The sequence below is a fragment of the Camelus bactrianus genome, chromosome 7, assembly GCF_048773025.1.
Source record: "Camelus bactrianus isolate YW-2024 breed Bactrian camel chromosome 7, ASM4877302v1, whole genome shotgun sequence".
Lineage (NCBI taxonomy): Eukaryota > Metazoa > Chordata > Mammalia > Artiodactyla > Camelidae > Camelus > Camelus bactrianus.
In genome coordinates, this window is record NC_133545.1 from 77449514 (window position 1) to 77521602 (window position 72089).

General features: G+C 40.9%; 1 protein-coding gene across 5 annotated transcripts; it reads left to right on the forward strand.

Moving 5' to 3' along the window:
• Positions 1-18005: 18005 nt before the first annotated feature.
• On the forward strand, positions 18006-53816 carry PIK3CG (phosphatidylinositol-4,5-bisphosphate 3-kinase catalytic subunit gamma). 5 transcript variants are annotated; one of them, XM_074367656.1, is made up of 12 exons: positions 18092-18200; positions 18535-18691; positions 20434-22440; positions 25518-25583; positions 25697-25922; positions 27367-27470; positions 29710-29856; positions 31680-31770; positions 32563-32693; positions 33676-33787; positions 35184-35341; positions 50416-53816. In XM_074367656.1, exons 2-12 carry the CDS (start codon positions 18659-18661, stop codon positions 50692-50694), a joined length of 3354 nt encoding a protein of 1117 aa, XP_074223757.1. In that variant the 5' UTR covers positions 18092-18200; positions 18535-18658; the 3' UTR covers positions 50695-53816. The 5 variants fall into 5 exon arrangements, with proteins under 5 accessions (XP_074223758.1, XP_010945006.2, XP_074223757.1 ...); XM_074367657.1 differs by lacking the exon at positions 18535-18691 and having other exon boundaries at positions 18006-18124; XM_010946704.3 differs by lacking the exon at positions 18535-18691 and having other exon boundaries at positions 18063-18200.
• The last annotated feature ends 18273 nt before the right edge of the window (positions 53817-72089 follow it).

The following is a 72089-nucleotide window of genomic DNA, read 5'->3' on the forward strand; positions in this document are numbered from 1 at the left end:
TGGTCCTTTAGAGAAAAATAAAGTGCTAACCCTTGCAGTAGATTCTAGTGCAAAATGCTTTGGCAGTATTGAGCACAGGAAAGTTAAACTTTTGTGTGAATTTCAAAGGCAATGTCATGAAAAAAGATAAAATTTAAACTGATTTTTATTCAGTGATTTCTTCCTATTTGTCTTGCTTGAGGACAGATTTAAGGCCTTTTACAAGCATATGGAAAGGAGAGTAGAGGTGTTGGGAAGGGGGAATCCAGGCAAAAGGAAGAACACCAAAACAAGTCTAAGGAAGTGAAAAGAGTGGTATGTGCAGAGAACTAGAAAGAGCTCCACGTACAGGACCAGGTGGTGGACATTCCAGGGCAGGGAAGGAATGAGAGGTCACATGAGACCAAGAAAATACTGTTGCCAAAACACAGCCTCTGTATCCTGCTTACTAAATTGAGACTCAAGGGCAGAGTTTTGGATGAAGTAGAAAAGGCAGCTTTATTTCTTTGCCAGGCAAACAAGGTCACAGTGGGCTAATGCCTCTAAGACTGTGAGTCTGCTGGGGAGAGAAGGCAAGGGGTTTTAAAGTAACAGTTCAAGAGTTCAAGAGGCAGAGCTAGTTTCCGCAGAGATCACATACAGGGTTACAAACTGCTGCCAAACTGTTCTTGTTTTTTGCAGATACAGTGTTCCCTTTCCCTCTGCTGGGTATGAAGTTCACCTCTGGCCAGGTTGATAAATGTTTTCAGCCTTTTAAGCAGGCTGAGGCCTGCAGCTCAAACAACAAGATACAAAGAAACCACAAGGGTCAAGAGGAGGGCACTGGGGTCAAGGGCAGGGCACTGAGCATGATCCCTGCACTCAGCACCAGTACCATAAGGGGGTTGGGCAGACCACCCAAGCCTCCCTCCTCTCCAGCCCAACCCTGGTCAGCTAGAGCATGAGAACAACCCTTTAAACTGTTATACAGTTAAGCAGTTGCAAACACCATTACAGATATCAGATGGTCACCGATGATGACAACAGGGTCCTACTCAGCTACAACATGAAATTTGAAGCATGGAGCCCAAAAACTCTCAGGGGAGCAGTGATGAAGACTGGACCCAGGCAGGGCTGATAAGAAGGCAAAAGCGGGGTTATGTCCAGACACTCACAGGGATCAACTCCTCACTTACTCAGACGTCTTTTCATCTGTGACTGCATCAGAGATGTCTTCTGTAATCAATATATCTAAAATGGCAACTCCGTTCTATGACTCTTTGCCCCTTACCCTGCTTCATTTTTCTTCCTAGCAGTTAATGCCAGCTACCACTATATATTTATTTCTCCACTGCCTATGTCTCCCAATTAGATTTAAGTTCCAGAGTTTGGACTTCACCTGTTTCATTTGTTGTCATGACCCCAGTACCTGGCACACAATAAACAGACTCATTTGATGAATGAACAAATAGTGTCAAAGAGCAGACCGGCCACAGTTCAGACACAAACTGGATATGGGAGGTGAGCAGGGGAGAGCACCAAGGATCACTCTCAGGTTTCCAGCTCAGGTGGCTGGGTAGATGCTGCAGCCGTCACCCGAGGGAGAAGAACAGGTTTGGTGGGGAACGAGGCCCTGGGTGAAGAAACTGCAAGTTTGGTTGTAGACAAATAGAGCTCAAGGTTCCTACAAACCCTCTCAGAGGGTCTGTTCCATAGGCAGCTGGGAACATAAAAATGAAGTTCAGGAGAAAGGAAGAGGGATGTAGATTTGAGATCACCTGACCATAGGAGATAGGTGATGCTGTTGGAGGATAGGAGATCTTCCAAGAAAAGGCATCAAGAAAGAAGAGAGCTGGTGACTGTATCTGGGAGGAGAAAGCACCCTTTAAAGGGCTGGCAGAGGAAAGGAATTAAGGAAACCTAGGGGACAGTCACAGAAGAAGGGAACCAAAGAGCTGATGTCAGGTGAAACAAGGGAGGATATTTTCGAGACAGAGAATGGCTGACCAGTTTTGATACAGCAGAAGGCTGTGAGAGTAGGGCTAGTGAGGGGATCCCCCAACACATCTCAAAGATGTTCTCATGGTGACTTGTACTGTTTAGCACTGTTTACAATTCAGAGAATTTGCTGCAATTTCTACAACTTGTTTCCTTATTTTCTGCCAGCCTTAGAGTAATTAGATCTAGAGACTAAAATTCTATTTCTATAGTTGTCAGCCTCTGTTGTCTCTACAAACAGATAAATCCATGATAAAGGGGATATTAATCCAAGCCATTAAGCTATTTTAATAATACCACAATTACCTAGGCTGATCATTAGGGTGTGCACTCACTGGCTAATGAACTCCTGTCCTGGGTAATTAACAACAACAACAACAACAACAAATAGGGAGTCTTTATTTTGAGCATGAATTACTGACACTAATAGATTTACTTGTCATTAATTGAAGTAAATGAGGCATTTCAAGGGAACCAGAAGTGAACTCTTGGCTAAAGGTGCTTAAAATTTTCTATGAATTTCAGCCAATTTTAAAAATCTGTTTTTATATATAGTGGCTAACATTTGTAAATCTCAAATTCCCAAATTTATCCCTTCCTACCCCCTTTCCTCGGTAACCATAAGATTGTTTACTATGTCTGCAAGTCTGTTTTTGTTTTGTAGATGAATTCATAGTGTCCTTTTTTTTCTTTTTATTTTTTATTTTTTTGGATTCCACATATGAGTGATATCATATGGTATTTTTCTTTCTCTTTCTGGTTTACTTCACTTAGAATGACAATCTCTAGGTCCATGTTGTCATGTTGCTGCAAGCAGCATTATTTTATTCTTTTTTTATGGCTGAGTCGTATTCCATTGTATAAATATACCACAACTTCTTTATCCAGTCATCTGTCAATGGACATTTAGGTTGTTTCTGTATCTTGTCAGCCAATGTTTTTATTTCCTCTCCTCCATCCTCTCAAATACACAGTCATCTTGATAGAACATCTATCACCCCTTGAAACTGTTTTCTCTACATCAGGACCAAACACTTCCTGATCGAATTCAATGATCTGTTCAACATTTTCATCTGCTGCTTCTTACCTGGTTGGCCACCAACCACCTTCCCTCTCTCTTAGAAAGCTCTTCTCCTTTGGTTTCTGTGATAACAGGTTCTCCTGGTTCTTCTCTCTATATATTTCTTCTTTATTTCTTTGAATGGCTGGATTTCTCTTCTTCCGTCCCTAACTGTAGTTGTCTCCTACAATCCAGTCTTCATTCTTCAGTCCTCCTGCACTCATCCTAGTCTCCTGTTTCTCTCTTCTCTTACAGTTTTCTAACTGGTCTTGTCGTGCATATATTCTTTGAATGATGTTGCTATACAGAACTTTAGCATATGCAGCTATATACAATATATTATAGACAACATTGGTGAGGATGCTGCCCATTTAAGTCACTGATCAGTTTAGAGAATCCCTTTATATTGGAATTAAAGAGTATATTCTGACCTAGGATATATATAAACAAAGTATTTTGAGACAGACTATCTGAGGATTATCTAATGATGAGATTGGGCACAGTTTAATTCAGACTGAGGACTAGTTCAATTAAGAAAACACTTATATTCTATTATAATTATATTAAAAGTAATTATGTTAACATTAAAATTAAATTGCTAATTTGGGGGCACTGTGCTAGGTGCTAGCTGACATGTATTTAACAGGCAGTCACACTGAAGCTAATTAAGCTATTTCCACAATGGAATTCATCACAGGTTAAAAGTTCATTATTTATTTCACAAGTTTTCCTTAATATGAAGTTAATTTAACATGACATATGCTTATTTTGCTACATATTTAAAGTTTATCATTTGTCTGCAGGCTTTAAGGGTCTAAAGTCTTTAAATAAATCTTTTAGAATCTCAAGTATAAATATACAATATACATTGATAATATTACCAAATTTTCCATCATTCCTATCAAATACTAGGTTTATCCTGGCACCTGCTGTTAACAAATCCTTAGAGGCAGAATAACACATTCATTTGTTAAAGGAAGGTGTGAAGTCGGTCAAGCCCACTGAAAAATAAACTTGAAGTCCAAACACAGTAAGTTATGTTAAAGAAGTTGGCCCTTTAAATGGATTCATTTTCCAGTTTTCTAATTTCTGCCAAAAGTATCATTATTTTCTTGGTCAACAGACTTGACATCTCAGAGACTCCTTTGCCTCTGCCCACCCCTTGGTGGCTTATCTCTGGCCTGTCTCCAATGATCACTCCTGCTCCTTCTTTATTTTCAGAGCCACTACCTGGTCTAGGCTGTGAGTACTTCAACATGGAGCATGAAATGGCTTCTCTGTGGTCCTCCTGCTCCCAACTCTTGACTGCTTCAGTTATTTCTTGTCTGATGATTCTTTCATATGATCGCATGACTCCTCAAGTTTAAGAGTAGTCAAAGGCTTTCTTACCATATAATCCAGCAATCCCACTCCTGGACATATATTTAGAAAAGATGAAAACTAATTGGGAAAGATACATGCACCCCAGTGTTCATAGCAGCACTGTTTACAATAGCCCGGACATGGAAGCAACCTGAATGTCCATCAATAGATGAATGGATAAAGAAGATGTGGTCTGTATGTATACAATGGGATATTACTCAGCCATTATAAAAAAGGAATGAAATAATGTCATCTGCAGCAACACAGATGGACCTAAAGATTATCATACTAAAGCGAAGGCAGTCAGAGAAAGACAAATACGTGATATCACCTAAATGTGGAATATTTTTAAATAGTACAAATGAACTTATTTATAAAACATAAATAGACTCACAGACATAGAAAACAAACTTACAGTTACCAAAGGGGAAGGGAAGAGGAGGATAAATTAGGCATTTGGGATTAGATACAAACTACTATATACATAATAGATAAACAACAAGAAAACTACTGTACAGCCCAGGGAACTATATTCAATATCTTATAATAACTTATAATGGAAAAGAAGCTGAAAAAGAATATATATATGTATGTATACACACACACACACACACACACACACACACACGTGTGTGTGTGTGTGTGTGTAACTGAATCATTTTGCTGTACACCTGAAACTAACACAACATTTTAAATCAACCATCTGGCAATTTAAAAAAGAAAGGAAAAAAATAATCAAAGGCTTTCTATTGCTTGTCATATGAAAACCAAACTGAGAATCCAGGCTTCAGTTTCTTCAACTGTAATATGGCCACGCTGGTCTTGAGGAGTGGTTTTCAAACTTTTGAGCAGTCCCAAACCTGATTAAAGTAGACTGCTCAGATTAAAACACACAAAGGAACCGGATCCTACCACCCCCACTGCCCCTTCCAGCAGCCTCCACAGATAACTCACTGATCTGGAAGATCTCTAAGTTCCTTCCCTGCTGTTGTAGTGATCTAAGATTTTCTTCTGACGTAGGTCCATTGTCCTCCATCACATGGTCCTGTCTTCCTTTACCAAACTCAGGTCTCTCCATCCACCTCTGGCTTTAGGACACCAGCTCAGACGCTCATGGAGAGGGTAGAGATTGAAGCAATCCAGAAGTCCATCCCTCATCCAATGAATTTACAGGTCCAAAGTCACCAGATATTTCCGTTTTTCCATAGAAGCGAGAAGCCTGGCTCTTCCTTTTAAAATCTAGAGATTTTCTAGTGTTGGTAGCTATTGTGTTTAATTTATGTTTCAACTTGGCTAGGCTACAGTGCCCCATTGTTTAGTCAAATACTAGTGTAGGCATTGATGCAAAGGTATTTTGTAGATGTGGTTAGCATTTACAATCAGTTGACTTTAAGCAAAGGTGATTACTTTCAATAATGTGGGAAGGCCTCATCCAATAAGTTAAAGGCCTTAAGAGCAAAAAACTACAGTTCCCTGGAGAAGAAAGAATGAATAATTCTGCCTCAAAAATGGAACACAGAAATCCCATCTGAATTCGCAGTCAGCCGGCCGGCCTACAGGTCTCAGATACCAGCCCCCACAATCGCAGTTCCCTAACACCAGTCAATCAGTCTCTCTTTAGACACACACACACAGGTACACACACATGCATACAAATACATGTATACACTTTCTTGGTTCTGTTTCTCTGAAGAATCCTGACAGATAAAAGCAGCCAACTCAAACTTTTGTGAAACTTCATAGGCCAAACAAAACACATGCCTAACCCCTACTTGCAAACCACCAGTATACAACTCAGTTCCCTGTGATCCAGCCTGTCTTCTCCAGAACCACTGCTTCACACACACCTGGTTGTTGCGACCACTGTGCCCTTTTCCCCACCAGGAAAGCCTTTCTTCCCAGCCAAATCCAATGCTTCATGAAGGCAGTAGGCTCAAGGGTCTTCTCTTTCCAGAAGCTTCTATAACAATTTGATGCCATGATGATCTCCATGCATTACTTTTAATTCCTTCTACATGTAATGTTCACTGATAGGATGTACTATGTTATGCTATATTTATAATTTTTAAAATTGCTCTCAAAATGTTCTCCACCTTATTTTTCAAATAATGATGAAAAAGACCTCACCTTGAGAGAGTGTCTGCCATCATTCTGCAACTCGTACTGAAAACAAATCACTGAGAAGACGTGGGTTCCAGGCTCAACTCTGCCACGAGTTAAGGGCATTAGCTTGGGAAGGTTGTTGAGCATCTCTGGGCTGAACTTTCTTTGTCTGTAAAATAGGATGGAGCTACTTAATGGCTAAATGTACTTATTGCTTACCATGTGCCAGGTACTGTTCTATAAGCTTTACATATATAATTCACATAATCCTTAACATTTTATGACGTAGGTACAATTATATAGAATAAACTAAGACAAAGAAGTAAGAAAGAGGTGATCTGTCCAAGGCAGGCCTGCAAATCATGGAACAGGGATTTAGACCCAAGGAGTCTGGTTCCTAAATCCATGTCAATCCCATTCACAAAACAGACTCAAAATACATATTGCATAATTCCCAGCAGTTCTAAAACTCTATGATTCTAAAATCATCTTCAGTGTGTTCTTTATCATAAGCCACAATAAGGACTCATTAAATGTTTATTAAAATGAATCGACTTTTCATCTCGTTTCAGTTTCATTATCACGATGGCCTATCATGTTGTCTAAGCGGATGAACTAGATTTGACTGAGACCATCACACTTGTCACTAGTGACGAATTCTCTTCAAAAGGACTGGCTTGGTCATTAAATGTCCTGTCTACGCTTCATCCTATAGTCTTTAAATCACTTATAGGTCAGATTTTTTTGAGCATCATTTGTTTCCTGCAAAGCAAGATAAACAGATGTGTCTAGAATGAGTGTTTGTGAGACAAGCCTTTAAAAGCATGTCACATGCTACTACTGATCACGTCGGGGTCAAAACAGGCAGTTCCAGCTGGTAACATAACCCCAGAACAAGAGGTAACTTTTTGCCAATAGGAGCAGATTCCCAGGTCCTTCCTTTGGATGTCTTGATGCAGGGAGACTGGAGTGAAACTAAGAACACACGTTTTGAACAAGTCTCCCAGAGGGTTCTGATGCCAGGCCAAAGCCTGACATTTTGTAACCAAGCAAGACCCTATGGAACCTTCCCAGGACACACCCCTCGCCCATATCCTCTGCTGTAGCTCCCCTCTGAAGGACCCAGATGATAGTACCTCATACAGATTTCCTGAGTTATTCAGATGCTAAAAGCCACCACCAAATGGAGGAAATTAACTACTTGGTCACAAGCACACAGCCCCCAGATCTTCTGGCGCCTAAGGATTGAGAGTGTTGACCGCCCTGTTATATCAACATCAACCAATCAGCGAACTGTGCATGAGCTGTTCACATACCCTGTGACTCCCCTCCCTCACCTGGCCTTTGAAAATGCTTTCCCAAAACCCTTCAGAGGGTTTGGAGTTGGGGAGGCACAAGCCACCCATTCTCCTTGCTCAGATTTGCGACAAACCTTTCTCTGCTCCAAACTCTGATGTTTAGGTATTGTCTGGCTTCACTGTGCCTCAGGCACACAAAAGAACTTGTGCTCAGTAACAATGGGGGAAACACTAGCATGGCCCCTCCTGTTTCCGACCAAGCTTTAAGGTTTCTGTTGTTCTGTGAAATGGGAAAGACTCAAAACCTACTGTCTCCCATGGAGGTGTGTGTATGTGGTTTAGAACTGCCATCATCCTTATTCATCATGAGGCATTCCGGGGCAGAGGACGTAAGGGATTCATGTGATTCTTGGCACTGGTGGCAAATAGACTGATACTGCAATTAGAACATGGGAATCATAGAATTTTTAAAGCAGAACTGAGGAAACAAAAGAAGAAAAAGATCCCCTGGCACTGATTCCAGTTATTTCAATATCATTAAGGAGGAGGAGATTCTAAGAAAAGCCACACAAAATCCTTGAGGGGAAAGAGGAACAGTATCATGAAGCAAGACAAAAAGAACTACATATAATTTACTTTTACTAAAATCTACATCTAAAACTCTGAAAATTGTATCTTCTTTAGGAACAGATGGAAAAAGACATTATCTATTGTCTATAACTGTGTACCTTCAACATTAGATCAAATCTTAGCTCCTTCTCTGATATTTTATATAGTAGTTTGTAGCATGACTTTTGAAGCATTTTTAAATTAAATATTATATTTTAATGAATGAATGGGATTGATTTATGCCACTTAAAGTTGATAGCAACAGAGTTCCACCCAAAGCAACTTTAGATTTCAAATCCCATAGAGTAAAAGTTAACCCTTTAAAATCTGATGCAAAATATTATGTCAGCTTGTCTTTTTCAAGGAGAACCTTTACCTGATGCAGTAGTCAGAACTTACTAGGTTAGACTGCAGTTACAAGCAGCTCCAAGATTTCAGCAGCTTGCCCACCAAAAGTGAATTTCTTGCCCACAAACACACTCATCTCATGGTGAGTGAACTGGGGAGTTCTGCTGATTCCAGTCTTTCAGGGGCCGGGTTGACAAGGTACCATCTCAATGTGTGCTTCCAGGTTCTCCACAGCAGAGGGAAGGAAATATGGCACCCTGTGACACATTTCTGCCCACACTTCATTGGTCAAAGCAAATCAGTGATCATCCTAACTTCAAAGCAGGTAAGGAATGTCATCTTAGCACCCACCTTCTGGGAGGAGAACTGGCGAGTTTGTCACTAGCCCTCTTGACCATCGCATCTGCTTTTTTTTTTTTTTTTTTCTCCTTTGGACCTTTGCACCATACAACCATTCACACTATCCTCCTTTTTGGGATTCATGTTATCAATCCAACAAATTTACCAATTCAACAGATCTACATTATCAATTCAACAATGACCAAGCATTTCATTCTTTCAGAACCATCGTATTCAAGCAAGATCTCCTTTTTTTCTTAAAACCAGCCTCCCTAGTACCTCTACTTTTGGCAGAGCCGGAGTGCTGTACGTAAGTTTAAAGAAAAGAGAAGTTGGCAGCCTCGCTGTGGCAGAGATGACCAGCTGTTCCCCAAAGGCTGATGACCTCTTCTCCACCACATCGAGTAGAGCTGTTGCTGAGTTGCACCAGGGGTTGTATTTCTCAGACCCTTGCAGTCCCTGTGGTTACATGACTGGCTTCTGGCCAATGAAATGTGGATGGAAATATTTACCACTTTCAGGTCCAGCCCATAAAAATCTCCATAAAAACCGCCTGCCACTCTCATCTTCTGGAGGTTACCTGGAAAGCCCCATGTTGGGGCCCCATAGCAGGGTCCCCATCAGCCTGGTCTCCAAATGATGACATGAGCCAGACCTTCCACCAATCCCTACCCTGCTGATGATACAAATAAACTTTCCATTAAAAAATTGGTTTTTTTAAGTTTATAAAAGTAAACTCTTATTAAAATAAGTAAACTTTAATAATGATGGAGTAGTAAAATAAATGCACAAAACACTCCCAAGAGGTGAATTTTTAAAAATATTTGGGTTGGCCTTGAAACGACAAAGTCAGCTAACGTAATTCCTTAGCTATCTAGTAGTCCCTCTCCGTTCTCTTATGGGTATCCTCTGAAGTACTGCATTGCCTAATTAGAAGAGAATTTCCCAGCAAGTGAAGAAAGAACGGTGTTATTGTAGAGGAGTTTGGAGAAGGCAAGAGGGAAGACTGCCAGTTTCTAGTTTGGTAAAAGCCTTTAGTTATCACTGAACATTCAACGTAGAAACAAGATAAAATCACATCTATGACTGTCTAAGGCTGATGGGCCATCTTCTAAGTGTCTCAGGATAGAAATAATTCATAATGCATGAAATTAGATATCTAACAGCACTTAAATTTTGTCATGCTCATCAAAGCCCTATCATCTCTAACATGTGGTGGCAAACACAACACTATGGTTTTGCCAAACCTATTTTCTTTCCCCCTGGGCAGACAGATAGGTTGTATTTCCCAGCCACCCTTGGCACTAGGTGGGTCACATGACACAGCTCTGGCCAATGGGGTGTGGGCACAAGAGCCACGACCCATTTCAGACCCAATGAAGGACTCAAGGCCGAAAGGGAAAGCAGAGCCTCTAGTTGGAAGGAGCTGGGTCCTGAATGAACAGCACCTTCCCCAACCAACCAATTTGGGACTATGATGTGAGAAAGAAATGCACCACTGAGATTCTTGGTACAGCCGTTAGCACAGTTAGCATACCCTAATGAACACATCAGCACTGTGGCATTTGCCTCAGAGAACCATGGGAAGGATTAAAACCGAAAGGGATAGTGTGTAAAGTACATGTCAATAAAGCTGTTAATCAAAGGAAGAAAGTCCAGGGGGCCCTAGAGATGTCCTCTAACCTTGCCCTTACTCCCAACACACCCTGTTCAGTTTGGCACTTCTCACTTGTTTGACAGCTCCTACAGAATGCCTCTTGCCATGGCCCCAGCAGAAATGCCATGACTTGGCCATGCAGCCCAACCGCCCTCTGAAACTTCTTCCATTCTGGGCTATTTGAGGAAATTTCACTCTTCTCTGCTTTGCCTGCTGTATACTATTCCTTCTGCTGGAATGCTCTTCCCCTCCACCTCTGCCCGTCCAGTCCCACCTGTTCTGCCTGCTTTCTGGGTGGGCTCACCTGGAAAGGACAGCATCCCACTCTGAACTCCTCCTCCCCCTTGTGCAGCTCTGAGGGTCCATCTCTCATTCCCCACTCCGCGATGATGGCAGGTACCCATCCTCTCTGCCTGCTAAGTTGCAAGCTCCCTGCAGACAGGGGATCCATGTGCCAGGTCGCAGATAATATTCAATAATAAATGTTTAATGAACTTATGAACAAATGGTAATGAATGCATCAGTCAATAAACAATTAATCGGAATTCCACAACAGCAGCTGGGCTCAGAGACCCCTTTTCCTTCAAATGAGTCCAAATGGGATCATATTTCCTTTACGACATTCTGCCCAGCCTGATGGCCTCTGCTACATAAGACAGAGGGTCTGGACAGAGGTCACTGCTTGTGAGAGGCAGACATGCTGGTCCAGCCCCAGCCTCCTCCTGAAACACCAAGATTCAGATGGAGAGAACAGTCCGCCAAGGATGTGGAAAGAAGGGGGGGAAAACCCCACTTAATTAAGAAAACTGGGGAAGTAGGTTAAATTTCAGACATTTTTAAGTAAAAATTATTTTAGATAAACACTGTGTTTTTGAACTTTTATTGATGGATAACACACGGAAAAGCGACCCTCGAGTGTACAGCTTGATTAAAGTCCACAAATCGGTCACACTGCAGCTAGCACCTCTTCAAGAAACAGACCATTAAAAGCAACGCAGAAGCCCCTCCCCCTCCTCGAGTCAGTAAATTCTATTTTAAAAGAAAAGGAAGGAAGGAGAGAAGGGAGGGGTGCCCAGGCATCCACTTTAAAAAAAAAAAAAGGAGAAACGCTGAGGGCAGGAGGGCACGGGGAGGAGGGGGGCGAGGGCGGCTCACAACTTCACTGAGACACACCCATCAGGGCTTCTGATCTGCTGAAAATGTTCGTGGGATTAAACAGACCCACGACATGGGTGACTGCAGCAAAGGCTGGCCGAGCTTTGGAGGAGAGAGTCCTCCCAGGTACAGAACAAGGAATGCGTGCGCTAGGCGGGCAGGTGGGTCCCTGCGAGGCTCTGGCCTCGCTGTGTCCCCAGCGGGGAAAGGCGGGTCAGGCCCCGCACCCCTGCACCCCGCCCCACCCCCAGCCCTGGCTCCTGCGCCCTACTGCTGAACCCGGAGAGGAAGGGCAGCCTCTGAGCTTGCTTCCAGGGGGATGTGACTCCTGCCAGGCTCTCAGGCAGAATCCAGGGCTTTGGAAGGAACAGCGTCTCATATAATGGCCAGAGAAGCAGCTTCTATTAAATTGTCATCCCCTGGGGCTTCAGGACCAGGGCTTTGAGAGCAGGCTCCACCCAAGACGGTCTACTAAGTCTTCCTCTCTCCTGTGATCCTCTGCTGTGCCCCTGAACAGGAACAACCCCATGAATGAAGGAGCCATCTTTGGCTTGGAAACCTCACTCCCTATTGATTGCAGCAGTTTTGTCTCTGTCAGGATCAGGGTATGTGTGTAAGAGGCAGATAGAGAAAGGCCAGTGATTGGACAGGTGTGTAGCTAGACAGATAAAAATACTTGACAGTCTGAAGGTCCCAGGGATGGGTCTGGTATCCACTATATGGGAGGATTTCTTGCTCACAAGGATGTGGTACCGGCAGTTTTCAGTCTTATATTTCTGTCAAAATTGATATGGGAAAAACAAAGACAACTAATATAATAGATCAGGATAATTAATAAATTAATAAAGGGGCTATTTCTCAGGCATTGTAGTTCTGATAATGTTAGTTAAACTAGGGTCCTTCCGAAGTTCCACATACTACACGCCATTTTCCTCCCAAGGTTTCTCTTCTGAGGTTTTAAGAGGAGGTAGATGGCTGGGCTTTGGGTTCCATGGGACGGAGGGGATGCCTGGGTTTTGTCTGATCTGGGAGGCTGCAGGAGTCTCATTCAATATCCCGGTTGCTTCCTGTAAATGCGAGGGAATTCACTGACTTTCAGAAAAGAGATACTCTATACAAATCATGCATTCCACAAATATTTACTGAGGCCCTCACTTTGTAGATGCCAACCACTGTGTCAGGCTCTGGGGAATTCACTGATGAACACAGCGCTCACTGTCCCCAAGAACTCACAGTCTCATGCAGGAGGAAGCCTAGCAAATAGCTCTCAGCCCCCAGGAGAGGTGCTATGGCAATGACCTCTCACAGCTGTGGGACCTGGGGGAGCTACTGAACTTCTCTGTGCCCAACTTTCATCATCTGTAAGTGGGGGTAATGGCAATGCCCCTCTCCTTGGGATGTTGTGAGGATTCAACAAATTAATATATGAAAGTGCTCAAAACAATGTAAGACGCATGGGAAGTGCTATGGGAAGAGTTTGTTTTTGGCGGTGGTAATACTGCTGTTGCTGTTGTGGTGATTACTAACGGAGGAAAGCTTTCCTAAACTAGAAAGCTCTCCCAGAGGAGGTTATGCAAACTGCATAGCATCGTCTGTCAGTAACCACAGGGGAGGGACTGGTTCCAGGACCCCAGCAGATATCAAAATCCACAGATGCTCAAGTTCCTTATAGACAATGGTGTGGTGAAGTCTACAGACCATAAGAGATAGATCATAAAGGGTCTGATGTAGCATGCTAAGGAGTCTGGACTTTTAAAAATCAATTTACAGACAAATAGCACATAGTATCACTTATATGTGGAATCTTAAAAAATGAGACAAATGAACTTATTTACAAAACAGAAACAAATTCACAGACATAGAAAACAAACCTAAGGATACCAAAGGGGAAAGGTAAGGAGGGATAAATTAGGAGTCTGGGATTCGCAGATACACGCTACTATATATAAAATAGATAAACAACAAGGTCCTACGGTACAGCACAGGGAACTCTACTCAATACCTTGTAATAACTATAATGAAAAACTATATATATATATATGACTGAATCACTATGCTGTACACCAGAAATTAACACAACATTGTAATTTCTTCAATTTTTTAAAAAATCAGTTTACAGAAAAATCTTTCCTAGAAATGTGTGAAGTGCTTACTGAGCCATATTGGCAAAGTTGAGCTGAATAAAGAAACTGACAAAAGTGCCCTATTTCTATTCATAAAAATAGAATGTCCCACAGGCACTGGGTCTGGCTGTAACTCCTTGGGGCTGTGTTGACTGTGACTTATTTCCCACAGCTTCTTTTCTCTGAACCTGGCGTGGCTCCCCCCTACCCTGGCGTGATAATAGCCTATCCCCCAAATGGCATTCAGGCTGTGACAGACTCTCCTGCTGTCCTCCCCAGCCCCACTCTGTCCTGTCAGAGCCCTCGTTTTGTTCTGGGGGCCACCCTTCTCTGCCAGCCAGGCACTCAGCAGAGAGATAACCCTGATTAGCTCAAACCACTCATGTAATTCTAGCCCCTTTCCTAGGGATTGGCTGAGGGAGAGATAGACACTTGCCCCAAGTCTGGCCAGAGACAGGAGGGAACCCAGGAGGCTTCCGGGAGAGTTTTCCTCTCTCTGGAAAGGAAACACACAAGCTGGCATGCCTCTTCTTCCTCTGTCTGTAGTGTTAGTGTGTGACACCTAGACTTGTCTGTCCTCTATGGCATCCAACAGTATAGTATAGTTACATAGCTTTATGTGCTATTGAAAATTGAACATTTATAACAACCTCCTATGGGGTAAGTACGGTGGCTGTTATCTCTTCCATAGATTAGGAAACTGAGAGAGATGCATTAGCATAGATTAGGCCTAGGGGAAAAGCAGGAATAAACCCAGGTCTTGTGATTGCTGGTGCTTCTCCATTACCAGGATGCTCCTTTTTCATCTTACCAGACACAGACCAAAAAGCATCATAGAGATTGGCGTGTGTGCCTAGACAACCAAGAGAGGTATGAAGGCGAAGCAAATTGTGAGATTAGATTAAAATGCCTTTAAGTCTATTTTATCATTGTATAAGCCATCGGAGGCTGAACTAGAAGCTATGAAAAGATGGATTCTAGTGCTTTGTCAAGCTGAGAGATACTCAGATGTCTGAGTCACTTAGCTACCCTACCCAGGAACAGTAACCAATGACAGCTCCCCAACCAGTGCGCTCCAAAGGCATCCCGGGCCCTTGGGGACACAGGCACTGTCTCATGCTCTGGGGAACCTCTTCACTTTATTCCCGTGTCACAGTCAGATCCGACTGCTATAACACAGTACTACACACAACACATTCATTTCTCATGGTTCTGAGAGCTAAAATCTGAGATGAGGGTACCAGCATGGTCAGGTTCTAGTGGGGGTCCTCTTCTGGGCTGCCGACTGCTGCGTTCTCATTGTGTCTTCACAGGGCAGAAACAGGGCGAGGGCACGAATGAGGGCATGAATCCCATTCATGAGTGCTCCACCCTCATGACCTAATTCTCTCCCAAAGGCCCCACTTCCTAATTCTACTGGGCATTAGGATTTAAATATACAAAATGGGAGCAAACATTTAGTCCACTGCAGCCAGCGCATCACACAAGTATTGTTACTCTTTACGTGTGCCAAGACACGAAATAAGTTTAGGAACCACAGGCCAGTCTTCTCATGTCTTCCCAGATCTCCCACCATCTCCCACCATTATTGTCTTTCACAAACTCTCCAGTTCAGGGAACTGATCAGCACATTGTCCCTCAAATACGTTTTGGCTTGAAGACTTTCCCTTCTGATTCCTCTTACCTTAAATCCTGAACCTCTCCCTGCATATTTAAAAAATTTTTAATTCCACCCAAAGTGACCTCCTCCAGTAAACTACTGTATTATGTAAGGAATGTTACATAATATATTTAAACCACTTGGTCTACACATACTATCATATTGCACATGACTTTTTTTTAATCTGCATGTCTTGTCTCTCCAACTAGGCCACAAGTAATTTATCTGAAGACTATCATGAAAAGGCTTCCTCAGAGCAAATAATTTATTCTTAACCTGTTTATTGACCACTAACACATCCAACAGTGTTCTTATTTTCTAATCTGTTCTAATATGCCTGTGATGGCTGGATGTACAAAGAAGATTAAGACTACTTGATTGTATTTTTTCAGTCAAAATGTAGTGTATGTCTACGTAAAGCATGGTACCAGGTGTATGAGATTCACAAGATTCACAGAAGGGGAAAAAAGAGGCAAAGAGAGAAACATATTAATAAAACAGAATAATGATGAGATCTACAGGTCTTTGAACCTGAAAAATCTGAGGATACAAGAGGCCCCAACTAGTAAAGAATTCCTCGTATAGAGGAAGTATCCAAATCCAGGAGGGAGACACTGGCCATTACTTCTCCCCTGAAACACTGACGACATACAGTCAAATTTTAGTGGCTATATTAGGATTTGGGGAAGAGCAGGGTACTTTTAATCTCAAACCACCAAAAAAGCCTGAAGTATTTGCAAGTTTAGTCATAGAACACACAACCTTTGTGTGATTGGATTTAACTGAGTAGTTTCTATAGAGACAAAGGAGACCCAAGAGCTGGAGTCTAGAATTTCTGAAATAAGTAGTGTGTGTGTGTGTGTGTGTGTGTGTGTGTGTGTGTGTGTGTGTGGTGTCAGGCTGGGACTTGGCCTCCTGGGTGTGACTGAGCCAGGGCAAGGAAGGAATCTGTGGCATGGTCTGCAGAACAGAGCTGGCCAAGCTCATGATCCCTCTGTGGTCAGCCCTACCAACCCCAACCCCCCACCCAGCCCACCTGCTCCTCCACACATGCTGGGTGACAGCGTGGGGTGCTCCTACAGTGTGGCTCCTCGCCTTCTCCCCCAAACCAACCCAGACAGGCAGCTCTGAGGCTTCTAAAGCCACCAGCCTCCTAAGGGAGTATTCTTATACAGGAATATACTCTGGGAAGCTGATAAGAACCCTCTAAATATCTGGGAGGCATCCTTTAAGTTAAATCGTTTCCCTGCTAATGTCAACTATCACAGCACTATTTGTGGAAAGCTGAGACCCAAGGAGCCGACGTGAAAGGAGATAGATCAGATGAAACAATCATTTAGCCTGATGTCAGAGCATTGAAAGAAACTCTTAATTATCTATCTCCAAGAAACCTTCTACTTGTCGTCCCGGGGCTCAGCTGGAGTCCACGAGAGCCTAGGCTGGAGGATGAACTCTGGTATAGGAAACCCTGGGATGGAGGGGAGGGGGCACTGGTTCAGGATGTAGAACGAACTGAGGTCACCTGGAAGATATAGAGCTGCTGTAAAGACGATTTAGGATGGCTTTTCTATGGTGTCTCCACTCTCCTGGGAATCAGGAGCCATCTCCCACCTCTACCTTACAGTGTGGCCGTGCTCAGCTCCCCCGTCCCCATGACACCAAGAAACCTATTCTGTCTGCAATCATTGCTCACAGTAAGTCTCCACCCCCGGCACTGACACACACACACACACACACACACACACACACACACACACACACACACACACACACACACACACACACACACACACACACACTGAACTTTCAGTTTGAGCCAGTGATATTTCAGAGGCTGAATGCTTTGGAAAAATAGAGAACTGTCTCGCCAAGCTAAGGAAGTGAACTTGCAGACTTTGTCTTTGAAAATGCTCGGCTGGATAACTCAGTCCCCTGGATCACTAGGTTTCTCTTCCCCACTCCCTCAGTTACAGGGTGTGAACAAGGGGTCATTTGAATTCCCATCAGGGAAAATTAATTGAATGGGCTTTGCAGGACTAATGGGTTTAATTTGGGTCTTTAAAATTATCCCACCTGGCTGTTTCTCTAATACTATGGCTGGGAGGCCTTTTCTTTCACTGAGAACTAGCTAGAAAAACATTTCATGTGTTTATGGCTCACGAATGTGTTTTTTGTTTGGATCTATGTGATTTTAATTTGTTTCTGCTCTCTCACAATTTTTTTAAAAAATTTAAAAATTAAAGAGTAAAAAAATATATATATAGGCAACATTGCTCAACTTTGTGCTCTGCTGTGTGTGCCCTAACAGGAAGTGCATTTCTGACACTTTTTAAATGAGCAATCACACATATAATCAACTTGGTTAAAACTTCCTTCCTGGTAACTGCAGCACTTCCTCTGCATCTGGATATGAAGGGAGACCCAGAAAAGCGGAAGAGTTGAGAAGCAGACTGGGTAGGTTTGAATTTGTTTTGCTTTCAGAAATTAAACAAATGATCCTTCAGCATCATCGCCTCCGCTGCTTCATCAGGTATTACTTCCTACTATTTTCTGCCCTTTGTTGGGTCTGACTCGGAATAGTAACACTTCCGCCTCAGCTAGAATATTTTTATCTGGAACTGTTGTCGTCCTTAGGATGGGACTGCCACTGAATGTCTCTGTTTCATTGTCTAGTCCGACCTATGTGTGTGGCTATCCACAGGATTCCGGCAGTAGCTTTGCAGGTGCATCAGCCCTTTTTTGTTTTTGTTTGGGAGGAAGAGTGAGGGCACGGGGGCCTGTGACAGCCAGCTTTCATGTTCTCACAAGTGCACACTTCGAGATTACTGCACTTAACCAGTGTTTCTAACATCTTCTTGTAAAAGGAGAGCGCGCCGTGGCCTCAACCATGAAGGAAAGCAGTGAGTATTTAGTCAGCCCGTTTTCTTCTGCATCTCATACCCTGTAAGACTGATGTCACTGAGGCAGAAGTGATCGCTGAGTATTTGCATGTTGCCTAAATTTGGACCTATTTCATTTCAGGTCAGTGCCAATATTAACGTATCTTACAGTTCTCTTGTTATTCTGTAATGTAGCCAAAGATCAGTGACAGTTTTAAGCTGCAAGAGACAGTCCTTTGGGGTAGTTGGTTTCATGTGTTTACTAAGTGTCATTTCATAATTTTTTTTTGGTGGGGGGAGGTAATTAGGTTTATTTATTTATTTTTATAGGAGATACTGGGGCTTGAACCCAGGACCTCATACATGCTAAGCATGTGCTCTACTGCTTCAGCTATACTCTCCCTGCTACTTCATAATATTTTAAGAGAGGGAATATTGAACTTAAAAGTAAGATTAAGCCAAGATTTGAAAAGAAGTTTGGCTCTAATAAAACTTATCTTTCTTATCTTATAATCAAACTCTCTTTTTCGGTATATAAAAGTGCTCCACTATTTCATAAGGAAATAGGTAGTTTTGAGCCTCACTAACATGAGTCCTTTAAGAAGTAAATATTATTTTCTGAAACAACTTTTGTTTCAATAGTTGATTCTTATTAGAATATACCTTACAATATAGTGATGCTAAATATTAAAATCAAAATACCTTATTCATATTTCAACTTTAATATGTTTAACATTTTGATCATTATTTGAAGAGTTTCTTACTGCAGTAAGTCATATTTATAATTAAATGCTCTGTGAAGGTAAGTCCTTATAAATATTTGTGGAAAGAGTAGATAAGTTGATGAGAATAAACTGGTGAATTCCCATCATAGAAATGAAATATTATAGCAAAAAAAGAAGTTAAGTCATTGATTGGGGCCCAAATGGCTGGTCCTACGTTCCATCCTGTGGCTTCTCCAAAGGTAGATGGAATGAATTGGTACAAAGTTAAAATTACCTGACTGTTCATACTCAGAGACTACAGCCTTGGGGACTCCCCTAAGATACTGCCTTAATGGAGCAATGACAGCCAAGATGCTAACATACTTTGTGATTCACAATTTTAAATATCTGCAAATGTTCTTCAGTGCCACTTCACCAATTCTGATCTTTTTGAGTTTTATCAGTGACAATGACTACTTCTTCTAACTAGAAAGATTTAAAAAAAATTTTAAAAAAAGGAAAGAAAAAAAGGACAGGAAGTTGACTAGGGAGCAGATACCTGATCCAGACAGCTTGAAAAGAGACTGTGAGGCAAGCTGAGTAAGGTGTCTGGGTCCCCCAGGAAATGTGAGACGGAACAGACAGCAAACAAGTCAAAGGCTTGTTTCCAAAGGGGGGCAGGGGAAAGTCAGCATCTCCCACAGCACCGGACTTAATCCTTTAACTGGATTATTTGACTCAACCAAGCATTTCAGTATGCCTAACAATTACTGCTTGAGCCCTTATAGTGCATCAGACACTGTGCTAGATGAGTGCTTTACCTCTCTTTTTTAAATTAAATTTTCAAACATAAGTAGAATGAATAATTAATGAACCCCCATCTATCCACAGCCCATAATCATCATGTATGTCCCCTAATTTAATTCTCCCCTCTACCCGCTGAGGTACTGCTAACTCCATTTGACAGATGGGAAACAGGCTCAGAAATTATTTAAAGAGTTCGTCCCGCAGAGTCTAAGTCGTAGGGGCCAGGATCCCTGGGCCGCGACCCCAAAGCCCCTGTATCTTCATGCGCGCCTCTTGGTCATTCTTTTACACCGTCTCCTTCTGCCAGCTCATGTAAGAATATAAAGGGTAAGTGCCTTCCCTGTGACAGAGCCCTGTGTTTCTCCGCTGCCAGGTTGCACAGGGCATGGAGCTGGAGAACTATGAACCGCCCGTGGTGCTGAGAGAGGACAACTGCCGCAGGCGCCGGAGGATGAAGCAGCGCAGCACGGCGGCCAGCCTGTCCTCCATGGAGCTCATCCCCATCGAGTTCGTGCTGCCCACCAGCCAGCGCAACACCAAGACCCCCGAAACGGCGCTGCTGCACGTGGCCAGCCACGGCAATGTGGAGCAGATGAAGGCCCAGGTGTGGCTGCGCGCGCTGGAGACCAGCGTGGCCGCCGACTTCTACCACCGCCTCGGCCCCGATCACTTCCTCCTGCTCTACCAGAAGAAGGGACAGTGGTACGAGATCTATGACAAGTATCAGGTGGTGCAGACCCTGGACTGCCTGCGCTACTGGAAGGTGCTGCACCGCAGCCCTGGGCAGATCCATCTCGTGCAGCGGAGCACGCCCTCAGAGGAGACGCTGGCTTTCCAGCGCCAGCTCAACGCCCTGATCGGCTACGATGTCACCGACGTCAGCAACGTGCACGACGACGAGCTGGAGTTCACGCGCCGCCGCCTGGTCACCCCACGCATGGCCGAGGTGGCCGGCCGGGACCCCAAGCTCTACGCCATGCACCCCTGGGTGACATCCAAGCCCCTCCCGGAGTACCTGTTGAAGAAGATCACCAACAACTGCATCTTCATCATCATTCATCGCAGTACCACTAGCCAGACCATCAAGGTCTCGGCGGATGACACCCCAGGCACCATCCTCCATAGCTTCTTTACCAAGATGGCCAAGAAGAAGTCTCTGATGGATATCCCCGAAAGCCAGAATGAACAAGACTTTGTGTTGCGCGTCTGTGGCCGGGATGAGTACCTGGTAGGTGAGACGCCCATCAAAAACTTCCAGTGGGTGAGGCAGTGCCTGAAGAACGGGGAAGAGATTCACCTGGTGCTGGACACGCCTCCGAACCCAGACCTGGACCAGGTGCGTAAGGAAGAGTGGCCACTGGTGGATGACTGCACAGGAGTCACCGGCTACCATGAGCAGCTGACCATCCATGGGAAGGACCACGAGAGCGTGTTCACCGTGTCCCTGTGGGACTGCGACCGCAAGTTCAGGGTCAAGATCAGAGGCATTGACATCCCCATCCTGCCCCGGAATGCTGACCTCACCGTTTATGTGGAGGCAAACATCCAGTATGGGCAGCAAGTCCTTTGCCAAAGAAGAACTAGCCCCAAACCCTTCACGGAGGAGGTGCTCTGGAACGTGTGGCTTGAGTTCAGTATCAAGATCAAAGACTTACCCAAAGGCGCCCTGCTGAACCTCCAAATCTACTGCGGCAAAGCTCCAGCACTGTCTGGTAAGGCCTCTGCGGAGACCCCCAGTCCTGAGTCCAAAGGCAAAGCTCAGCTTCTCTACTATGTGAACCTGCTGCTAATAGACCACCGCTTCCTCCTGCGCCATGGGGAGTACGTGCTCCACATGTGGCAGCTCTCGGGGAAGGGGGAAGACCATGGAAGCTTCAATGCTGACAAGCTCACGTCGGCAACCAACCCGGACAAGGAGAACTCAATGTCCATCTCCATTCTTCTAGACAATTACTGTCACCCCATAGCCTTGCCTAAACATCGGCCCACCCCTGACCCGGAAGGGGATCGGGTGCGAGCCGAAATGCCCAATCAGCTTCGGAAACAACTGGAGGCAATCATAGCCACTGATCCACTTAACCCTCTCACGGCAGAAGACAAAGAATTGCTCTGGCATTTCAGATATGAAAGCCTTAAGGACCCCAAAGCATATCCTAAGCTCTTTAGCTCCGTGAAATGGGGACAGCAAGAAATTGTAGCCAAAACATACCAACTGTTAGCCAGAAGGGAGGTCTGGGATCAAAGTGCTTTGGATGTTGGATTAACCATGCAACTCCTGGACTGCAACTTTTCAGATGAAAATGTAAGAGCCATTGCAGTTCAGAAACTGGAGAGCTTAGAGGACGACGACGTTCTACATTACCTGCTTCAGCTGGTCCAGGTAGGGGATGCTGGCATTGTCAGTGGAGCACTCGTCTCCAGGAATTCGTTTGCATGTGCACAGGCACCCCATTCATCTGTCTTCAAATGCCCTTTGTCCAGAGAGACATGATCAGTCAAAGTAGATCTGACCAAACTACCTCAAAAAGCAGTAAACTCTTCCATGTACTTTTTTTATTGCCTTTGAGGGCTTGCTGACCAGCATTTTGATGACATTAACATTTCCGCTTTTTAGGAGAACTGGCCCCATGGGAATACTTTGTACTCATTTATTATATTAATGATAGATTTGACTTATTGAATGCTCCCTTATGCCAAGGCTCTAAGTGATTTACATGCCTTTTCTGTGTTATCACATTTAACTTTCCCAACAACTCTGATGGAGGTCAAGTTAATGTTTGTAGTTTATATATAGGAAACCAAGGCACAGAGAGGCTAAGTACTGTGCTCAAGGTCATAGACATTGAAAGACAAGTTCAAACCCAGGAGGTCTGACTCCAGGCTCTGGTCTTTTCACTGCCTCCCAATTTCTTGCATCAATCCAGTGACAGGATAGCATGTCCTAGAGAAAAAAGGTCATACTCCCTGATCATGTTTACCACAATTCATAGAGTGACATTTCATATCCGGATGGGACCTTGAAAGCCCCTCTCTTTCCCCTCTCTTTAGACAGGACTGGTACTGTGTTTCCACTCCCCTTCACAGGCCTTTCCCTGGGGTCCAGAGAGACGAAATCATTTGCCTAAGATTTTCTTAGGAAGTTAAAGAAAGGAGGAACAGATCTGTCTGACTACAGCCATTCTCAAATTACACCATGCTGCTTTACAAGGAAGAGGAAGAAAAGGAACAGGGAGAGAAATGCTATTTTAGAGTGGAGATGTGTTCATTCATTAATTCAACAACATGTACCGAGTGCTTCCCCTGTTCTAGCTGCTGGGGACAGAGCTGTGATCAAAACAGAGCCTGACTGTCCTAGTGTAGCTTGTGGTGCATGAAGACCAACATTAAAGGAGTACACATACAAGCAGATATTTCATAACAAGTTGTGACAAATGCTTCGGGGGAAAGCTACAGAGTGTTTTGAGAAAATAGTCAAGGGGCCTGGGGACACCTGATTAGACTGAGGAAGCCAGGGACAGTTCTGAGGAGGTGATATTTGACCTGAGATTCTTAGGATTAGCCAGCCTATATGTTGGATACCAAACTGTCTAACCATTTAAAGGAAGTTTCTGGAGTTTTCTGATGTGAATTTTGGATACTCTCAACTTTAACTCTGAATCTTCCCATCAGGCAGAAACGTGAAACAATATATTTGGCCTTAGCCTCATCGACCAAATATGTCCAACATTTCTCTCTGCCCATGAGTTCAGATGTTGCCGTAAACGCTAATGAAATTTTAGAATAATCCAGGTATCCTTAGTTGTCTAGTTCTCCCTAATAAAAAACATAAAACAAATTTGCATGTGATCTCTTCCAAGTCCCAAGGCTGCCGTGAATTGTTTTACGTTGCCGTTTTCACTAGTAAACGCTGCAGAATTGGAGAATGATTCGTGCTCTTCTTGGAAATGCTTAAATGAAAGAGGTCACTAAGTAATAGTAATCTTGAATCTGTGGTCATAAATTTGAAGAAGAGTAGTCATTTATAACACTATTTGAGACATTTTCAGGTATGGCCAAATGACTCATTGATTCCTGATTAAAATAATCTCCTAGTTGAGATATGCATTGTCTTTACAGAAGTGAAACATAAAGAGGGTCAGAAAGACTCACGTTTGGGTTAGAAACTCAATAACATTTCTTAAGTGAGTACCAGTGGCGAAATAACCACATTCTCAGAATTAAGATCTTAGCTACAGCTACAGTGGCACCTATTTGAGCATACCACATCTTCAAAAACATGGAGATAACTGAAATATTATCAGGTCACTACTGCTCTGATCATTTCCAAACTGGAAAACCAGAGTTAGTATTATAAATCATACCAAAAAGCCCTGGGTCCCTAATACACAGAGTAGAATGGGCATTTCTCCTATTCCTTAGGAAAATTGGACAGACTATGTCTATTTATAAAGGAAATACTCTGAGAGATTTAATTTTAAACCTCTATTAATGCTTGTACATGACATCTACCCTTTAACTCTATACATGCACCTCTAATAGTCAAACAATATTTGTTAGTCTTGCTGCCTTTAAAATTACGAACTATTGCAGACTTGCAGAAAAGTACAAAATATGATGTAACTAATATCCATGCACCCACCATAATTTAATTATTTTTCACTTTTTTTTTTTTTTAACTGGCCAGGCCACAGCGAGGGGAGTGAAGGGCAGCCCCCTGCCCCAGCCCTGTTCTTGGTCCAACCCCTAATTTTTACTTTGTTTTTTTCCTTCAGTCTCAGCGTTGTCACCTACGTGAATATCTCTGTATTAGCCAAGTGATATGACAACTACTAAAAACTACTAAGCCTGAGGAATCATATAAAACAAGAGATTTTTCGGGCAAAAAGCTCTGTATACGCTGCATCATGGTAGGGAATAATGATCACTCTGTTGCAGTGAGAACCGGGGAGCAGCTCAGTGACTTGCAGTCTGACGCCAAACACACATCTTGAATAAAAGAGAAGCAATGGGATTTTCAGGATCTTCACATCCAACAAATATTTTTTCCTCCCTACATGTACAGTATTCCCACTGTCTGTTTTCTTTCCAACAACCTTTCGTACCTTCCACTTTTATAGATTTGTTATAGCCATCTCCATCTTTCCCTTCTATCCTTCCAATAAATCAGGTAAGCCCTTAATGGGAACAGAAGCCCTCCCCTCTTTGTCTTTGCCGTTATCAAAAGCTCATGATTGTGAGTCAAGAGTTCTGGCTTCTAATCCTGGTCCTTAAGCAAGTGGTTCACTCTGGCCCAAAGTGCCCTTGAAAAGAAAGGATTGAACTTGTGCCTGGTGAGATTCTCATCACCCTATCCATAGAAACCCTCCAAGGCAGACCATCAGTTTTTCTCCATTTCCTGTTTCTTGATTAACCAACAGAGAAGGCAGTCCTACAAATGCCAATGTGTTCTTCCCTTAGGCTGTGAAATTTGAACCATACCATGACAGCGCCCTGGCCAGGTTTCTGCTGAAGCGTGGCTTAAGAGTAAGTACTTCTATTTTGCTAAAAGCGTCGTGACATTTAAAAAGTTGTTCAGAATTGGCCGAGATCTCGAGCATGAGTCATAAGGATTTCAATCTTCTTGTTTCCACTCTCAGAACAAAAGAATTGGTCACTTCTTGTTTTGGTTCTTGAGAAGTGAGATCGCCCAGTCCAGGCACTATCAGCAGAGGTTTGCAGTGATTCTGGAAGCCTATCTAAGGGGCTGTGGCACGGCCATGCTGCACGACTTCACCCAACAAGTCCAAGTAATTGACATGTTACAGAAAGTCACCATTGATATTAAATCACTCTCTGCAGAAAAGTATGACGTCAGTTCCCAAGGTACGGTGGCTGTATTTTCTTGGTCCTCTTTCCAAATGCCTTGGTCTCCAATGCCATCGCCCCTGTGATTCTTCCTCCTCCTAGAAGCCAAGTCCCAACTTCCAAAAGGTAGCCAAGAACTGATTTTTTGTTCTTCTGTCTTCATGAAGGAAGCAAATGTAAAGTTCTCCCTTTACAAGTTAATATATTTAAAAACCATATACACGTTCTAATGATGAATTTATGATAACAGATAGCAAACGCTTTGAAAAATTAAAACAGCACAATGAAGATGTAAGATGTATTTTTTAAAGAATAGTCATGCACACACAGAAGATTAGTTATTTCCAAATATTTATCCTTTTCTCCCCATCTTTCAATATATGCATATAATTTTCAAATCTTCAGTCTTTTAAAATAATGAATTGAGAAACTATTTTAAATTTTTGTGTATATATATAGACATATACATCATATATAGCTATATATATGTGTGTGTGTATATATAATCAGAGTACTTCCTATATATATATATATATATATCACCGTCTCTCTGAAGCCGTTTCCAGGATTTCTTTCCTAAGGAGGAAAAGTAATCACTCTCTATCTGTATTCCTATAGGTTTTGGTGGATACTACATTAAATTATGGTCATTAACACATCTTTCTGGTCTGTTAGACTACATGAGCCTTGAAGCTAGGAAATATCTCTTATTCATGTTTGTAATATCTAGATCCAGCACTGTGGTTCTTAAGGGGCACTCAGTAACATACTCAGCCAGTATTTTACACATCTGAATATTCTGATTTTCCATTTTTTCCTTTGATTCTTTTCCAATACACCCATAATGCTCTCTCCTAAAAATAATAATGGTAGTAATAATCTTACTTTTATTTTTATTGTAAGCAAGACAGGGAAATATTTGTACTGGCCTCCAGTCTGTCTGTTATCCAGGCAGTAATTTGTATGTATTTTGCCTTTAGAATTATGAAGCTGTCATATCATCTCCACACAATCTAACTTCCTCTTTTGAAAAGAATTTACCAAACCCTAACCGAATTCCATTTAATAAACGGCCTTCAAATGTCTGTTCCCCAAATCAGATGGCAGTTTAAAGTTTGTTGTTGGAAAGGAAACTACAGTATCAATTCCCTATCACCATCCTTAAAACATCCTCCTCCACCTGACCGTCTCGAGATTCCTTATATACTCAGCTATTCCTACCCCTGCTGTAGTGTATGTACGTGGTTATATCGCTCCCGGTGAGCCCCTAGTGAGCCTGATGTATCCTGCCACCCTGAATGGTTAGTTCCTCAAAGACAGAAACCTACCCCCTTTCCTCCTGCTCCACACCAGACCAAATACATAGAATGTTGTGAATGCACATGGCCTCAGGAAGGGTGATAGATGACATGGCTAATTTCTTGAACTCAACATAACTCTTGTGTCCTTTTGACAATTACAGTTATTTCCCAACTTAAGCAAAAGCTTGAAAACCTCCAGAATTTGAATCTCCCCCAGAGCTTCCGAGTTCCATATGATCCTGGACTGAAAGCAGGAGCACTGGTGGTAGGTATCGCCTTAATGTCCTCACGTTGTCACCGTGTCCTGACAGTGGCTCCACATACTTTTCAGGGTCCCGTGGATTAAAGCCGATGTCTATACAGAGACAGGGAAGCTGGAAAGTCCCCAATGGGCTTTTGTCAAACCCTTCTCTAAACACTAGATACTATAAACCTCAACCCCCAGACAATCTCCCATCCAGTTTGTTTTCAATCAGCTTTCTTGAGGAACCATTTGTATACAATAAAATTTACCCATTTTAAGTTCAATGAGTTTTGACAAATATATACAACCATATAACTGTCACCACAATTAGGATGCAAAACATTTCCATTGAAATGTTTGAGAAAAAATTCTTTCAGATCCCTTTGTAACTAGTCCTTTCCTTCTTCCACACCCAGTCCCAGATAAGAGATCTGCTTTCTGTTGTGAAATTTTGCCTTTTCTAGAATGTCATGAAGTAGAATCTTGCAGTATGTAGTTTTTATATCTGGATTCTTTTACTTGGCATAATGCTTTTAAGATCCATCCATGTTGCTGTGTGTCTCAGCAGTCTGTTCCTTTTTATGACTGAGTCCTATTCCCTTGCACGGCAATACCACAATTTGTTTTCTATTCACCTTTTGAGTAAATATTTAGCAGTGAGATAGTTAGGTCATACGGGAAGTGTGTGTTTATAAGATACTGCCAAACTGTCTTTCCATTTTATAATGAGCACTGTGCTATTTTATGACACAGTTGTCAGTTTATGCAAGTTCTCATTGTTCCACATCCTAACGAACACTTAACATCAGTCTTTTTAATTATAGCCATTCAATGGCTGTGAAGTGGTATCTCACTGTTGTTTTTATTTGTATTTCCCTAACGATGTTGAGCATCTTCTCACATGCTTATTTGCCATCTTCTTTTGGGAAGTTTCTTTTCACATTTTCCATTCATTTTTAATTTGGGTTGCCGCCTTCTTATTATTTATGTTATTCCTGTATTCTAGATTCAAATCCTTTATCAGATATAGTCTACAAATATTTTCTCCCAGTCTGTGACTTATCTTTTCATTTTCTTAGTAGTGTATTTCAAAGAGCAGAAGGTTTTCACTTTAAGTCCAGCTTATCACTTTTTCTTTTACGGTTCATGCATTTCGTGTCCTAACAAGTGTTTGCTTAATCAAGAGACATTTGGTAATGTCTGGGACATTTTTGATTGCTACAACCAGGAGAATGCTACCAGCAACCTGTGGGTACAGACCAGAGATGCTGCCAAATATTCTGCAATGTACAGGACAGTCCCCACCCCCAATGACAAAAAAATTATCCAGCCCAAAGTGTCAGTAGTGCCGAAGTTGAGAAACACTGCCCAATTCAATGTGACAAATGTTTTTTCCTAAAAGTTTTGTAGTTTTAATTCCTGCATTTAAGTCTTTGATCCATGTTTTAATATTACATCCTCTTAGCAGTAAACTGGCTCTATAGCAAAAGCACACACTATCCACTGTCAGCATGAAGTTAGAGGCTAACAGGAATAATGATATATTAATACAACTTCAAATTATGTTTGCTTTTCTTAAAGAGCACATCATATTATTGATCCATGGTCAATTCACTTTTGGCTAAAACTCCTAAGATTTTTATTTTTTATTATTTTTTTTTTTTGGAGTGAGTGGCTGCTAAGCCACATTTCCCACACCTTGAATTTATCTACATGTATGGGGGATTGGGACAGGAGATAGGCATTGTACCTGCGCTAGGTTTCCATTGATGGCTGTTAAATTTCATCCTGTTAGATTTGGCCTAGAATTATATTGCAGTTGATTCTGCAACAACAGTTTTTAGACAGTATGGTAACAACAGAACTCTTTTTCAACGCAAATCTTAGGGGGAGGCCAAATATATATACAAATAACAGCCAAGTTGCTCTGCATTAGAGGGGACACAGACGTGCAGGAGTCCTATGGGAGTGGGGTGTGCAGAGGATGAGAGATGCCACGCATCTCAGGCACCGCCACGGATGCTTAGGGTTCCTTGGAACACACTTTGAGAACCACTGGTTGAAGCAGTGTGCATTCCTCTCACTAGCTTTTTTTTTTATTTGATGAAAATGCCTTTGGCATTTTTACCCAAATCACTGAAAATCATTTTCCAAGTGGGACTGGGTCCTAGTTGTTTACAGTGATGCTTTGCAAGAAGATGTGTGTCTCCACAATATGTGTTCAATTGTGTGTAGGAAGCTTATGGCTGTTTTCTTACAGATTGAAAAATGTAAAGTGATGGCCTCCAAGAAAAAGCCCTTGTGGCTTGAGTTTAAATGTGCTGACCCTACAGCTCTATCAAACGAAACAATTGGAATTATCTTTAAACACGGTGATGATCTGCGCCAAGACATGCTGATTTTACAGGTGGGCCACTGTTAAGGAATTTTTTTTTTCAATTACCTGAGAAGAGAATTCTTTGTTAGATCTTTAAAAATGCCTTCTATTGACTGTATTGCTGTTCCCCTATTTTACCTGATGAACAGTTTCCACTGGCCCATGGATATGCAGTCTAGTGAGCCTCGCAGCTCTGTCCATTCCGAGGAGGTGCATGTCCGCACTCCCAAACAGCCAGCTGCACTTCCCTCACCCTGCCTCTTTGCTGCATGCCCCACTCCCAGTGTGGGACACAGGGTAGAGACACACTGACCCCCTAGTGTGCGCCGTATTCATCTCCACAGACATAGCTACGCACCCACAGGTGCTCTCCTCGGAGCCATCACCTTTGATTCATATCCATGTACACAAACTCAAGTAAATGATTAATAGGAAGCAGGGAGAAGATGAACAGGCAGGCGACTGGAGAATTCATGCAGTTCAGTAACAAGAGTAAACAGATACTAGAACAGAAGGTGAACGGGGAAGGTATCAATGTTGACCATTTTCATATTTTCTAACATAAACTTTAGCTTTGCAAATGTGTAAAGTAATATTCTCCATACCCTAACGGTTTAATACTGTAGAGGTAACACTAACATTTAGTATGATTTAATGAAAATAGGCAAACCACACTGATTTAAATGTAACCTATTCTTTTTTTTGTAATTAGGTTTATATATTTATTTTTAGAGGAGGTACTGGGGATTGAACCAAGGATCTTGTGCATGCTAGGCATGTGCTCATTCTACCACTTGAGCTATACTCTCCCCATAAATGTAGCCTATTTAAGAGATCATGCTTTCATCTCTATGTTCTTGTTTTTGTTTATTTTTGATATAACAATAATACCTTTTGCTCTCTTTTCAAGAATAGTATGTGACAAGGACCTACAGTACAGCACAGGGAATATATTCAATATCTTAAAATAACCTATAATGAAAAAGAATATATATATGTATATATAAATATATATATATAACTGAATCACTATGCTGTACACCTGAAACTAACACGATTGTAAATCAACCATACTTCAATTGAAAAAAAAGAACGGTATGAGTATTATCCTGGAAGTAGTTACTAAAAAAAAAAAAGAAAAAAGAAAAGAAATCCTTCAAAGCTTTTGAGAGTTTATTAAATCTCCAGTAAATCTGCAGAATCTTGAATTATTTGAACATGGGCACTTCAAAATCACAAAACATAGCTGTGTTGTTCCTCTCATTTTGAGGGGAAGTTTGCACTTGTCGTTTAAGTGCTTTTTCTCCCCCCATCTTTGAGGCAGTTTGGCAGGTAAGGGCAGGTTATTTAAGCCGTCTAAGCCTTAATCTCTTCACCTGCATAATGGGAATAATTATCCAGTCCATGCTAGGGGTTAGTGCAAAGGATCAACGTAAATCAGCACTCAGTGAATGTCAGTCATCACCACTGTTACTGCTATTGTTGCATCGGTTGTAGCCCAAGAGTGAGTGCCTTATGGATAAAAATGTGTTAGTGGAACCTTTTTCATTGTGGTAAAATACACATAACTTGGAATATTTGAATAATAGATGAATCATGGCTAAAACCTCCCCCAAAACAAATCCAACTATCCTCTTTCCCAAGGTACCTCTCAGGGACCAAAACTGACAGGCTTCCAAGAAAGGGAAACTTGAGAGTACCAGGTCGATAAATAAGAGCACATTTGTTGCTTACATATTTTATGGTCACTTAAATACCTTGTGTTACCAGAGAAGACTGTTGCTGTTGTTGTTTTTAACAGAGAAGAAAAATATACACTGATAATGGAGATGTTTTTGTCTTTTGATGCCCAGATTCTACGAATCATGGAGTCCATTTGGGAGACTGAGTCTTTGGATCTGTGCCTCCTGCCGTATGGATGCATCTCAACTGGTGACAAAATAGGTGTGTGGTTACCTCGGGGTGAACAGACCACTCAGCTCGTTTTAAAGGATAATTCCTTTAGTGTAGGCATTTAATAACTGCCAAATGACAATCATAATCCATAGAAAAAGGAAGAAAATGTTCCAATGCTGGCGAATGTAACTCTCGGTTTAATGCAGACATGCTGAGAATACATGAATGCACCATTGAACTCCTTGTGACTTGATGAGGAAATGACCATAGTGAGAGCTTGTTCCCTCCTCTCTACTTCTCCACCTCTGAACTCACACGTTTCACTGCACATTAAACTTCTCTCTCACAAATAGCATTTAAAAATAGATGGAAAGATCTGTCACTTGTTTTGCTATCCCAGAATTCACATTATCAAAGCTATTACATGCTCTTAGGTGCTTTTACAGACATTTCACATCTTAATTTCAATCAAACAGGTTTTTAATTGAGTTTCCAACTTGAGTAGTGTAGAAAACCATTTACATTAGACTCTGTAATTTAGAAAAGGGAAAGACCCAGGTTGCCAAGTGAGGAAAGATGCATCCAACACCTTCGTGCTTTTGCTTATTAAAAAACTAGCCCTTTCCTCTTTTCATTCAGGGATATTGAAAGCAGGTCCTACACAGTCCCGAATCCTCCTCCTTTTCTTTCTCTTCCTCCTAAGAAAACCAACAGCATGAATCTGGAAAATATCCCCCTGGTTGAGAAAGCTCTCCGCCCTCCAACAGAGACACAGCCGTTCCTCCCTGGGTCAGGTTACTCAGCCCCGGTTGGCATCAGACTCTGTGTGTCTTCCCATAGGAATGATCGAGATCGTGAAAGACGCCACAACGATCGCCAAAATTCAGCAAAGCACGGTGGGCAACACGGGCGCCTTTAAAGATGAAGTCCTGAATCACTGGCTCAAGGAAAAATGCCCCATTGACGAAAAGGTGGGCTCCTGCTTTTCCCCACCCTGAAGGCTCCTGACACGTTGTCATGACACAGCAGTAGAGGTTTCACGGTTCCAAGGGGTCTGCCAGGGCCACGCACCCTGACACACTGGGGAAGCCCCTTATTCCTGAGCTCCTGGGGCTTTAAGTGCTTTCCCATGGTGACACAGCGGATCTGTGTACCACAGAGGTGCTCGGCTCAGAACTCCCTGAGCATTTGCTTCTCCTATGATTAGGAGGCCTGCTTTGCATAAAATTTGGTTCTGGGAACTAACTTGTTACCACTTTTGATGATCGCCTATTGTTCAGCAGAAAAATTTATTTACCGTGTATAAACTCTTTCCGACCTGGGAAACAGATCTTTTAAAGTAATTTATAATTTACCACCATCGCACCCTAACCCCAATGGTAAATTATGGATGCTGAGAATGTCAGTCCCATTCCTCAGAAGTACATCTGCTGAGTCCTTCACAGACTGTGCGGTTAAGCTGTTTGGCTGCTGGTTAAAGTTCTGCTGTACAGGATTAGCACTTCTCATTTGCATGGTTAGCAGCCTTTGGGGGAGGAAATATAATTAGTAGCATTTATTAGTCTGTTATACATGTGCATTTGTGAACCCATGCATGCTTTAAGTGGTCACAAGCAAAACATATGTTCACAAATGAAGGCGGAATCATTATGGGTTCTGTATTGTTGCTGGCAAGTCATGCATGGAGAGGCACTCTGATTAAATTACTGTTGTCCTTTGACTCTTTGCTTCCTCCCTGGGCTACTGTGATTCATCGTATCTTCACCTAAAATATTAAGCAGAGCAGTGAGAAAGTTGGCACTTAATCCAGAGAACCCTAATGAAACCAGGCACAACTGACTTGCTCTTGGAAAATGATCCCCAGAAGACCGTGTTTTGGGGAGTCCTTTGTAATAGCTTCATGCTGCTCTTTGTAGTTAAAACACAACTAATGTTCAGACATATTTTAATTAGTTTCAGGCAGCGGTGGAGAGATTTGTTTATTCCTGCGCTGGCTACTGTGTGGCAACCTTTGTTCTTGGAATAGGCGACAGACACAATGACAATATTATGATCTCAGAGACAGGTGAGTTTATGTATTGTAGATCAATTTTTAAAACTGGAATAAAATACACATAATATAAAATCTACCATTTTGACCAGTGTTAAGTGCATACTTAACTGCACTCACCTGGTTGTGCAACCATCCCCACCATCCACCTCTAGAACTTTTTCGCCTTGCCCCATGGGAACTCTGTGCCCACTGAACACGAATCCCCCCATTCCCCCTCCCCCAGCACAGAGACATTTTTAAATGGAGGTCAAGGTTGGAGCACATGTCTAGAAGTCATTATTGTGTAGGGACACAGAGGCTGTGATCATTCTAGAAAGGACCCAGGGGTGAGTAATGGAAGAAGATGCAGGACATGGGACTTCAGAAGGACAAGCCAGTCAGAAGCTAGAAGGCAGTCCTATCTCAGAAGCTAATGCAAGTGGGTGTTATCAGCAGTGTCCGATGGTGCAGAGAAGCAACAAAGTAGTCACAGATATCCTTTAATCTGAAATGCTGTGCCTTCCTAACCTACCCCCTTCACTGGTTCACTGTCCACTCTGACAGTGGTCAGTACTGGCTACACACCATGAAATTTTTCTCCAAAAAATTTGGACCAATTTAAGAGTAGAGTCTAGAAACAGCACCATATTGGGGTAAATCACTAACTCTCTGTGGGAATTAAGAGATAATGCATCTAAGTATATAGAGGTATATATACGTATGCATCATACGTATATAGAGGGCTATACTAATGAGAAGAGGTGATGGGAACTGTAGTGGTAGAAATTGACCTATGGAGGGAGGGTATAGCTTAGCGGCAGAGTGCGTGCTTAGCATGCACGAGGTCCTGGGTTCAATCCCCAGTACCTCCATTAAGAAAAAAAAGAAGTAAGCAAATCTAATTACCTCTTCACCAAAACAACCAAAAAAAGTGCAAAAAAATCAACTATACTTCAATAAAGAAAGTTTAAAAAAAAAAAAAGAAATTGACCCAAACGAAATTCAAAAATGATTTATTTCTATCATGCAACTCAAAAGTAAAAGATGAACCCCACCCTGGCAGAGTGAAACATCAGTCTCTCCTGAGTTACTTAAAGGGCATAAAAGAGTCTTGGGTGTAATGATGACATATAAGCCAGAGAGTTTTGATTTATATTTCTAAAAGTAATTCTGAGACAAGAATTTTTTTTAATGGCATCTGGCTGTCATTTAAAGAACACCAGAAGGGTATCAAAACTACTCTTGGTTCAAAGGGTGCTTTGTGGCTACTACTACACACACCTGCTAATAAAACAGAGTAAAAATAGCACTCTCACCCAAGATAGCTCATTTTCAGGCAACTTAAAAATGTCAAGAGATAAACAAATCAGGGTGTTCTTTGCAACTGCTTATGCCAGGGTAATGATGTCAGACATTTTCTTCCCTCAAGGAAATCTATTTCACATTGACTTCGGGCACATTCTTGGGAATTACAAAAGTTTCCTGGGCATTAATAAAGAAAGAGTACCCTTTGTGCTGACCCCAGACTTCCTGTTTGTGATGGGGACTTCCGGAAAGAAGACAAGCCTACACTTCCAGAAATTTCAGGTAACTGACCTCCCTCTTGATCACCTTCCGGAAACACCAACCAGATGGTGCCCACCACCCTCACCTCTCGCTCCCCTTTGAGCTCCTCTCGCCTCTGCCCACTTTCTTCTGGCATGACCCTTTGCCCCATTTCCTCTGTTCCTTCCCCAAGTGCAAAATGACGCTTCTCAGTAATCCTCCCCCAAAAACCAAACAGCAAATAAAAGTATTCCATAATCAGTGGGATGGGCAAATAAAACCCACCAGGATGATGCGGTCCTGAAAAGAGTGCTTTCAGGAAAAGCACCGGACAAACAGGTTTAGCCTTTAAATATCTACCTAATCAAGACATTGCCTAGAAGATCTAAATTTTACATGTACTTTTCAGGACTTGCAAATGATTGTGAGTTTCGCTTGATTTTAGCTACTGGCATAGGTTTATCAGTTACCAACACAAAGGATTCTTGCTTGTCTCCTTTTGTAAAGATTAGTCCCTTCTCATTTGAAATCTTGTCAGCTCAACTCCAGGTTGGTCTGAGAGCTCTGGCTTGTCCCTCTCACCGTGACACCCGCCCTGCCCTGGGTCTTTCCATCTCCTTGGGAGTCTTCTCATTCTGCTTTCTCTTTCATTCCTTCCTACCCACCTCCACTTTTGACCATCACAGCAGATTTCAAATACCTGAGGAGTAAAATTTTCACTCTTGCAAATGTAGTAGTAACCATGAATGAACGTAACTCAGAAAAGGTGTAAACCTTTTTATTATTTTATCGCCATACAAACACTAAACCAATGAGCAGAAGCAGAGTGATTACTTTATATGCACGTTTATCTCAGGTTTGCTTTAAATAGCCCCCTCCTCTCGTGCCTCTTAAATATGATTTGATTTGCACTCAGGACTTGTGCTGTCCCACGTTAACCTTGGGAGAGGACAGGGGCCTTAACGTTTGGTGGAACAGGAACTAAGATGTATTGTTTTGAAACCAGTCCGTTCTTGTTTGTTCTCCTGGCTGACGTTTGCTGTGGTGGTTACCGGACTTCCCCTCCCGTAGTTCCAGGGGTGTTGTCAGAGAAACTGAAATCTCCGTGGCCAGATGGTCTTAGGATTTTTAGTGTGTGTTTTTCTGTGTAAACTCAACTGGGTTAAAGACTGTTTCCAGGGATTTGACACATTTCAGTCCTGTTTTTCTTTAAAGTTAAAAATCCCATGTTTTGACAACTTCCTGGAAGAGAAAAATGGTTCCACAAACAAAACAAAACAAAACAAAAAAAGCACCTGGAAGAGTTTTTCCCTTTAAAGGGAGGAAGATATTCCGTTCTCCTCTCCTGGAAGCATGCAGCTGACAAGCTTTGCACAAATACAGCAGCAGTAGTGCCATTTAAAGGGTCAAACAGACACAAGGAATCTGACCTCACCCACAGTCTCTCCTTGTCTCTGTGTTTATGTTCTCTTCCTTTTTCCCAGTGGTTTTCCCCAGAATGACTGTCCATCTGTCCTGTTTTTGACGACATTCCCATAGACCCCATAGTGCCCATGTCACCCCTAAAATCCCAGCTAGACTTCCCCTTTATCTTCTTTGTTGTCATTTGAAGTTTCAGACTATTCTTTAATGAAAAGATTGGGGGCTTGGGGAGGACACAGAGAGGTTGCCTCCCCCTCCAGGCAGCTTCTGCACAAAGCAAGAACTCTGAGCCTTGGCAGTCTGTCCTCCTCGTCCAGGAGCATTTCTCCATCCTTTGTGACCAAAGCTTGTTTCTTGAGCCATTAGAACCCCTTTCATTAAAGAAATATCTAAAAGGGGAGAAGGTATAGCTCAGTGGTAGAGCGTTTGCTCAGCATGCACAAGGTCCTGGGTTCAATCCCTAGTGCCTCTATTTTTAAAAAATCAATCTAATTACCTCCCCCCCAAATTTTTTTTAATTTTTTAATTAAAATTTTAAAAATAAATCAACATCTAGGCAGTGTGTGTACCACCAAAATCACACCTCCATAAGTTTTATTGTGCTTTTCTATGTCTGTGTTTGCAGTATTAGCATACTCTTTTAAGTGCCTGTAAATGTCTACACTTGAGCCTTAAACCCAGATTAGCGTGGCACTGTAGTTGAAAGGATGTGCTTTGGAGCAGACCAACTTGAGTTTGAATCCTGGCCCTGCTACTGAATAGCTATGCATGTGATGCAAATGACTTATCCTTTCAGAACCTCAGTCTCCTCATCTGTACAATGGGAATTCTAAGACCCACCTCGTGGGTTTTTGTTTTTTTTTTTTAGACTTTATTTACGTGAAATACATAGAATGCTTAGCCCAGTGCCTAGACCACAGCAGGAACTCAATAAATGGAGCCTCCATTGTTACCTACATCACAGTGGGTCTTCAAACTTTGAAAACTTCTCAACTGAGAAGCCCTGTTTGAAATGAGACCTCTAGCAGAAATGAAATACATAAAACATGAGAAAGTAGCGATGATCAGGGAGTTTTTTCATCGTTTGACTCAGACCTGCTGACATTTTTTTTTACATACTGCTAAGCCTTCCAGAAGATTTTTCTGTCTCAGTCACCTGCTCCCTTTTTGAGATGAAGTCCTTCAAGATCAGGGAGCACGTGTCTAAACTCTCTAAATAGCCTCCCCGGATCTTGCATAATAAAGCTGCCATTTTGAGGTAGGCTGGGAAATGCGGTAGCTATTTACACTTGGAATTAAAGCTGTCCTCATTTCCAGCGAATCACTAATTTCGAATTGATAAGGTTAATTAATGCAGGCAGCACATTTGAAGAACCTGTTAGGAAGGGTGGAGGAAAGCCCTTCTGTCAAGGGTGAGGTGAACCTTCCCCACAGAGACTTAGAAATGTACCTCCGCCAGTGGCGGGAGGATGGGAGTCAGGGGAACAGAAAGAGGTAGACGCTGCTTTATCCCACCTCCCTCTTCTTTCCAAGGTCGCTGGTGGAGCAGAGCCATATTCATGAGTTATTTCTAAACTAGGGGAGGGTTCAGGAACAAGCTGTAACTACAAAAAGACACAAAACCAGGGCCTGCTGTTTGAACACAAGACTATCTGTCAGCCTTTGGAGCAGCATCCTGTACACAGGTGTAAACAGATGTACTGCAATGATGACAATTTTGATAAATAAAACTCTCCTTAAAAAAAAACAAATCTCTCCCTGACTAAAAACACATAGAAGAAAACAATGTTTTACCTGCTGGTAATGTATTTTAGAACCACCTTTGTTTCAAATTTCATTGAACAATTATAGACCATACTCACATGCAAATACATTGATATCACTGGCCAATGAAATCTGGCTTCCCATATACTTTTATGTAAGAATGCGGGGGCTTTTTCTAAATTTTAAATGCTTCCTTTTAAAAAAAAAAAGCGAGCTAAATATTTAAAATATTAGGATATAAAAGACCCACTCTCCCACCTTCTAAAAAGAATACTGTCAACATTTCAGTGGTTTTCCTTCATTCTATTAAGTATTTGGTCTTTTAGAAGGTGGTGAATTAATCAGAATTTGGTTAAAAACTGAACTTAAGAAGCAGATATAATGTTATTCCCTTTCTGTAACCTGTTCAGTGCCTTCTCACTTCACTTTGAATAACACCTGAACATCTGTGCTTGCCTTACAAGGCCCTGAGCCCGGGAGCCCCTGCCCCTGCCAGCCTCACCCCATGGTACTCGCTTGCCTTTGCTCACTGGGTCAGGGTGGCCTTCGTCTGTGTCTTCCCCTGGTCCCGCTGTCCCTGTACGGGCATCCACCCCAGAACGCCCATCACTGCCCTCAGCCCAAATGTCATCCCTCAGAGCCGGTGTCTAGACTAGGTCCCTCGTGGGTCACAGCCCCCTGCCCGTTGCTTTCAGAGCATCTCTCAAAGCACACAGGTCTCTGCACCTCCTGCTGCCTGTCTCTCCCTTCCCAGAGGCAGCTCTGGGCAGCAGGGCCACATCTGCCCTGGATCCCACGTGGGGCCTAAGACTAGGAAGGACTCAGTACAGATCTGCTGAGTGAAGGCATGATGGCAGAGGAGCAGTTCCTGAACCGGTTAGGAGTTGGATGAGACGAGATAACCTCTCAGGTTCCTTCCTTTCTAAGAGGAGAGTACAGCTCAGTGGTAGAGAGCATGGCCAGCATGCACAAGGTCCTGGGTTCAGTCCCTAGTACCTCCATGAGAAAAAAAGATCTTAAAACCTTCCTTCCCCACAATACAACAGATTCCGTGAGTTTATGCAGTGGTAACTCGGGCACCACACAGATGTTAGTTAATAAACCTCCAAGATGCGGGTTAAATACCCAAACATCAGAGAGGAAGGAAATAAATGAGATCTTATGTTTTAGTAATTCATACAGATATGTAAGTGTCATCTGGTGCCTAATCACATTTTTGTAGAGATTTCCTTACTGACATAAACGTCACGTATTTTCTCCCAATCAGAGCAGTAGTCATGCCAACAGGACATGCGGTTTCAATATAGGATAGTTTTCAAGGAGTGTGAAATATGTAGAAACCAGCATCTTGAAGATGTGCATTGCACACAGTAGGCAAATGCAAGGCAGATAAAGCTGAAGAAATCAGAGGAACCAATAATCTCTCTTACACACACAGCCCTACAAAGCAGGCAGTTTGATGAGCATCCTTAAAGGCCACCTGCCCCTAGATGTCACTCTTAAGAAGCGTTTTGTATGAGAGATGTCTGGAGCCCATTCCTTGTGTCACTTTAGCCATCAGGCCCCACCAGGTCGCCGCTCCGGGCAGTGCTGTCCCCACGCCAGGGCACACCCAAGTCCCTCAACCTGCACTGTCGGCCCCGCACCCATCTGTACGCGGAGTCCTGACTGGGGTTCTTACCCTTCATTCAGAGTCCATCTCTGTTGCTGTCTCGCTCTCATCTCAGATCCCAGGCTGTTGTGGCCGCTTCTGCCACAGCTCGTCTGCCTCCTAACCCTGCCTATTAACCTGCCTCTAGGACGGGGGCTCTTGCCGGAGACTCTAATCCCAGCCACAGGGACCCCAGAGACCTTCCCCACTGACACCCTTCTGAGTACTGCGGCCACATCACCATTACTCCCCATTCCTAGCCTCTGACTCCCCTTCCTCATGTGGTGACACTTGTCTACACCTCTAACCATCTCCACCTGTCACCTGCCGGGCTGGGCTTCCTCAGCCTCCTGCTCCATCCTGTTGTAGTCACCAGGCCCTGTTTTTCCCCATCCAAGAGAACACACTCATTCAACACACCACAACCTTTCAGGTACTGGGCCGAGCCCAGAGAAGGCTCACATATTTACAGCTTAGTTCCCTTCAGATATGACTGTTCCATCATCCACCCTGATTTAAAGCAATGACTCTTGCCCCAAACTGAACTTGGCTTTTGCGTGTGAAGCATTTCTTCATCATCCATTTGCAGATGATCGCCAGTGTGTCAGACACACGGCTGGGCATAGGTGACACAGGCAGAGACATGGTCCCAGCACACAGCAGAAAAGATGCAGACACAGCCGTGTAGTAAGGATTTCAACACTGGTTTGCAGAGGGAGCAATGAATCCTGTCCCGGGCAATAGAAAAAGGCTGTGGAGTCAAGGGAGCATTTTTTATCGGAGACTTAAGGTCTGAATTTGTTTTTATTTTACCAAGAAGATGCAGAGAGGGGAAGGAACAGCCAGACAGAAAGAACATGAACAAGGGCATGAAGTTAGTATTTAGCATCAGTATTTAGGGACCAAAAGTGCAGTTGTCCGGTATGGATGGAACTTAGGTATACATGGGAATGTGTAGTGGAATTTGAGTCAAGAAAGGAAATGGGGGTCCAACTTGAAGCAGTGCGTGGGCTGGATTAGGGGAGTAAAGAGCAAAGCAGAGAAGTCACTTGGAGCTCAATTAATCACAAATTACTGTAATAAAGACCTATTGTAAGTCAGCAGGGAGATGATGAGTTGAACTGCCCAGAATATACTGAGTTGATAAAGGATTCCCTCTTGGGATTGGCACCCTGGCCAATGAACAAGGTTGAGCTCAGCCCCCTCCATCCAGATGTGAACACCTCAGGAGTTCACTCTCTCCACGCTATCCCATCAGAAGATACTCTCAGAGAATGATCCACATCAGCCATTGGTCGGGGCTTGAATATGTTGGCATGATATCTCCACCAGAAGCAGACTTGCATGGGTTTGTAGAATTGTTAGGACTTGGATAAGCTTGCCAAATTTTATCACTTTTCTGGAAAGGCTATGAATACAAGACTGGAAAGATGGCCTTGGATTGAATTTGTATGTTGATCCACCAGCATGCAGTGTCATTTGGTGCCTAAGATACAAGACCCTGTTACTGCTAAAAATTTACTGAAAATAACCTTCCAACTGGCATCCTTCTCTGAGTGTTTAGTTTCTCTTAGAGAATTGTTTTGTCTACCATAAGAATATTATGCAGGACATTACTCACCGTGTTACAAAGTGTATTCTCTATAAAGGTCCTCTTGCAAAATTTCTATCAGGTCTTAGTCTCTAGAAAAGCTGTGTTTCTCCCAAAAGAATAGTTCTTTAAAATCTTCTGAACATTGGATGAAGTAACAGATTCCATCTTCCTTTTGGCTGCAGATGTCTTTGAAGACCGCCCTCGGCAAGTATTGAGGATTTGGGATGGATAGTTTTAACTTAGTCTCTTTTCCAAACCCATGGTGGTTCGTTTCCTGTGTTATTCCTGTTGCTTTTTCTACCCACGTCTAATTAATGTTATTGTGACTTGTGTATCCAAATAATCCATCTCAGCACTTTTTGGAACAAGGCTAAAAGGCAAATACACACACATACACCTACATCCAGTCTATTTAGAACAGTTTAATTGGAACCTTTAGGTTTCTCATGAGCTTCTAGCTGAATATTTGAAAAGATAGCAGTACAGCCCTTTCCGTGGTCGACAGAGCTAGTCTGAGAATCATTTTCAAGTCCTTAAAGATGACAGTCCTCATTCAGTCTCCACCAGGGCATGGTCAAGTGTCAGGCACAGTCTTTCAGATTTACCAGAAGGCGCTTCTTCCTGCATTACTAGGTCTGCTAATCAGTGACCTTCTCTATTTTGCCAAAATAATTTCTAAAGGCATTGCCTAGCCAATTCATTGATTTTTATTAATAAATAAATAAATAAATAAATAAATAAACAAACAAACAAACAAACCCCTCTTTGACTAAAATATGATTTTTTTCTCCCCTGTCTCCTTCCTCTGGCAGACAGAAGCCACCTTGCTATTTAGGAAAAGGAGGTGGGTGAGAACAGTGCTTCTCATTGATGAATATTTGTGAGTGTTTCTTCTCTCTGTCCTCTCAGCCCTCAATTCTTTTTCTGGAGTTTCAGTTGTATGGTCCTGACATTACTTCCTCATTTTTGTGGCTACGTACAGTCATATTTCACTTCCACTTTGTTTCTAGATGAGAATGGAGGCATTTGGTTTTCAGGCGTCTTTCACGTGACCTTGGACAGTCTAAGGCAGCCACAGCTCATTGATGGTTAAAGAATTAACAGATTGTGTATAGAAAGTAGCTTGTTTTCTGGTTTAGTGAACTGGTAAGTTAGGCCAGTTAACAAATCAAGTCAAAGATCTGACCCTAAAATTGTAATGAATTCCTTTGTTTCTCAGATTTAGGCGAGTGGTAGCTTTGGAAAAGCAATCCTCTCCTTTGCTGCCCGATGCTTCAATTAAGGCGTTTGGATCAACTATGGTAAAGAGCGCACGTGCCGTGTTGGCTCCGTCTACTGGGGAGCCAATGGCATTAACAATACTCCACTGCTCCCCACGTTCACCCTGGTTAACAAGTACGTTACACCAAGTCCCCAATCTTGGGTTCTCCCCTGCCCCTTCTTCTCTGCTCAGTCGTCTACAGCCTTTAACAGGCAGCTGAGAAGGCAGGGTGATGATGGTGAGGTCCATGCCAGGCGGCCCTGGCAGAAGGGAGAGTTCTGTTGCTGCAGCCAGTAACTTCTGTGTTCTGTGCTTCCCCCGCGCTCCCCAAGCCACATCCTCACAGTCCCTCAAACCACAGGCCTCTGCGCTGGGGCAGCGTGGTCAGGGCGCTGAGTGTCAGGGCAGAAATGAAACTTATGGGGCTTTAGTGGGCAAATAAGTGCTCAGCTGGGCCCCTCGTAGCAAGAGCACCACCTGCGGAGTAGCCAGTCTGCCAGATGCGTTCATCTTCCAGCCCAGCCCGGGGCCTGCGCCAGGACACCCCTCCATCAATACCAGTTGGAGTGGGGCTCATCTCCCCACCCAGCCCCCCACCCCCACCCCTCGGTCTCTGCTGTCTGAGAAGACTTCTTGGACAGGTGGTCTAGAAGACAAGGTGACCTCCTCAGCATTGAGGAGTGTGTGCTCAAAATGCAACTTCTCATGCTGTCAGTAACAATAGCCACTGCTTACACAGCACTTGAGTCTCACCACAACCACATGACAGGGGTATTGTCATTACTGCTCTTGTTCTAAGATGAGGAAACAGGTCCAGAGAGGTTAGGTAACTTCTCTGATAACAGCTTGTTGGTAATAGAGCCAAGATTTGAATCCAGGTAGTGAGGTGTGACTCTGTGCTTAGAACCACTGCTCTACACATCTCTAAGCAGAAGATAATTAAATCTGTACCAAGTCTCTAAGTCTGCACAGCCAGTCAGAATTTAGACATCGTGTCTGACCAGTATGGGGCAAGTGGTTAAATTTGGGGATGAAATTTCTTTCTCATAGCAGTGACCCTTGAGTGTAAAAATTAGAATTAATTAAACTCAAGCCGGGAGAAATTCCTTACATAGGTGAGATATCCTGGGAGAGCAATAGGTCAGTTCCTCCCTCTAATGTGTCTCTCTGTGGTTACAGCGATTGGTGAATCGGTGCACTGCCACTTAAATATTTAAAGAGTACCTGTGGATTGGTGTTACAATACCTTGGCCCTAGATTCATTTTCCTCCTCAAAAACTTCCTATTAAAAAGTTTAGCCACACATTGAGCTCAGACAGTAGGGGGTTTGCCCGGAGCCCCCAGTGAACAGAAGGATAGAAAATAATTAAAAATCAGAATGTACTCTAATTCAAAATCAAAAGGCATCCCCATCTAGGCCCTTGTGAAAACGGTGCGAGTTGGCAAATTAATGAGACTGTTGCTTGTGGAGACGTCTGCCCCTGGCCAGTTAATCACCAAGAAATCAGAGACCTTAGTGGGTCCTATGGATGAAGAAAAGAAAGTGATTTCCGTACTTCAGTGGACTCATTAAGAATGCAAGAGCAAGGAGGGGAGGATATAGCTCAGTGCTAGAGTGTGTGCTTAGCATGCATGAGGTCCTGGGTTCAATCCCCAGTACCCCCCCCCCCCTCTCTCTCTCCATATATATACACCTAGTTACCTACCCCTCAAAAAAAGAAATTGAAAAAAGAAGAAGAATGTAAGAGTGCTAAAGCACTGAGCCCGCTTCCAGGGGACAAGTGGTGCCCAGGCTGCGGCAGAAACAGCCCAAATGGTCCCTGGGGTCTGTTGAGTCTCCTGCTTCGTGGTGAGCAAGCAGAAAGAAGAGGCAGCGTTGATCTGCCCTCTGGGTAGGGAAGGGAGAGCACTAACATTTATTGAATCCTTCTTACATGTCAGCCTCTGTGCCAGGCAGTCTATATTCACTGTCTCACTTAAAAAATGCCAGAAGAGTCTGTGGGTTTTTGTACCTGGACAGGGTGATGCGCACAGTCCAGCCTCGAGCCACAGACTGACACAGGCCCGACCACCATCATCACTGCAGTCACCCTGCCACATGCAGGTGACACAGACGAGATCACCTAAAAGCAAAACAAAAATCACTATTAACATTTTGGCCTGTGACTTATGTTCTTTTTTCTGTATAAATATTCTGTGATCATTTACCAAAATGGGATCACGCTACATGTGTTGTTTAATACCTGCTTTTTAATGCAAACACTTTTACATGCTTCTTAACTTTTCTTCTACAGTGTCATTCTGGTAGTTACAGAGCACGCAATTGCTAAAAAGGGTTTGCAGAAGTATCTACAATCTCCAGCTGTATGGGCTTTAGGTTGCTTTCAAGTTTCCACAATTTTAAACAATGTTCTAATGAACACTCTTGGAGATAAATCACTGCAAAATCATCCAGAATTTTTAAGGGTAAACTTCTAGTATGGAAATTGCTGGGTGAAAGGACATACAGACATTTTAAAAGTCAACTTTATTGAGACATAATTCACATAAAGGAGGATTTGGCTTTTCTAGGTGTACCATTCTTTGAATTTTGACAAATGCATCACTTATGTAACCACTGCCACAATTAAGTTATATAACAGTTATAAGTATTTTAAAGCTTTTGATACATGTTATCAAGTTGTCTGCTAGTAAAATTATACCTATCCCCATCTGCCATCAGCCTATGGACGGTTATTCGGATATTACGAAAGGTTAATTGGATATTATCCTTAAAAAGATTTTTTTAAGAGTCTCCAATTTGGTAGATAAATGTTTCCATCTCATTTTATTTTTTTTTCATTTTTTTAAATTGAAGTACAGTCAATTACAATGTGTCAATCTCTGGTGTACGGCACAATGTCCCATTCTTGCATATACATACATATATTAGTTTTCATATTTTTTCCATTAAAGGTTATTACAAGATATTGAGCATAGTTCCCTGTGCTATACAAAAGAAATTTTTTAAATCTATTTTTATATATAGTGACTAACATTTATAAATATCAAACTCCCAAATTTATCCCCTTCTGCCCTCTACCCCCAGTAACCATAAGATTGTTTACTATGTCTGAGTCTGTTTCTGTTTTGTAGATGAATTCAGTGTCCTTTTTTTTTTTAGATACCACGTATGAGTGATATCATACGGTATTTTTACTTCTCTTTCTGGCTTCACTTAGAATGACGATCTCTAGGTCCCATCCATGTTGCTGCAAATGGCATTATTTTGTTGTTTTTATGGTTGAGTAGTATTCCATTGTATAAATATACCACAACTTCTTTATCCAGTCATCTGTCAATGGACACGTAGGTTGGTTCCATGTCTTGGCTATTGTAAATAGTGTTGCTATGAACATTGGGGTGCATGTATCTTTTCCAATGAGAGTTCCCTCCAGATATACCAGAAGTGGGATTGCTGGATCATATGATAGGTCTATTTTTGGTTTTTTTGAGGAATCTCCATACTGTTTTCCATAATGCCTGAACCAAACTGCATTCCTACCAGCAATGTAGGAGGGTTCTCTTTTCTCCACACTCTCTCTAGCATTTATCATTCATGGTCTTTTGAATGAAGGCCATTCCAACTGGTGTGAAGTGATACCTCATTGTAGTTTTGATTCACATTTCTCTGACAATTAGTGATATTGAGCATTTTTTCCATCTCATTTTAAGTTACCTTTATCTGATTGCTAATGAGGTTGCATATTTTTTCATATGCGTATTTTTTATGGTTTTATGTCTTATAGTGTGATATACTCTATCCTTGGCCTGTTTTTATAGCCAACTATTCATCTCTTTCTTGTTGATTTGTAAGAGCTAACAGGGGTCTAGGGGTGAAGAAGTGATCTGTCATGTTGCAAATATGTTTTCTCTTGGCATTTGCCTCTTTTAACATTGTTTATAGCTTTCTTCCTCCAAAATTTGAAGTTTTTGTAATCTCTTCATCTTTTCCTTATAGAGTCCACCTTGGAGGTCTGCTTCATAAAGTCCTTCCTTTCTCATGCCACGATTCTTTAGTTTCTCTTTTTACATTTAAATGTTTAATTCATCTGGAATCTATTTTGGGATATCACATGGAGTAAGCTTTATTTTCTCCCCAAATTATGAGCCAACTGTACTAGTCCCATATATCAAATAATAATAGGTCTTTTCCCAACAGATCTGAGGAGTCACCTTTATTATGTATTTAATATATACTTAAATATGTTTCTGAACTTTCTATTCTGTTTCACCAAATTTCTTATATTTTTTGGAAAAGAATAGATGCTATTTCACAGTTTTAAATATTGTAGTTTTATAATGTATTTTGATATTTAGGATGGCAGGCATTGCTGTTTTTTGCTACTATACTTTTTCAAAACATTCTCCCAGGCCCTAATTATCCCAGATGAACTTAAAACCATGAGTTTAAACATCCAGTCGGAATTTTTATTCAAATTTCATTATATTTATAGATTAACCTGAGAAAAAATTTTCTTCATAATAAGCAGTCTTATCAGTGAGGAACATGCTATGTCACCCTATGTGTTCAAGCTTTCTTTACATAATTCAGTAGATTTTTATGGTTTTAAAAAAACAGGTTCTACCTGTTTTGTGTAGGTGTTTATCTAAGGATCATAGGGGGGTTTTTTGTTTGTTTTAACATTTTTTTATTGAGTTAGTCATTTTACAATGTGTCAAATTCCAGTGTAGAGCACAATTTTTCAGTTATAAATAAACATACACATTTTCATTGTCACATTTTTCACTGTGAGCTACCACAAGATCTTGTATATATTTCCCTGTGCTATACAATATAATCTTGTTTATCTATTCTACATATGCCTGTCAATATCACAAATTTTGAACTCCCAGTCTATCCCTTCCCACCCTCTTCCCCCTTGGCAACCACAAGTTTGTATTCTATGTCTATGAGTCTGTTTCTGTTTTCTATTTATGTTCTTTTTTTTTTTAGATTCTACATATGAGTGATCTCATATGGTGTTTTTCTTTCTCTTTCTGGCTTACTTCACATAGAATGACATTCTCTAGGGATATCCATGTTGCTGCAAATGGCGTTATGTTGTCTTTTTTATGGCTGAACAGTATTCCATTGTATAAATATACCACTTCTTTATCCAGTCACCTGTTGATGGACATTTAGGCTGTTTCCATGTCTTGGCTATTGTAAATAGTGCTGCTATGAACATTGGGGTGCAGGTGTCATCCTGAAGTAGGGTTCCTTCTGGATATATGCCCAGGAGTGGGATTCCTGGGTCATATGGTAAGTCTATTTCTAGTCTTTTGAGGAATCTCCATACTGTTTTCCACAGTGGCTGCACCAAACTGCATTCCCACCAGCAGTGTAGGAGGGTTCCCTTTTCTCCACAGCCTCTCCAGCATTTGTCATTTGTGGACTTTTGAATGATGGCCATTCAGGAATCATGGGGTTTTTTGTTACCATTATTCACAGCATCTGTGTTTTCATTTTACTTTCTAACTAGTGGCCCCTATGTATAGCATTATATTTATTAACTTATAAAAAGCTAGTTTAGTAAAAACTAGTTACAATAGCATTTTAGCTTTTTCCCCTCTTCAGTGTTCCAAGAAGACAGTTATTTGTAAATACTAATGATTTTACCTTCACTTTTCTGACTTTATCCAATTTCTTTTTCCAGTACTCACTATTCAGAATGATTTTGAGTGGTAATTTCAGGTGATCCCTCACACCATTACATTTTAGTCACATGTTAAGTTATATGTTACTTTTAGAAAAATCAAAAGTAGATTTTAATCCAGTACCTTAGGAGGAACTACTCTTGCAATTTTGTAATAAACCCTCATTGGCAAGGGTGTTATTCTTTTAACATTTCATTCAGTATTTTATTTGAAATATTTAAACCTGTAATCATTAATTTCAGTTTTCTTTAACACGCCACCTTTGCGAAATTGTAATATTAAAGTTGGACTATTCTCATGTCGTAAAACTGGGAACCTTGCAGCTTTTTCTCCATGCAGGAACAATTTAATTGACATGAGCATGCCTTTTGCTTATGAAGTGGATTTAACTCACCTGTATCACCTACGCCAGGGCTTTTAGAGGAGGCACCGGCCATGGCATAGCATAAAGCCTGTTACCGATGGCATGTTCGTGTGCCCGCCACACCATGAGGCCAAACAAACCAAAAGGTCGGAGTTTGGAGTGGAGAAAGGTTTATTGTAGGGCCGAGCAAAGAGGATGAGGAGGCTCATGCCCAAGAAAACCCCAAACTCCTCAAACGGTTTCAGCAAAGCCTATATAAAGGCCAGATGAGGGAAGGGGGTAGCAGGGTACATGATCAGCTCGTACACAATTCTCCGGTTGATGCCAAGGGAACAGGGCAATCAACACTATCAACCCCTAGGCACCAGAAGGTCTGGGGGCTACACGATCTCCATCATCAAGTAGTTAGTTTCTCCCCTTTGGCGGTGGTTTTAAGCATCTGAGAAACTCAGGAAATATACATGAGATACTATTATCTGGGTGTTCCAGAGGGAGCTACAGCAGAGGATATGGGGGAGGCGTCTGACCCTTAAAGGCCCCACAGAGTGCTACTCGGTTTCAAGCTCTCTCTCACTCAGTATTCAGAATTTATATTAAAATTTCATAGGTCAACTCAGGAAGGCACCTCTTATCTATGTGGCCCACTGTTCCCTATAGCAGCGTACCTGTTAAACTTTCCTAAACTTTTCTCCGTCTCTGGTAATTCTCCCAATCCGCGTGTCACTGCTGCCATGTGTTCCCGCAACAAATGTCAAGACCTGTGGTCTAAATATAAACTGAAATAAAATTAATTATATTATTCTTCTAAAAAAATTTCAAAGCTCATTCAACAGTTCTGAGCGTCAGACAATGAAAAAACTGATTCATCCGTTTTCTTAGAACAGGACAAATGCTAAAGATGAAAACTAGCTAAATCTCAAATGCTGCCTTTCTTTCTCTTTTTTGGATTCCATTAGCTCTTGGCAAACATTATTTACGCTGACAAAAAGTGTACTGATTCCAGTAAGGTGTTTTAAAACAGACTCCTTCCTCTTCAGAGACTACAGAAATTTCCACTCTCAATTTCCCAGGCAAGAAATCGAAGTAAAAAGGTAGAGTAAAGAATAAGATGAAGTTTACTGTATCAGTTAGTTTTCCTTGTGCACACGCTGGATGTATGCAACCACACTGAAGTGCTTAAGAGATGATAAAAGCCGTTTATGTTCTCAAGTTTTTTATTTGAGGCAGGGGACCTGCCTTGCTTGTGATGACTTCCTCTGTGGGACAGGATAATGCCATGTAAATTTCAAAAGCTCACTGGTCTTTAGCCTCTTTAGTCACCACAACAACAGTTAATACCGGCTCCTTTTCCTTTACCCAGGACGTCTGCGTTAAGGCTTACCTAGCCCTTCGTCATCACACAAACCTGCTGATCATCCTGTTCTCCATGATGCTGATGACTGGGATGCCCCAGCTAACCAGCAAAGAAGACATTGACTACATTCGGGATGCCCTCACAGTGGGGAAAAGTGAGGAGGACGCTAAGAAGTATTTTCTGGATCAGATTGAAGTTTGCAGAGACAAAGGATGGACTGTGCAGTTTAACTGGTTCCTGCATCTTGTTCTTGGCATCAAACAAGGAGAGAAACATTCCGCCTAATACTTCGGGCTGGAATTAGAAACGAGTTAGTGTTCTAAGGCTTTAAATCAGCATGACAGTCATCGAAAGTGATTTAAAATGTCATAGAAAAAAAAAGTCATAGGACATTATGAAAGCTGGTACATGAGAAGTATAGCTATTTCCTAGCTGAACTCTTCATGAAGAAAAATCTTGGCACATCTGAAGTAATGTTCACTTTCAGGCTTATTTGCTGGTTTGTTTTTTCTCATTTGTCTTGGTGAGTATGGAGAACATTCTGAGTTTCAGCAGCCTAATTACGTCCTCATCGTGACTGATGTTTTGACTATCAGATTATTGAGTGCTTCTGGAAATTCTTGAGAATAACTGAATGAAAAATAACATCTATTTTCATCTGGGTTTCCTCCCAATTTTGGTTACCCTCGTGTTTCTCAAACTCTTCACAGAAAAAATGTGATCGTTGTAACTTCTGTCTCACTCCTTAAATGCTGCTTCCAGACATCCCCTCCAGGTCTGCAGATGTTAGTGATGTGCTAAAAGTGAGGAAATCGAGCTGGTCTTTTCAGTGTCTTTTGTGTCATTAGATTCTGTTACCACTGAGACTCACAAACACAAATGGAAAGTCGTAACCTTTGTGCCCTGGCCCTTCTCTGCTGGCTTGGTTCCAAGTTATGAACAGTAACATTTGTCTCAACTCTGCCCACAGAGTGAACCATCAAGTCTCTAGCACAGAAACAGGAAGTGACTAAAGGGAGTCATTTGAGGCCTTTATAGTCACCCCACACACACATCCCCCCGCCTTTTCCCTGCTTCTCTTCTTCCTCAGTTGCCACCTTCCCACAACTCCTGACACACAGTTCTAAAATATTCAAGAACACCTTTTACCCTAGAACTCAAAAATTAGTTGAAAAAGGATTTCTCCTCCAGAGTTACTGTAATTTTAGGTACTTATTTGTAAAGACATTTGGTGAGGTTTTTGGCTTTTTTTTTTAAGTTTATTTTTAAAGGAGACACTCTAGAAAATATGGATGCGTTTCCAAATGCCTTAATTTTCGATGTTGGTCTGAGCAGTTTTTCCTTTCTTTTTAATGGAAGTAGCTATCTGACATCTAAAACGTCCTCCCGGTTAGGAAGAACACTGTCCTCTTCCATCTTGCAGTTGAAAAGACTTTACACTTCAATGCATTCTTCAGATTTCCTAAAAATAACTGAAATGTCTTCTTTAAAAACTCTTTTCATCTCTTAAGTATTTTATTATTTATTGGAAGTGTTGCTTAACAGAGAAAGATCATTAAATTATTTATAAAATATTTTTAAATTACCAATGGTTAATAATTTACATAGAAATAACTGTGTGCATGGTGTCTGTTTAAGTATAATCAGATATAAATATATATTTAATTTTTTAATTTTCTAAAGAGACACCTGTTTGGTGTAGCCCAGACCTTTATTTTTGAGTACACAAAAGCCCAGTGGTTCTTATGTCTGGCTGCAAATCAGAATCACCAGGATACTTTAAAAAGTACCCTGCCTGAGTGCCCAACCTCACTCAGGTTATAATGAATTAGTCTGGGATGAGACCTAGATCGCACTGTTTGTCCAAGTCTTCCAGGTGATTCTAATATGCAGCAAGAGTTTGGAAGCCCCGATGGCCTTTGAAACTGTAGGGAACACTGCTTCCTTGCCCACTGAGCCTTTCCCCGGCTCCTAATGTATTGAGAAAGAGTTCCTCTTCCTTGACAACTTGTCCTTTTAAAATCATGCTCTGACCCCTATACAGAGGACCATGCCTGTAATGAAATATTTATTCCTCTATGTGAATGGAGAGGAGACATTTTATAGCATTTTTTTGGACCAATTCCCCACCATTCTTTTGAAGAACAGGAAGAATGGTACTTTCTAATTCAGAAGAGGATGTTTCATTATTCTTATAAAGCACGGTCGAGCTCAGACCTTGTACAGATTTCACTTTTTGTCTGAATTGCTGAAATAATTGTCTTAATAATAGAAGAATTGCAGAAGAATGTATCATATTTAGCTTATCAGTGCACGTGTGTACAAATTTGCTCTTCAAATGAACAAGTTCTTTCATTATGCTGACTATATATATATATATATATATATATATATATATATACACACACACACATATTACACTGGGCTTGATTCTTCCATATTGCAATGAAGGTATAATTTTAATTCTATAGACTTATACATAAACAAAAACCACCTTTGTGTGCTTCCTTCATGGTCTCCAATGAATCACATGACCCACAACTTGTATACCTTTGAAACTGTCCTAGAACTCAGGACATCTTCCTATTGGAAGGAGAAGTTGGGAACTACCCACACCCCATCATCAATGCCAAATGAAAACAGAGATCACAAGTCAGGTTATTCAAGTCAAAGCAGCTTTTATGTGAATCTAGGACTGGCTACATTTGCAGAGCCCAGCACAGAATGAAAATGCCAGGGCTGTGGTTCACAAGTGATTAAGAGATTCAAGCTGGCAACAGTGGAGTACAAAACCTTCTGAACATGAGTCACTGCACAGTTCACAAGCCCAGGGAGCTGGCACTGGGTGTATCTGAACAATGGCTTTGGTACTCAGCTTACATTTAGACCACAACTGTGTGAGTGCAGGTAACATGCCAGATCAAAATGTTGCTTCTGTTCAAATTGAAATACCTCATCTCTATGGCTGTACGTTAGGTCCTAAAACGCTGACCTATTGCTTTGGGACTGGAACTATGGCCATTAAAGTGAGGCAAAGCAGATTCTCTAGACCCAGTCCCACATGACTGCATTGACTGGCTTCAGTGAGAGTAGGGGTAAGTGGAGATAGTATCATAAAATATATCAGCTCCTTGAGCAAATTCTTGATAAAAAAAAAATAACTTTATTAAATATATCATTTATAGGAGACAAATTTTTTTCAAAGGTTAGATGTAGCAATTCTGTAGTAGAATTTGGAGGCTGTACAAATGGAAATTAATTATTTTTTTGAAATGAGTCTGAAAAATAGTTTCTGGAGTAAATTCTGGCATTTGGTAAGTGAGGCTCTCTCTGCCCTATGAAATAAATTGTAAATTATATTTTACTATGTAAAGAAAAAATTAAAGAAATTTTGATTTTTAAAGCTCCTGCAGTGTTATTTTCTGGTTAATCCAATCTAACAGTTCTGGTCACGAAATCTGGTTCTAGTCTGGTGCTTGTCTGCATTTTCTCAAAGACTCATTTCAGGATAGATACTAGGGAATAAAAGCACACACCTCTGCTTAAGTACCACCCAGAGAACTGGGCGCCTCCCTCTTGTGGGCAGTCCAGTCCTCCCCCAACTTGTATTTGTATTTTCGTCGCAAATTGTTAAATGAAATTTAAAGAAGAGAAAGAATCTGATATCTTGTGTTCTCCACACACATTTTCTAATGTCCAAAAGGCCAGATATTCCTAAAACTCAAATTCTTTCTTTAAAGAAATCTTTATGGAGTGCCCACTACCTACTAGAAACTGTGCTACGTAGTGGGGATTAGAATATGAAACAAGACTGACCCAGTCCCAGTCCTTAAAGAGTTTGTAATTTGCTGGTGATAGCAGATGCATCATCATGGGGGCTGTTGTGGGTTGAACTGTGTCCCCAAAAAGATATGCTGAAGTCTTTAACCCCTGGCATCTGTGAGTGAAAATAGGTTCTGCATGTGTAATCAAGTTTAGATGAAGTGGACTCTAATACATTATGAATGGAATACTTAAGAGAAGGAAGAATGCCCTGTGGTGGAGGAAGAGATTATAATGATGTGTCTATAAGCCAAGGAACTCCTGGGGCTGCCAGAAGCTTGAATAGGAAAGGAAGGATCCTCCCTAGAAGCTTCCAAGGGAGCATGGCCCTACCAACACCTTGGTTTCAGACTTCTAGTCTCCAGAATCGGGAGAGAACACATCTCTCTTGTTTTAAGCCACCAAGTTTGCGATACTTTTTTATGGTATCCCTACAAAACTTATACAATCTCAATAACCAAAAATACTACGGGGGTTTTTTTGTGGGTTAAGGGGATTACAGAATTTAGGTAAGTAAACCTGTTTGATATTTTCTGCTGTTACCAAAAAGAGTGAATTGTGAGCAAAATATATGACAAAGCGCTAATATGCTTAATATATTAAAAAGCTCTAACAATTCAGTAAGAAAAATATAAATATTTCATTAGAAACTGTTGAATTCACAGACACAAAATACATGTGGTCAATAAGCATATGACAGCAGACTCCAAATCACTACTGATTAAACAAATGCAAAGTAAAACGTGAGCTCCTTTTCACCATCAGATAAGTAAATACTGGTACTGCCCAGAGTTGGTGATAATTGAGGGAAAGAACGCTCTATCACAATGTTGAAAACAGATTAAGTTGGTAAATTCGTGCACGGTATTTTGTCAAAATTAAGAAACTGAAGACAGCATCTGTTCTCTGGCCCAGCAAGTCCAATCCAAGAATTCATCCTTCGGAAATTATTGCACAAGTGCAGAAAGACTTACGGGCAAAAACAGTTGCCAGCATTCTTTGTAACAACCAAAAATTGGAAACAACCTAAAAGCCCCTCTCAGTAGCAGCCTGATTAATTAAATCACATCCATACAAGGGACTGCAGAGAAGCCCTTGAAAAGGTAGATCAAAATCTGTTGACAACCAAGTAGACTTATAACTGCTAAGAGGAGACACAAGGTGGTTACAGGACAGTATTACTTTACAGTTATATTCCAGCTAAAATATAGCTTTGTGTATGCATTAAAGGCTGAGAGATATACTCATACCAAACTATTAATAGTGATTTTTTTTTAACCTTTGCATTCATTTTCCCTCTTGGATTTTGGGGGATTTGACCTTCTATTATCCGAATTTCTTGACAAGAGGAAAAAATTAAGTCTTTCATTTTGGGGGAAAAAGTGCTATCTGCATGATAATCGTATCCTTTAGCTTATATCAAGCCTCACTAAAAGCTCAGAAATTTTCTCAAAGGGAAAATAATCACGTGAAGTCAATAATTATCAAGCACAGGCATCAAAGAAAGTAGTTGTTGAAACTTCTTGGCATAAAGATGACAATGTCAAAGCTTCCTGTTTTATCTAATGACACTGCCTGATTGTGACTGTGATACACTAAGGCGCCCGGATCCATCCCCTAAAATGACAATGCTTTTGGAGCAGGAGGGCCTCCAGGGATGCTATCTCTTCAATCACTATGGGATGCCTTGCCTGGCCCAGTTCTCGGCTCTGCAAACCTGTGCAGCCCGTGTGGCCATGCTGAGCTCTCTAGCACACAGTTAAGGCTCCCCTTGGAGGTGCAAACTGCTTCATTTTCACTTCTCATGAATGTCAGATTTTCCCCCTAAGCATTCACTCATTAGTACAGCTTAGTTCTCATTGCCTGCTGCTTTGGTAAGAATTTTCTCTTCTGGGAGCTGGGCTCTGAGTCTGGGTTCATAATGCACATATCAATCTAACTTGGAAGATGTAATGGGGACAGGGACCTACCAAGGAACATAAAATCCACTTGCAGCACTTCTCTGTATCTCACAGCAGATGGACAGTCATCTGAGAACTTTTATACTCAGAGCATTGAGCTCCGAATTCTTTTGATTACACTTAAGAGTTAAAATGGGCCCCTACTATCTGCAGAGAGGTACCTACCATTACCCCCACCATTTCCAGCCACATACAAGGTTTGTTGGCTGAGCAGCATCTCCCACCACTAGATGTAGAACACCAGCTCTTAGGGACCAGGATGGCCTCCCACCCAGCAGCTGTCCTTTGTATCATTACCAAGCACCTGTGCTACAAAACAACTGGCCCTGTGACTACTGAGGGCTTCCGCTGGGGAAATCCCGAGGCCACAAACCACTGCCAAACCCCTGACCTCTCCAAGGCTCTGTTCTCTCTATCTTATGGTTCTGGAAATCAGAAAAGACAATTATTCCTTTTGGGAGCACCTCCTTGCTTAGACAATAATTGCTCATAATGGCAGAGCAGTCTGCAGTTTTCATTGGGTAGATGGTTTTGACACCTCTAATTTATAGAGATTTAAAGGAATCTGAGACTTGAGAGATCCTAGTGGAAATGCGGAGTACACATGTGTAGCTGTAGATGTGCTGTGGACTGAAAGCCAGCAACTTGGGTATAATCTATTTGAGAGTCTGAGCAAGATGCTACAGGAGCAGTTTGGAGCAGATGACGCAGTCAAAAGAGTAGTTAAGTGGCTTTGGCTTTGGCACTAAACCATCCCAAATTCAAGCACTGGCTATCAACTGAAAAAATTGTCTAGTCTCTAAATTTCAGCCCTTTCCTCTATAACTTGGGAGGACAGCAGTACCTCATTTGCAGAATTACTGTGCAGATGAAATGAAATAATGGAAGTGAAGCAGTAAGTAAATGTCTGGCTCTACATTACTGTTATCAATAAACGAAAGCTGTCATTTCTATGCTACTTTTCAAGGAAGGCTGATGAATCTTGAGAAATCAAAATGAAAAGTTTAATGGCATCATTCTTGAAGTGTGACTCTTAGGAGTACTTTCAATGATGGAAATCTTAACAACTTTCTAAGTATGGTGTCTTCCAAGTAGGACTTCAAAGGAGGAGAAATAATTTATATTCTATGTCAACATCAGATACCAAGGAAATCTATATAGCATCTTTCTCTGATGAGTTATTCTAATCAATGCAAATCAGTCCTTGGGTTCTTCTGGGCCTAAGGCAAGTTAGACAAACTAGAATCAACTGGCAAGGCTACTAACTCCTATTTACTTTTTTTCCATCAGCTTTATTGAAGATTAATTCACATAAAATAAGATTCACCAATTTGAATGTGCAATTTGATGAGTTTTGACAAATGTCTATACCCATGTATCTACCACTATAATCAAAACAAAGAACAGCTCCATCCTTCAAAAGTTCTCTTGAGCCTCTTTGTAATCAATTCCCTCCCATCTCTCCACTGAAATTCTTTCTCTAACTATAGTTCTGTCTTTCCTAGAATTTTATATAAATGGACACATACAATCTGTGGTCTTTTGTACCTGGCTTCTATCACATAGCATAATGCTTGTGAAATTTATCTATGTTACCTAATAATATATAATTTAGGAAGGCTCACTTTCTGGACAGATTTGCTGTAGTTCGTTCTAGAGCCAATAAAAAACAAAACAAAACAAAACAAAAAACCTTTCTCTCCCGCTCTCTCCCTGCAAACCAGCTTTCCTCCTATTGGTTGAGCAGGTAACGAAGGAGGGCTGCCTCTCACCTCTCCTCTGGTTTGATGGCCTAGTTGAAACCTCTGGCATCTTTGAGGTCCAATTAAATTGGATTGAAGGCTATGATTGGCTCAGCTTTGGTCAGGTGTCTACTTCAAGGCCACAATTATGATCAGGGAGGTGGGGTTACATGGTGAAAACATGGCTGCCAGGATTTACCCCTACTACACTGGAAACAAGGGCCAGATAACAGGCTAACATTCTGAAAGTCTTCGCCCATGAATGGAGAAATGTAGGTATAGAAACATTTTGGCCAAATTCTCTGCTTCAGTATTTTTTTTTTTTTTTTTTTGCATCTTAAAAACATTTTGGCTAAGTTCTCTTGCTTGAATATTTTTTGTATCTTACAAAATATACCCAAAGACATTCGACTGTATTCACATTGTCTACATAGACTAATTTTTCAGTAGGACACAACTGCCCAATCCAAACATCACTATTGTAATAGAAAAGAACAAATCTGACTCCATATTAGTTCTGTTCCTTTGACTTTAACCCTGTGCTCTGTTTCCTAGGCTTAGTCTTGCTGGTTCTGCACCTTTTGTAAAAGAATGTTGCCTATAGCCTGAAGTATACAGGATAGCCTATTCTCAAGGCTCTAACCTTAAGAAAATAACACTTTTCCATTCATATAAAGATGACAAGTTGCAGAAGAGAAGAGAACGTTTGTTTTGTTGGAGGTTTATAGGGACACCATGATCTGAAACACGTAAACAGCTGCAAGAACAAAGGATTCCAAGAACAGAGAATTCCTATACCAAGAAGTTTGCAACAACTAAGTGTACTCTCTGCCCTTTTGTATAAAAGGAGCCTGAATTCTGACTTGGGGAAGATGGTTCTACAGGACACAAGTCTGCCATCTTCTCAGTCTGTTGGCTTTCTGAATAAAGTCGCTATTCCCTGCCCCAACACTTCATCTCCAGATTTTACTGGGTTAGTAAGCAGAACGGTTTTCCAGTCAGTAACACTATCATTCATTAGTACCCATCCCAGTAACAGAGAAGAAAAGCAATTCAACCAAATAGAGTTAATCTTCCCTATCTTTCACTTCACAAATGAACCCAGGTCATCTACTTTTCTCCTGCCATGTATGTAGGTGACGTTCACTGCAGGGAACATAAAAAATGATCTCGGCTATGTGGGTGTGTTTCATGCAAACACCCTTCTTGGCAGCTTCTGACTTCAAATGAGAACTCCAAGCACTAGCAGGCACGTTTTGTGCTTAATACATTTAAGAAAAAAGAATAGAAGTTACACTGTTTCCCTGGAAACCTTTTCTAAAGAAACTTGCACAGGCATCTTCTCAAGAAGCAGCTACTGCAGCTTGGGAATTCTTCCATCTAGTAAAAGGTCAAGTCCAGGGCTTCTCTGTTGTAGCTCTAGGAGCAGTGACGGGCTTATTTTGCTGAAGGTTATTTAGTGTCATGTCTTTCTTTATCAGCTGGTTCTAAGAGAAAAATTTGCCCAGGTAGCTTTTGGCATCTTTTGAAGCATTTGCAAGTTCTGGCTTACCAAAGGGAAGCGGAGGAAGTCCTGCAGTGTATATCAGAATGGGTGGTGGAGATTCCTCCACAGGGAACAAGTGGAGATGGCTCACTGATTATTATCAGTAGTTTGAACCTGAATTCTCAATGCACTCATGTTCAGATTAGAATAAAAAATAGAAAAGAGCTATGCATATTTATTATCAGGAATTTTTCAATAGCTGTGATCTTAAGAGATTTCTTGGATAAGGTTACACACACACAAAATCAACCTATCTGGTTTGCAGAATTTTAGGAAATTATTGACATCTTGATTCGCAGAGTGTCATGGGAGTGAGGCCGAGAATGATTTCCACTTGGTTTAAAGGGATATTATGAACCGTGAGGCTTATACAAGTAACTCCTCCTTCCACTGCAACATCTCACAATCCTCTTCTTGTTTCCTCCTCTTCCCATCTCTGCAACAAGGGTTGTTATCAGGAGGAAATTAGCCTGCCTCTTTAACCTTTGCCTCTAATTTAAGGATGCTTATCTTGGGAAGTCCATGTTATTTCTCCCTTGGGAATTCTTGACACTTTAAGGCATCAGCTCAATATCTTGGTTTCAAGGTCATCCCCCATGTCCAACATCAAAAGAACAAATGAAAATCAAGCAAATCACAAAGGAAAAGAGGGTCATTCTAAGATATGAAAGAGACTGCATAACTATTTGATAGATCAGCACAGGCAGTATAACTGTAACACTGATTAGTCTTGGATTGACAGGAGAAAGAAGTATTAGCCAGAAAAGCACTTATTCCAGACTCCCTTACTAAACAAGGTCTCTAAAATCATATCCCATTTCCACTTGAAGTCATCCCCAATGCTTAGGATGTTCTGAGGTTCAAGGCTGAAAGTACCTGATTTGCTTTCAAGATAACGTCCTTTCTCTTTCAATGTGATTATTAATTATTTATGTGCCAGGAACCATGGGAAATGTTTGGAATTCAGAATTAACAACAGACAATTTCTTCAGAGACAGAATAATTAAATCCCCTATCTCTATCTTTTCCTGGCTCACTTTTAGGAAAAAAAATCATCTCGCCTAATTAATCTGGATAAACTAGTATTCAGGAAAAACTTTCTTGAATAAACTTGGCTTTTTACATTTTCTAAAACACAGAGCTCAAATTCTTTTAATGTTTATCACTAGTGGGTGAATGATTGTTCTTTCCTGGCCTTTGCTCTTCTTAGAAAGAAAATGGGGCCAGCAAACCAAATTAACATAGGATTTGTGTAAGCAAGAACTACCATCAGCTCACCTGCAAAGTCCAACAAAGGCTCATCGTTTTGTTAGTGGCTATACCCTCTAAATTCAAATCCTCTGTTTCTGCAAATCACAAGTAAAATATGCCATTGATTCATAACTAAAAGCTACATTCCCTTTCCTCAAATTTCCTGGAATGCTCTTAAAATTTTATATTTATCTTGGTGAAATATGTAGGGCATATTTTGAATTCTTGGAATATTTTGTCTTCACCAAGTATGTCAGTTGACTTGAGAATATTTTAAGCTGCAGAACAGAATCAAAGATTCCAGAATGTCTAATTAATTGGGCTAAATAATCAAATGACTGATCTTGCAATAACTAGAATTTCTAGGATCTAAATGTATTCAGATTTTAAAAAATAATCTCATGAACTTTCCTGAGACAACCACAAAATATACAGTGGATACCTGCAGACCTGGGAGTTCAACTACTGAAGGGCAACTCTCAAGGTTCATGGTGTGTATTAGCTGATCCTTTTTTTTAAGGAAACCAACCCTGAACCCAAGCTTTGAGGCTCAAGTAAAGAGTTGAGGCATTTAGCTAATGAATGAGTCTTTCTGACCCATCATACCCATATCTCCACAATCCTTTTGGGTGTCGATCAAAAGTATACACAGGTGTGATGTCAGTATCACTTTTTTGTTGCTTTGCATGTTTAGTAGTTGTCTATGTTATGTTTTATGGTTGGAAAGTCCATTTATTCACTTGTGCACCCCAAAGTTACTATGTGTTAGTCACTGGAGATTCTGTAGTGAACAAATACAGGGAAAGTCCCTTTTCTCATGGACTTACATTGTATGGTGCAGACAGACAGTAAACAAATGAGATAATTACAGATTGCAATGTGATTAAGGAGATAAACTAGGTGATACATTACCAAGTAAATGCAGGAGGACAACCATGCAAAGATGGGTCAGGAAAGGCCTTCTGGGGAATTAACATCTGAGTCAAGCCTTGAAGAAGAAAATTAGGGTACCAGCTCTTAGTTAATTATTAGCTGTTGGTGGAGAAAATTAAGTACATATAGAAATAGACAATGCTATTCACCTTTCCCAGGGGTACTTAAGCATCAAAAGCCATCTATGGGATGACTATGTATGTTTAAATGACTTTGCATTATGCATCTGCTTTTTGACGAGAAATTTCAGTCCTTGGGACAAAACAAAGACACTGCTTGGGCTATAATATTTCATTAGCACAATCTACTTAGAACAAAAGTATTTCTTATAGCTGTTTTCTGCTACCAGTGTTAAGTTTACTTTAGAGCAAAAGTAAATCAAATGTACAAAATTCAATTGTATTTCTATACACTTGCAATAAACAATCGGAAAATGAAATAAAGAAAAAAATTTGACATCCAAAAGAATAAAACACTTAGGAATATATTTAACAAAAAACTGCAAAACTTATAGTCTGAAAACTATAAAACATTGTTAAAGATCATCTAAATAAACAGAGATGCATCCACGTCCATGGAACAGAAATTAGCACTGTGAAGGTGGCAACACTTCCCAAATTAATCTACAAAATCAACACAACCCTCATGAAAATCCCAGCTGACTCTGGTTGTAGAAATTGACAACTTGATTCTAACATGGAAATACAAGGGATCCGGAATAACTAAAACAATTTCAAGAAAGAAAAACCAGGTTGGAGGACTTGCATTTTTCAATTTCAAAACTTAGTACAAAGGTACAGTAATCAAGACCATGTGATGCTGGCATAAGAATAGACATATACATCAATGGACTAGAATTAAGAGTCCAATTTAAAAATGGGCAAAAGATCTGAATAGACTTTTCAATAAAGAAAATATAAAATAGTCAATAAGCATGTGAAAAAAATGCTCAACATCATTAGCCATCAAGGAAATGTAAATCAAACACACAATGAAATACCACTTCCTTCCCACAAGGATGGTTATAATCAAAAAGAGAATAATGAGTGTTGGTAAGGATATAGGGAAATTGAAACCCTCATACACTACTGGTGGGAATGTAAAATGGCACAGCTGCTTTGGAAAACAGGCTGACACTTCCTCAAAAGATTAGTCATAGAGTTACCATATGCCCTGGCAATTTCACTCTTAGGTATAAATCAAGAGAAACCCTGCCTATATTAAACACTAGTACTAAATGTTCATAGCAGCATTATTCATAATAAGCAAGAATTAGAAACAATACAAGATTCACCAATTGATGAATGGATTTAAATGTGGTATACAAAGGAATATTATTCAGCAATAAAAAGAATGAAGAACTGTTATATACAGCATGGAGGAACCTTGCAAACATTATACTAAGTTTATGTGAAAGAAACTAGTCACAAAAGGCACATGTGTAATGATTTCATTAGTATTAAATGTCCAGATTTGGCAAATCTATAGAGACAGGAAGTTGATTAGTGGTTACCCAGGCCTGGGGTGGGGAGTGGTACGCAGGAAACAGAGAGTGATTAATCATGGTATGGGGTTTCTTTTTTTTTAAAGTGATTTTTTAAAATTTAACTCTTACTTTTTATTGACGTACAGTTGATTTACAACGTTAGTTTCAGGTGTACAGCAAAGTGACTCAGTTATACATATACATACATATGTATATTTTCATGAGGTTTCTTTCTAAGGTGATGAAAATGTACTGAAATTGCCTCTGATGATGGTTACACAACTCTGTTAATATACTAAAGTTATACACTTTAAATGGGTAAATTGCATGGTATGTGAAAATCTCAGTAAAACTATTATATTAAAAATAAATAAATCAGAGACAATACCAGGAAACATCAGTGTTCTTGTCTTTGAACTTTAACATCAGAAGAGTCAACAACAATTTATTAAGTCAACTTACCTATCTTGTTTTTAGGTGTGACCTCTGTGTAATAACAATAGATGAAAATCTGTTCTGTTCACTGGCCCTTAAGAAAAGGAGCATTCATCAGGTTCTTCAATAAACTATCCCAGCTCTGACAACAACTCTGTGAATCAACAGTCTTCCCTAAGACCAGCTTCATGAGAGATTTTAGACTAAGATTAATCTCCCCTGGGGAGAAAGATTAATATAGTAATTACTATGTTTCCTATTTTTCTGGTGTTTGTCTTCCTACTCTAGAACTATGACTCCGGTACCAATATATTATGCCTCTGCTCTGTTGGTCTTATCTCAGGCTTGGTTCTTTATTGCAGACACTGAGTAAAAGTCTCACCTCTAAATTGAAGACAAGAGTAATGTCGTACAGATGAGTAACCTGCTTTCATTTCTCCCTGTTGTTATTCCTAAAATGAGATTATCTGATCCTTTCCATTTCATGGGATACTGTTAGCAGATACAGAGACCCCAAGTTGGAAAGCGTACCAAACAGGTGGTCAAGCCCCACCAAATGGTGGGTCCTTGCCTGTTGGTAAAGAATTCTCAGTAGAGGCAGAAGGACAAAGTGGGGGGGGGGGAATAAGAGTTGCTTTATTGCCCAGAGAGAGAAGGAAAAAAGCAAAAAAATAAATAAATAAATAAAGACACTAGAGTGGGGAGCCATCAGCCCAGTGGCCGGTCAAGACAGCTCCAGCCCCAAATCGGGCCACAAGGTCTTTTATTGGACGGCTCTGCCATCATGACCTTCACTCAGGTGGTGAAACAAACTCTGGTGGGAGAAAGAAGAAAGAAAGAGATACCAGGGTATGTCCTTGGGATCAACGCAGCAGTTGTGGCGTGATGTATGGCTACATCCTTGGAATCAAAGTGCTGGCTCTGGGATGAGGGGAACAACCTGTTTTTCAACAGCCTGGCATTTTCTTTCCCTTGTTAATCAGCCAGGGTCAGTAAGCTGCCTCCTCACCTCTCTCAATCCTGTGTGATAAATGAATCACATACAAAAGTAAAAGTATTACCTAATAGCAATAGCATAGTTTTTAAAAATGATTTGATATTAATGACTATTTTACAGCTTTGCCAAACCCAAAAGATCCTTTTCTTCTTTCCACGGGTGCTTCTAAGTGCCTTAATTGAAGTGCCTACTCTTGGCCTGATACCTTCCTTGGGCGCTTTAGTATCAGCAGATTTTAAGATACCACAGCCTTCAGAAAATCTGAAACCAGTGACTGGAGACTGTGAGGAAAAGGGCTGAAAAGATAGCTCTTGGGGGAGGAGAGCTCTCTAAGAAGGTAGAAAGGAGGACGAGAAGAATGGTGGGTAAACATTAACATGAGGCTTTTAATTTCGGGTTCTATCAGTTGTCTTCTACCCAGCTTATTTAGATGGTAGCCTGCCCTCAGGTTATCCTTTACATTAATCGTCTCCAAACCTGTCCTACAGCATTCTGGCTAAGGTATTCCTCACCTGGAACCATTCTATAAAGGATCATGGAATAATTTTTCTTTTTTGTTGTAGTACCATCAGGTACAATATGTCAATTCTGGTGTACAGCACAATGTCCCAGTCATGCATATACATACATATATTTGTTTTCTTTTTTTTTTCATTAAAGGTTATTATAAAATATTGAACATAGTTCCCTGTGCTATACAGCAGAAATTATTTTTTAATCTATTTTTATATAAAGTGGCTAACATTTGTAAATCTCAAACTCCCAAATTTATCCCTTCCCACTCCCTATTCCCCCATAACCATAAGATTGTTTTTGCTATGTCTGCAAGTCTTTCTGTTTTGCAGATGAGTTCATATAGTGTCCTTTTTTGTCTCTTTTTTTTTTAGATTCCACATATAAGTGATATCATATAGTATTTTTCTTTCTCTTTCTGGCTCACCATACTTAGAATGATGATCTCTAGGTCCATCCATGTTGTTGCAAATGACATTATTTTATTATTTTTTATGGCTGAGCAGTATTCCTTTGTATAAATATATCACAACTTCTTTATCCAGTCATCTCTTGATGGACATTTAGGTTGCTTCCATGTCTTGGCTGTTGTATATAGTGCTGCTATGAACACTGGGGTGCATGTATCTTTTTGAATTAGAGTTCCCTCCAGATATATGCCCAGGAGTGGGATTGCTGGATCATAGGGTAAGTCTATTTTTAGTTTTTTGAGGAATCTCCATACTGTTTTCCATAACAGCTGCACTAAACTACATTCCCACCAGCAGTGTGGGAGGGTTCCCTTTTCTCCATAACCTCTCCAGCATTCATCATTCATGGACTTTTAAGGATCATAGAATAATTGTAACTTATTTTAATGCAATAAGAGCTTGCCACACTAAACTAGCCTTTTCCCCAGATTATGTTGTGCTTAATTTGTGTTTATTTTCAGATTTGTATGCTGATGGGATCCTAGTTTCCTTAAAATTGTGACATTTTTGTCTTTAAGTTCCATTTCAGCCCAATGATTACTGAATACTCCATGTCGCTCTGGGGGTTAAGAAGGTATCTCAGATACAACTCTCAAGGATCTTCAAGTCTAACGAGGGGATGAAGGGCACAAATAGCTTTGAGATGCAGCAGAGCAAGACAAGTGTCAGCCACCAGCTTTGGTATTTAGTTGATGATTTCCTAAAGCTCCCCTTCCACGTTTAATTCCCAGTAGTTCCTAAGAATTTGAATAAGACTCAACTATTAAACAATCATCCCAGTATGAGGTCTTCTACTCACTGTTACGTATCATTTTCTCCAGTTTGCTGTCCTTGTTAAAAAAAAACACTCAAGCCCTCTAATGTATGTTCTAGCACTTAGATCTCTTTTCAGTGAGAGATTTGCATCCTCTAAAAGAAAGAACCATGATAAGCCAGAAAAGCAGAGGAAGCTTTCAAAAATAAGCCAGAGACTCCTGCAGAAAACTATTTAATTCTCTATCATCTTAAAAGATCCAGGTGTTGTTAGATTCCCTCAACAGTTGGATCTTTCTTTAGCTAGCTCTCACCAAAACACAGGTAATACTAACATCTTAAAAATCTGCTAATGTTATGTGTAAATATTTGACACTCTCACAAATGTAAAACTCCCAACTCCCTTTCCAAGAAGTTTTACTCATGGAATTAATGGCGTGTTCTCTCAAAGCAAACAGTGAGGTTTCTCTCTGGGAGCGTTACAGAAAAACATTTTATTTTAGAAGATGGTTATAAAGATTCTTAATCCTCTGGGTGTGAATGCCATCTATTTGCAGCATATGTCATATCTGTTATATTTTCTCATTTTCTTCTAATGCTTCAACTACTAATACCGCAACTTAATATCATATCCACTGTTAAGCCTGAAAGTTTAGGCTTTGATAGACCAACCAGCTAAAGCTCACTGATAACTCTGACTGCCCAGCAGGTCTATGAACCTGTTAAATATTTCTTAGTTGCACTGATATGGCAAAAACCCCTGATCCTGCATGAATTCACCTCTGTCTCTTATGGCAGGTTGATTCTGCCCCCAAGAAGTTTTACTCAAGTTTATTTGCTCATATTCAAAATCCCTACATAGACATAGGTTGCTTCTCCAAGAGCAGACAACAGAACATAAAACAAGCAAGCAAACAAAGAAAGAAAGCACTGCCCACATGATGTAATTCAGAGGATTCACCAAATATATCAGCCATGACGCCTGTCCCACCACAGTCCAAGCTAGGGAGCTGTTCTTTGTTCCAAGAGACCATGACCTCGCCTGAATATAGCCAAACATGAGCCAAACCGCTTGTATAGTGACATCTGATGTATCCTGGCATGGAAAGTTGATGAATCCTTAGTCTTAAAATTTTAACTAAGAAATACTGAGAAGATAAGGGCATAAGGACTTCACTCTCTCGGTTTCTCATGTTCATAATGGGAATGGTAGTAAAAGTATTTACAACACAGCAGAGATTAAATTAATCAATAATAGTAAAGCACTCAGAACAAGATCTGGCACTTAATAACCATGTAATAAATGCATTGTCATCATCAGCATAATTATCATTATTTTGAGGAGTTATCTTCTTCTCAAAAACCTTCCATAAGAATGCATATGTAATAATATGTATAATAAGCTGAAAAATAAAAGGAATAAGGGATGACTAGCCCTACCAGATATGAAAATAAAAAATAAAGCCACTTTAAATAAAATGATACAGGATTCATGTAGAAAAAAGCAGATATAAATTGTTCCTAAAACTGACCCGAATATATGTGGAAATTCAGTGTATGATAAAGGTGATATTTCAAAGTAGTGGAAAAAATTAAATTATTAGTAAGTGTTTTTACAACAACTCACCATCTACTTGAAAAACATAAGGTATAATCTCTAACTCATTCTTATAGCAAAATAAATTCTAGATGGGTCAAAGATTTAAATGCAAAAAAATAGAAGTAATGGAAGAAAATATGGATGAATATCTTTATAATATTGGGGGATATTGTTCTAAGATGAAACAAGATTCTGAAGGCATTAAAAATTCCTATAATTAAAAGCAAATGTTTGGGGGAAAAGTTAGAAGCAAATGTTTCAGGGGGAGAAAATCCTGAAGTCAAAAGACAAAGAACAAATAGAGAGAAATACTTGCAATGCAAAAGAAAGTCTAAGGACTAATTTCCATCAAACACAAAGAGCTTTTAAAAATCAGTAAGAAAGAAGTTGAACTTTCAATTGAAAAATGGACAAAGGGCATAAAAATGATGAATACAGAGAAAATATTTAATTTCTTTGTAATTCAGTAAGTACAAATTTAAAAAAAAAACTTAAATATCAATGTAAAACTGTCAGATTAGCTAAGACTTCATTTATAACAATCAGTGCTATACAGGAAGTGGGAAAAACTACTTGATTCACTGCTATTAGGGTAATTTTATCACATAACTTCAATCAGAAATTCCCCATCATCCAGCAATTCTATTTCTACATACTTGCACAAAAAGGCAAGAGATGCAAAAATGCAAAGATGTTCACTGCAACATTGTTCCTAAGAACAAAATACTGGAAACTATCTAAATGACCATTAATAAGCACCGATTAAACACAGTCCATACACTAGAAAATTTTACAGTCGTTAACAAAATCAAGGGTAGATGTATATACTACAGTGTACTGACATGGAAAATGTCCAAGATGTATTTTTAGTGGAAAAAAACAAAATATTATTGCGAACCCATTTATGCATTTTGATATGAATATAAATATGCATGATATACTCCATTTCTATACTCATATTTGCGTAATATACATACACTTTCAAATACACGAGTGAGACATACTATGCATATACAGATAATAAATGAGATGTATTCTGCATATTTAGTAGTAATGCTAGTAGAAGCAGTAGCAGCTGCAGCAGTGTGTGTGATGGTGGTGTTCGTATACACTTCGAGAGGGTCTGTGGGGTATACTCCCAACTGCTAGCCTCCGCGGAGTGGGAAGGTGGGATGGAAAGGAAGGCAGTCAGGAAGGAAATCAAGAAGAACCTTTACTTTTTACTCTTATATTACACATTTCAGTGCTTTAGAATATTTTTATAGTGAATCCATATTATTTTTATAATTTTAAAAACTCAAAGTTAATTTTTAAAATCCTGCTATGGCTTCTTATGGCCAAAAAATAAAGCCCAAACTCCTTAGCCCATCAAAGGCTGCCATGATGTGTTTCTAACCTACCTCTCCCTTTCAGCCTCGTCTGCTATAAACAGAACTGCCTTGCCCTTCCTCTTTGCTCTCTTTACCCTCTTGGTGATAGTCTGCCTGTCTGCTCTCAGAGCCACCACCTGCCTCTCTCCCTTTGCGCTGTATCACAGGAAACTACGTTTCCCAAGCTCCCTTGCCCTTCTGGATTGAGTTGGCCAGTAGGAGTCTGGGGAGAATACTGGAAGGTAAGAACTGGGAAGAAGACCAAGTATTTCTCCCTCTCTCTCGGTTTCCGATCACCCTCTGGTGGTGTCCCCGGCTCCCATGGGACATCTTCTTTCATGGCCCTAGTGCCTGTAGGCAGGTCTATTGGGATTGCTGCCCCTGCAATATAGTCCCAAATCCGGCTCTGGTAACATCACTCTTTGTCCCTCCAGCTAGAGGAGAGGTAGCAGCTTCCTGCTATTGCTCAATTTGGAGCTGCCTCACCACCTCTGTTTGACTTTTTAGCTCTTCCATTGGCCATGTAACCAATTCTCTGCATTAAATTTCCTCCTTTTGAAATACCTAAAGTGCTGTGTGTTTTCTGGACTGAATATGATGCACTCTTTCCTCTTTCCACAGTAGTAAAAAATGAACAGTCTATCCTACTTTACTGCAAATAAGCACACGAGTACTCCAGTACCGCTGGGCTTTTGTTCAAGGAGTTCCCTCAGCCTGGAATGCCATTCTTTTCCTTGTCTTTCAATCAAAAACTTACTCATCCTCTAAAGCTCAGCTCAAAGCCTATCTTCTCCAGGAATCTTCCTCTAAGTCTCACACATATTCACCCCCCTCAGCCTGCCTTCCAACCACATCGAGAGAGCAAATAGATGATTTCAATGCACTTGGTGTCAAGTATTGAAGAAAACAGTGACAGGCGACATCTTAGGCCAATTAACTAACATCTTACAGGCCACTGGATTATCATTTCTTTCTATTTTGAAAAGCTGAGAAATAGTCACCTCATCATAGACCCCTCCCTAACCACTCTAATAAATAATGCATCCTTTTCTGAGTAGTCAGAATTGCCAGTAAATTCCAAAATGCTTTGTTTTATTTTTTTAATGAGCTCACTTTGCATTTAAGTGCCTTTTAATATACCCTTTCTCTTTAGTTTGGCAATAAATGGCTCCACATTCTCGCTCTTGTTCAATGAAGGTTCTTTACAAAAGCAGTACCAGTCAAAGTGCATAGTCATGTGCATCCTGTCCCAGCCTGTAGATGCATTTGCAGAAACCAACCCCCAGGGGTCAGAATTAACAAACTGGAAGTGGAATCAGGTTTAGTTATTAGCTCAAGAACCCTCAGCTCTGGTTCCCTGGAGAGTAACTACTTATGTGTTGTGAGAAATTGGGGTTTTCCCCAAAGAATTTTTGACTCCTCTTCACCTTGTGATATAGGAGTAGGTCTGAATGAAAAAGGGAGAAGACAATGTCAAAACCATGGTCAGTAGGCTAATGAACCTTTCATATAGTGCACCAAAATGTTCCTGATTTGACAATTTTGAGAACTATTTTAAGTCTTTCCTAATCTTTTAGCAAGGAAGAATGTTCTTTTCTGATTTGCCAAGTTAGAACAAATAGCCCCTATATTCACACTGATGGAATTCTTCCTCCTTGTCACAAAACCACAATATGTATCATTTTAGAAAAAAAAAAGTTATACTACATATATTTAAATTATAATTGATAAACACTCTTCAGAAAACCATTTTCACAGATGCACATTTGTATCTGACCTCAGTTTACGGAGGGTGGCAAACACAAACAGTTGAGAAATGTTTAATGTTTAAAATAATTATGGTATTAAAATTTCAGATTAACACTTAATACCTCTTGGTGGATATTCCTATTAGAAAGAGAGTTGCTTCTTTAGATTAGAGTGGAAAATTACTCCCTTGGGAAGAAACAAAATTCCCAGAGATCCTCATCCCCATTGACTTCACTCCTGCCCCACGGAAGGACAAACAGCTAAGGGCACTGTAGGGGTGGGGGGACGACAAGGCCTGCGGCACCAATGTTAACTCAACTTTTATCCTAGGCCCAGCAATCCTACTACCAGCCTTGGACATTACCAACATTGCAGACCTCTCTAATCATCTATCCCTGCCCCATTCTGCTGCTCAAACCCAATTTCCCAGTATTCTCCTCCTTAAGACTGACTGTCAGTTGTCACTCCCCATTTGATGGTAAACAAACCCTTTTATTATTCTTAACCAAGCCAAAGAGGTCCTCTGCTTTGGTGTCCTCTACTGTCCTTGTGTAGAAGGAAACTCCACTCTCACAGAGGCTACCACTTTTCTACAGTTACCTGGGATAAACTGTTCTGTATTTTCAAGCTCTGCTTGTGTGCAGAATTCTACCATTTCCAAATCATGAATACCGTCTTTATTCCCTCACTGTCATTCCCACCTCTGACCTCACTACACATTCACCAAACCAGCCACTTGTGTCACCACCTCCTTCTGCAGGACTTCAATCCCCATGCAAAAGACCATCCATAAACCACCGTAGTCTCATAATACCTTGACCTCTCAAGACCACACCTTGGGTTTAACCATTCCTGTTAGTGAGTCCAAGTTCATACTGCTCACCACATGACAGGCCAGTAAATCCAGAGATGAGTTGTTGGGGCAAGGAATAGTGACTTTATTTGGAAAGCCAACAGATGGAGAAGGAAACATCTTACCGGAGTTAGAATTTAGCCTTCTTTTATACTAAAAGGGGAGGGGATGTGGTTGCTTGCTGCAAACTTCTTGCCAT

Coding starts and splice junctions, on each gene's coding strand:
- PIK3CG (XM_074367656.1), top strand. CDS start 18,659: ATGTTGCCTAAATTTGGACCTATTTCATTTCAG. Junction 22,441..25,517: donor ACCTGCTTCAGCTGGTCCAG/GTAGGGGATGCT, acceptor TTCTTCCCTTAG/GCTGTGAAATTTGAACCATA. Junction 33,788..35,183: donor TATTATGATCTCAGAGACAG/GTGAGTTTATGT, acceptor TCTTCCCTCAAG/GAAATCTATTTCACATTGAC.